Genomic DNA, 72,089 nt, shown 5'->3' on the forward strand with positions numbered 1-72,089 from the left:
ACCAAAAAAGGACGGGAAAACTCGGGTATGTGTAGATTACCGAGATCTGAATAGAGCAAGTCCTAAAGATAATTTCCCGCTGCCCAACATCCACATCCTCGTTGATAATTGTGCCAAACACGAGATATAGTCTTTTGTAGATTGTTACGCTGGGTATCATCAGGTATTGATGGATGAAGAGGACGCCGAGAAAACTGCCTTCACCACGCCTTGGGGCACCTACTGTTACCGGGTTATGCCGTTTGGTTTGAAGAATGCTGGGGCTACTTACATGAGGGCCATGACTGCCATTTTCCATGACATGATGCATCAGGAAATAGAGGTGTACGTGGACGATGTGATAGTCAAGTCCAAGACGCAGGATAAGCACATCCAAGACTTGAGGAAATTCTTCGAGAGATTAAGGAAGTATGACTTGAAGCTGAACCCAGCCAAATGCGCTTTCGGAGTTCCGTCAGGCAAACTTTTGGGCTTCATCGTAAGCAGGAGAGGTATCGAGCTAGATCCAACTAAGATAAAATCCATCAGAGATCTACCTCCCCCGAGAACAAAGAAAGACGTGATGAGTCTGTTGGGCAGGTTGAACTACATCAGTCGGTTTATTGCCCAGCTGACAAGCACGTGTGAACCCATATTCAAGCTGTTAAGGAAAGATGCGGCGATTAAATGGACAACTGAGTGTCAAGAAGCCTTTGATAAAGTCAAAGAATACCTTTCGAATCCCCCAGTCTTGGTCCCTCCAGAACTGGGGAGGCCACTTTTCTTGTATCTGACAGTCTTGGAGAACTCTTTCGGCTGCGTCCTCGGGCAACACGACGTAACCGGAAAGAAGGAGCAAGCAATCTAATACTTGAGCAAGAAATTCACCGGCTACGAGGCCAAATACACTCTGCTGGAAAGGACATGCTGCGCTCTCACATGGGTCGCTCAAAAGTTGAGACATTATCTCCAAGCCCACACTACGTTCCTCATAAGCAGGTTGGATCCTTTGAAGTATATATTTCAGAAACCAATGCCTACTGGGAGACTTGCTAAATGGCAAATCTTGCTTACGGAATTCGACATAGTCTATGTCACTCGCACGGCAATGAAAGCCCAGGCGTTAGCAGATCATTTGGCCGAAAATCCGGTCGATGAGGAATACCAGCCATTGGATACCTACTTTCCAGATGAAGAGGTAAATACTATAGAAGTAGTCTCAGAGGACGCTCATGTTTGGAAGATGTTCTTTGATGGAGCCGTGAACGCCAAGGGTGTAGGGATTGGGGCAATTTTAATCTCGCCTTCTGGTCAGCATTATCCCGCCACAGCTAGACTTCGTTTCTTTTGCACAAATAATACAGCTGAGTATGAAGCCTGCATCATGGGCATGCATATGGCAATCGATCAGGATGTCGAAGACTTACTGATTATGGGAGATTCTGACCTGATTATCCGGCAAGCTCAAGGCGAATGGGAAACTCGGGATGTCAAACTTATCCCTTACCGACAGCATGTGGAGGACCTCAGCAAGCGCTTTACATCAATAGAGTTCAGGTATATCCCGAGGTGTCACAATGAACTGGCAGATGCACTTGCTACTTTGGCTTCAATGCTACCTTACCCGGGCAACGCCCACGTCGATCCTTTGGAAATCCAAATCAAGGAAAGACACGGTTACTGCAATGTAATCGAGGCGGGATCAAATACGCAGCCTTGGTACCATGACATCAAAAGGTTCCTGAAGACACAAGAATACCCCGAGCACGCTACTGGAGATCAAAAGAGGACCATTAGGCGACATGCAAGTGGTTTCTTTCTAAGCGGTGAATTGTTGTATAAGAGGACCCCGGACCTCAATCTTCTAAGATGTGTTGATATCGAGGAGGCAAGAAAGATCATACACGAAGTACACGCAGGTGTGTGTGGACCTCACATGAACGGGTATGTCTTAGCAAAGAAAATCCTTCGAGCAGGTTATTACTGGATGACCATGGAAAAGGATTGCTTTAGCTTCGTTCGGAAGTGTCATCAATGTCAGGTGCACGGTGATTTGATTCATGCACCTCCCACGGAGCTGCATCCCATGTCTGCACCTTGGCCATTTGTCGCCTGGGGCATGGACGTCATTGGACCAATCGAACCGAAGGCTTCGAATGGACACAGGTTTATACTGGTTGCCATCGATTACTTCACAAAATGGGTAGAAGCTGTCACTCTCAAGTCGGTCACTAAAAAAGCTGTAGTGGATTTTGTACACTCAAATCTTATCTGTCGTTTCGGTATTCCTGCGACTATCATTACAGATAATGCAACAAACTTGAACAGTCACTTGATGGGAGATGTATGCGAGCAGTTCAAGATAACGCATAGGAATTCTACTCCTTATCGGCCGAAAGCCAATGGTGCTGTGGAAGCGGCAAACAAAAACATCAAGAAGATTTTGAGGAAAACGATCCAAAGTTCCCGACAGTGGCATGAGCAGTTACCTTTTGCATTGTTGGGGTATCGCACTACGGTACACACATCAGTAGGAGCGACTCCTTATCTTTTGGTTTATGGGACCGAGGCTGTAATACCGGCAGAGGTAGAAATTCCTTCGCTTCGAATCATTGTCGAAGCAGAAATCAAAGACAGCGAGTGGGTCAAGACTCGGTTAGAGCAATTGACTTTGATTGATGAAAAGCGAATGGCCGCTGTTTGTCACGGACAGTTGTACCAACGAAGAATGGCCCGTGCTTACAACAAGAAAGTCAGACCTAGGAACTTCGAAGTAGGTCAACTGGTACTAAGGCGCATTCTGCCCCATCACCAGGAAGCAAAAGGGAAATTTGCTCCAAACTGGAAGGGCCCATACATCATCAGGAAGATATTGCCAAGAGGAGCATTGTACCTAGGTGACATTGGAGGAAATGATCCCGAAATAGCAGTGAATGTGGACGTAGTAAAAAGATACTATGTCTGAGTGACGCCCCAGCGATCCCGACATATTTGAAATGCTGAAAGTTTTATTCCCACTATCAACTCTCTCTACAAGCCTTTGAGCCTGTTACAAAAAAAAAGAAGCAAAACAAAACAAAAACAAACAAAACAAAACATTGATTGAGGCCTGAACTACGTTTGACTTGATTCCGAAAGGATACGTAGGCAGCCTCTCCCTGAGGTCCAGTCACACCAACAATAAAATCCCATTCACCCTGAAATTGAAATCGTGGCACGTCGAGCAGTTTAGAAGTTAGTATCATCTACCTCTCTTTACCAAGCACAAGCCTTCAAATCAATTACCAAAGAGAGTGGGAAACCAATAAGCGTCACAAATGGAGACCGGCACACTCTGAATTGAGAGAGATAAAATGAGAGAGTCTCGTCGGTGAAAACCTTCGGGCACCGCGAGGCGATGGGAGTAGAGAGACCAAAACGAGAGAGATTATTTAGCAAAAACTCACAAAGAGTGCTATCAAGCGATGACAGGAAGAGAAATGAGAGAGGTCAGCTGGCGAAAACCCGCAAAGGGCGCTGTTGGCCGAAAAAGAATGACTCCACCCCAAGAAGGTCTTGGCAAAGCTCCACCGGTTTGGAATCACAGATCCGTTCTGGTTCAGGGAAACGCAAGTTCATGGAAGGTCAGGCGTCCAGTCCAAAGAGCATGTCATGTCATTTAAAGCCAGCGTTATCTTACTCAGATAAGTCTTTGTCGTCCCAAAAGGGACACTCCCTTCCTGAAATTTGTTTTCTCCTTTCTTTGTTTCTCTTCGAATCCCTTTTATGTTTTAACCCCAAGTTCAGGATACACCGGAAAGGGCAGGTGGCAGGTTTGTTTGCACGGAATCCCGTCTCATGAAGGAAAACGCCTCATTTCGTTGGTACGATTGCCCAAGCCTGATGAATCATGATGTTTGATGGAGTTTAAAGTAAAGAGGAAAGAGAGAAATCTCCCCCAGCAAGTCCGCCTTCGGACGAATCCCCACAGAGTCTCCCTCTGTACAAATCCCCACAGAGTCTCTCCTTGTACAATCTCTCACAGAGTCTCCCCAATATGAAAAAAAAATCCCCGTTGGAATTTCCCCAGCACATCCCCAGCGAGTCCCTTTGTAAAAATTCCCCGAAGATCTTACCCCAACCAAGCCTAGAAAGCCCGCTGCGAAACAATTACCCAGCATGCCCCATTGTACAAAGATCCACACAAAGAATACACTTTGTAAATATTCCCCCATGGGACTTCCTTTTGTACAGAATACCCCCAATAAAATCCCCGTTGGGAACCTCCAAGCAAAACGGGACACAAAAAAAAAAAAAGAAAAAAAAGGGGCCTTACGAGGCAAATCATCACAGAACCTGGAAATGCAAGCTTGAGCGGTCTAAAAGGTTTCGACATATGAATCAAATCAATGGCGGGACTTCGCAACAGAAATGAAGACGCAACAAAGCAACCGGGAACGATCAAGGTCACCAAACCGACCGTCATTTCCGAACTAACAAATGTTCTTTGTCTGAAAAGTTGAAACAGGTTTAATCCAAGACAACCGTTCAAGAAGCAGGTGTCGCCCAAAGGAGAAGGTACATGGGTACAAGAAATATCTTGGCAATAAGGAACTCACTCGAAAGGTAAGTTTCCGCGAAACTCTCTTTTGTTTTTACTAAAACAAGAAAATTCAAAACAAAAAAAAGAGGTCAGTTGTTTGTTCTCGAATTTTGTACCCAGCTAATCAGCATTAGGGTTTTAAACCCTAAACTGAATTTTTCTTTTAGTCAGCATTAGGGTTTTCAACCCTAAACTGAATTTTTTCCTTTAGTCAGCATTAGGGTTTTAAACCCTAAACTGAGCTTTTCCATGCAGTCAGCATTAGGGTTTTAAACCCTAAACTGAACTCTTTCCTTTCAGCCAGCATTAGGATTTTAAACCCTAAACTGAGCTTTTCCATGCAATCAACATTAGGGTTTTAAACCCTAAACTAAATTTTTCCTTTAATCAGCATTAGGGTTAAACCCAAAACTGAATTTTTCCTTTAATCAGCATTAGGGTTTTAAACCTTAAACTGAATTTTTCCTTTAGTCAGCATTAGGGTTTTAAACCCTAAACTGAACTTTTTTCCCTTCAGCCAGCATTAGGGTTTTAAACCTTAAACTGAGTTTTTCCTTTCAATCAGCATTAGGGTTTTTAACCCTAAACTGAATTTTTCATTTAATCAGCATTAGGGTTTTAGACCCTAAACTGAACTTTTTCCTGTAATCAACATTAGGGTTTTAAACCCTAAACTGAATTTTTCCTTTAGTCAGCATTAGGGTTTTAAACCCTAAACTGAACTTTTTCCATTCAGCCAGCATTAGGGTTTTAAACCCTAAACTGAGCTTTTCCATGCAATCAGCATTAGGGTTTTAAACCCTAAACTGAATTTTTCCTTTAGCCAGCATTAGGGTTTTAAACCCTAAATTGAGCTTTTCCATGCAATCAGCATTAGGGTTTTAAACCCTAAACTGAACTTTTCCTTTAGTCAGCATTAGGGTTTTAAACCCTAAACTGAACTTTTTCCATTCAGCCAGCATTAGGGTTTTAAACCCTAAACTGAGCTTTTCCATGCAATCAGCATTAGGGTTTTAAACCCTAAACTGAATTTTTCCTTTAGTCAGCATTAGGGTTTTAAACCCTAAACTGAACTTTTTCCATTCAGCCAGCATTAGGGTTTTAAACCCTAAACTGAGCTTTTCCATGCAATCAGCATTAGGGTTTTAAACCCTAAACTGAACTTTTCCTTTAGTCAGCATTAGGGTTTTAAACCCTAAACTGAACTTTTTCCATTCAGCCAGCATTAGGGTTTTAAACCCTAAACTGAGCTTTTCCATGCAATCAGCATTAGGGTTTTAAATCCTAAACTGAATTTTCCTTTTAATCAGCATTAGGGTTTTAAACCCTAAACTGAACTTTTTCCCATTCAGCCAGCATTAGGGTTTTAAACCCTAAACTGAGCTTTTCCATGCAATCAGCATTAGGGTTTTAAACCCTAAACTGAATTTTTCCTTTAATCAGCATTAGGGTTTTAAACCCTAAACTGAATTTTTCCTTTAATCAGCATTAGGGTTTTAAACCCTAAACTGAATTTTTCCTTTAGTCAGCATTAGGGTTTTAAACCCTAAACTGAACTTTTTCCCCTCAGCCAGCATTAGGGTTTTAAACCCTAAACTGAGCTTTTCCATGCAATTAGCATTAGGGTTTTAAACCCTAAACTGAATTTTTCCTTTAATCAGCATTAGGGTTTTAAACCCTAAACTGAATTTTTCCTATAATCAGCATTAGGGTTTTAAACCCTAAACTGAATTTTTCCTTTAGTCAGCATTAGGGGTTTAAACCCTAAACTAAACTTTTTTCCCTTCAGCCAGCATTAGGGTTTTAAACCCTAAACTGAGCTTTTCCATGCAATCAGCATTAGGGTTTTAAACCCTAAACTGAATTTTTCCTTTAATCAGCATTAGGGTTTTAAACCCTAAACTGAATTTTTCCTTTAATCAGCATTAGGGTTTTAAACCCTAAACTGAATTTTTCCTTTAGTCAGCATTAGGGTTTTAAACCCTAAACTGAACTTTTTCCCTTCAGCCAGCATTAGGGTTTTAAACCCTAAACTGAGTTTTTCCACGCAGTCAGCATTAGGGTTTTAAACCCTAAACTGATTTTTCTCTTTAGTCAGCATTAGGGTTTTAAACCCTAAACTGAACTTTTTCCATTCAGCCAGCATTAGGGTTTTAAACCCTAAATTGAGCTTTTCCATGCAATCAGCATTAGGGTTTTAAACCCTAAACTGAACTTTTCCTTTAGTCAGCATTAGGGTTTTAAACCCTAAACTGAACTTTTTTCTTCAGTTAGCATTAGGGTTTTAAACCCTAAATTGAACTTTTTCCTTTCAGTCAGCATTAGGGTTTTAAACCCTAAACTGAACTTTTTTCTTCAGTCAGCATTAGGGTTTTAAACCCTAAACTGAACTTTTTCCTTTCAGTCAGCATTAGGGTTTTAAACCCTAAACTGAACTTTTTCCTTTAATCAACATTAGGGTTTTAAACCCTAAACTGAACTTTTTCCTTTAATCAGCATTAGGGTTTTAAACCTTAAACTGAATTTTTCCCTTTAGTCAGCATTACGGTTTTAAACACTAAACTGAATTTTTCCTTCAGCCAGCATTAGGGTTTTAAACCCTAAACTGAACTGTTTCCTGTAGTCAGCATTAGGGTTTTAAACCCTTAAGTTGAACTTTTCCCCAGTTGGTCAGTATTAGAGTTTCAACTCTAAAACTGAACTTCTCCCCAGCTAGTCTGTATTAGGGCTCCAACCCTGAACTGAGCATTTTTATCTTCCTTCATCAATTTTATGAACTTCCTGGCGAATAATTCACGAAATTTTCCTAGTGAAACTGGGGCAAAAAATTTCGTTCGTTTGTTTGTTTTCTCCCGCAGGTCTAACCTTGAGCCACACGGATCGAAATGACCCACGAGATGAGTCTCAACTCAGAATCAAAGAAGAAAAAGACAAAAAAAAGATGTCCCGAGATATCAGAGTAAATGGAAGGCGTATCGACTCCAACATTTGATTAAGGTCCTGAACTCTGCCAGTCGCGTTTCACTCAGTATCCCAAAGATTGAACAAGTCGCCGCAACTCGCAAGCATCAAGATTCGGATCAAAGTCTCCAAGCACAATCAGCTAAGACCCAAGATCAAGTCGCAAAAGAATCATTAGATAGAAATCTTGTAACTAGCAGTTGACATGCATATAAGTGTTTAGTTCAGTTTCAATTTTCCTTTGGTTGTAATAAGGCGGTCAGTGACGCAGCAGTGGCAACAGCAACAGCAGTAACAGCAAGCATTGCAATCCCATGGTAGTCCCAGCTACCAAAATTTTCCCGAACTACATTGACCTGATTCCTGTTTAGCCCAGGATATGTAGGAAATCTTTGAAGCAAGATTCGGTCAGATCTTTCAAAAACATGCTTCACACGGAGCAGTCCATAGGCAAAAATCGCTCATACACGCTCACTTTATCTTTGCACGAAAACTCTTCGTGTTTCCGAACAAAGAGGGGCAGCTGTGAGCACGTGATTTTTGTTTCGCGCAATAATCGCTCCAAAAGAAATAAAAAATAATAACAATTGGTCCTGCTGTACAATTTTTGGATTTTTACATGGCACTTTGTTAATTATTTATGACTTTTGCCCATTTTATTTTATTAAAACAAAATACAAAAAATGTATGTGTCATGCGTAATTTGAACCATAATCCGGTTGTTAAATAGAAAATCATAAATAGGCATCTTGGTCCGTGATTTTTGTTTTGTTTGATTTTACCTGCTTCAAATATTTTGATATGTGTGTAAATATTTGTATTAAGTGTCTATTTAATTTTAATTTGATTTACTTGGGTTTGTTTTAAAAAATAAAATAAAAATATATATAAGAAAATATAAAAGAGAATGCAGAATTTGTTTAAAAAATCTGCTTGGGCTCATTTTTATTAAATTTGAGGCCCAAATCAAGCCCAGAGAGTGAGCCTGCCCCGGTCCAGACCAGATGATACCCAGAGCTTCCAAATGACACCGTTTTAACCTGGTCTGATCTGGGCCGTTGATCTCAGATTGATCAACGGCCAAGATCACTTCCCCATAACCCATTGATGAACCCGACCCATTTCCACCCGGACCAACCCAAAACCCCTTTAGATGAAACGACACCGTTTCTCCTAAATCTTCAGATCCAAGCCATTGATTTCGATTGATCAGACGGCTGAGATCAACCCACCCATTCCATATATAAGCCCCCTACCATACCCTGCCCCCCTATCCAAGACCCCGCCTTCGTCTTCATCCCATTCCCCTCCAAACCCTAAGCCGCCCCTGTATTCTTCACCATGAAAGTCGGCGGCATGAATGCCGGTGGCCTTCACCTTAACACCATAGGACCATCTCACCCCCCTGAACATGGACCTGTTGACCGTTTAGTTCGAATCATCCTCCAGGTCCTCGAATCTTCATTTGAAGATTCGAGCAAAACTCGATCTACACCGATCTGCCCTAGATTCATACCAGACAACCCCCGGACCCCCCTCGTGACCAAACCATGCTTGGTTTGGTCCGAATCTAACCCTGGAAGCCCAAGTTCCAAATCTACCTTCCACAAAACCTAAAAACCCCAAGCCTGGTCCGTGCCTGTTAAGCCAAGAGGTTAGGGTCTAATGGACCTTAATCGAAGTGTTTCTCATCTGAGAAACACTTCGATTAAAGTCTGTTCAACCTTAAAAAGAGTCTGTTCAAACACAAGCTGATTTTCTGTTCCTTCTTTCAAAGTTTTAAGGTAAGTTTTGTTTTCTCTTTATTTTTTTCTTTAGTCCATGTGCTGTTTAAAAGGCTGTTCATGTTTTTGTGAAATTTGTGTTTTTGAATTTTACCAACTGTGTCCTTTCCACCTTGCCTGAACCTCGGTGTTTGATTGAGTCTTTCTTCTACTGTTCTGATAATGTGTATGTATGTATGTGTTGTGCAATTAGCTGAATGTCAAATTTGAACTGATTAACTGATTCCTCGAGTACAATTCTGCTTAGTTAGTACAATTCAAATCATGTGCTTGATACTTTTAAATGGCTGATTTTGGCTACGATTGTACATGTTATGATTAATATAGTCGAGTCGACATATGTCGTCAATTAGTTTTAACTATCTGAACAATAACAAATTGACCTGCTGCTGTTAAACATTGCCTGAATCAATTAAGAACTGAGTCTAGTACTTATAATTGTTAATTTGAATCAGAAATGTAAAATCAATGTTTTATTTAGTTACAGTTTTGAAATTGGAGGGCATGTGCACTTGTGCACAACATGTGCATTTGTGCACAGCCTGTGCCCTGCCTAAGGGCTTTTTGAATTAAATAGTTTGACAGCATATGCTGTCAGACTACATCCTACTGCCCACACCCTACTTTAGTTTCTGAAATAATAAACATTGCTAAAGGTAAGCCTGCCAAGGGAATATCATGGGGTTTTGTTTATACTTAATTAGCTAAGTGGAAACTGAAAAGGGGCAGCACATGGGAGGGTGTTCTGATGGTCTAAACAGGCTATTAAAGGGATGATTTGAGGCTTATAAAAGGGAGGACTTCCATCAGTTCGGGGGCGGGCGCGCAAAAAGGAGGTGTGACACCCGATACTTGGCCTGACGAAGGACCTGGACAGACGTGGAATTGGTTTGGGAAGAACCCAACCTCTTTTCTTCATCTTGCGGGCTCGTCTTACATCCGCCACTGTAGGCTTGAAACCCAGCCCAAATGTATCTAGATTCTTGGTCAAATAATCTGGCTGAACAATCCCTTGCAAATCAGCACCCAACCCTTTGCCTTGTACAAACCCGTTTTTCAACATTTCAGAGGCTACCATGACAGTTGCAGCTGTTATCCTAGGGACCGGGATGATTTTCCCTTTAGGAACCTTTTCTACCGAGACTGTATCAAAAACCTGGTAAACCCACAGCCCTTTATCATCATCAGTCTCTATGAAGGGTACTATGGCATCACTTACAGTGCTCATGTTGTCCTCCCCATGTACTACGATCTCTTGTCTATCCCAATCAAATTTGACCATCTGATGTAGTGTAGAAGGCACTGCTTTGGCAGCGTGGATCCATGGTCGCCCCAACAGAAGATTATAATACACCGCCACGTCTAACACATGAAACTCTATGGTGAACTCGACCGGACCAATTGTCAATTCAAGTATGATGTCACCCACTCTGTCTGTACCACCACCATCAAACTCCCGAACGTAGATGCTATTCTTATGAATTCTGTCATCATCAACCTTCAACTTGTTCAATGTAGACAAAGGACAGATATTGGCACTTGACCCATTATCAATCAGTACTCGAGTGACTACCGAATCTTCACATTTCACGGTCAAATAAAGAGCTTTATTATGTTTTGTACCCTCCACGGGCAATTCATCATCAGAACATATCACTCTATTTACCTCAAAGATTTTGTTCGCGATTTTCTCCAAATGATTCACTGAAATTTTATCGGGGACATGAGCTTTGTTCAATATCTTCATCAGAGCCCGACGATATTCATCTGAGTGGATAAGCAATGAAAGCAACAAGATTTGGGCTGGCGTTTTTCTTAGCTGCTCAACAATAGAATAATCTTGTACTTTCATCTTTTTCAAGAACTCTTCTGCCTCTTCCTCCGTAATAGCTTTCTTAAGTGGCGCCGGATTTTCCTTGGGATCCCTAGCCTTTCTCAACTCTTCGGGTGCAAAACAACGTCCCGAGCGAGTTAAACCTTGTGTTTCACAGACTTCTTCTTTGATTTCCTTCCCCTTGTAGGTCACAACTACCTGTTCATACTTCCACGGGATGGCTTTACTGTCAATTACTGGTAACTGGATTACTGGCTTTATAACAACTGGTTCTATGTGAGCCCCCTTCACGACTGCCGCAGGTGTGCTTGATATTCCCTAAACCACTACCTTGATCGGCTCTGGTTTTTTCGCAACAACAAAAGATCCTTTCCCCATCACCACAACTGGCTTGTTGTCTGTTCTTTTCAACTGAACCGATGGTTTCACACTAGCTAACTTTTCATTCACTTTGGCTTCACTAGAACGGATCGTAATGACTGTTTGTGATGGCTTCTTAAGCTCTGCTCCCTTATGTATCAGTTCAATCATGTTGGCCTCATGATGCGCTAGCAACGGGTTCTGGCTAATATCGGGCGCCTCCGGGGCCTGAACCTTGATTCTGTTTGTGTCAATAAGCTCTTGCACAACAGTTTTCCATCTCCAACATTTCTCAGTATCATGTACGGGATCCCCTGAACAATATTCACAGCTCACTGAATGGTCCAAATTTCTAGGAAGGGGATTTGGCATTTTGGCCTCAACCGGGTTCAACAGGCCTACCTGCCTCAGTTTGTGGAAAAGAGTGATATAGGATTCTCCCAGCGGAGTGAATGTTTTCTGTTTCTACATTCTCTCATTTCTGAAAGCCTAGTTTGGACGGAAGCCGGATCCTAGCCTATAAGCCCTCGAGTGTGGATATGTGTTTTGTGGAGCTGGGTATGTGTTTTGGGTAGCTGGCGCACGCCATTGCGCGTGAGCCGGAGGCTGGGTATAAGTTTGGGCATGATGGACGGAAAAGTGTGGCTCTGGTGGTGGGTAATAGTGTTGAGGAGAGCCATATGGGGTATACGGGTAATTTGGGTGGTGGGGTCTGGGCTGGTTGTAATAAGGCGAATGGCTTCTAGACCTGGACCATACTCCGGATTCGACAGTTACAACCTCTTCTTTCTTCTTCTTTCCAAGCACACCCCCAATGCCATTTTGAATAGCTTGGTTAGTTGCTTTTATTGTTGAATAACTCATGATCTTATTGGATTTGAGTCCCTCCTCAACCATGCCTCCCATTTTCACGACTTCATTAAAGGACTTGCCCACTGCTGACACCAAATGACCAAAATAGGTGGGCTCCAAAGCCTGCAAGAAATAATCAACCATTTCACTCTCTTTCATCGGGGGGTCAACCCTCGCCGCTTGCTCTCTCCAACGGAACCCATATTCTTGAAAGCTCTCACCGGGCTTCTTCTCGATCTTTGTCAATGACAGTCGATCTGGGATGATTTCAAGATTGTATTGAAACTGACAGGCGAAGGCTTGGGCCAAGTCATCCCAGGTGTACCACCTGCTATGGTCCTATCTAGTGTACCATTCCAATGCCTATCCGCTCAAACTTTGGCTAAAATATGCCATCAGTAATTCATCTGTCCCTCCTGCTCCTCTCATCTTGCTACAGAATCCCCTTAAATATGCTACTGGGTCGCCATGCCCGTCGTACAAATCAAACTGAGGCATCTTGAACCCGACCGGTAACTGAACATCTGGGAACAGACATAAATCTTTATAGGCCACACTTACTTGGCCTCCTAACCCCCTCATGTCTCGGAATGATTGCTCCAGGCTTTTGACCTTTCTGATCATCTCCTCCTGCTCAGGGTTTTTAGGATGCTTCTCGGTGCCTGCCGTGAGATCAAGATGAGGGGTATAAGAGTAAGGTTCTGGATCTTTGAAGGTAGGCTCAAGGAGATAATACTGGTTGTCGTGCATCTGGAATAGAGGTTCACTGGGGGATCGGTGTAGGGTAGCAGGCGGAGGTGCTACAAAAACGGGAGTGATTGGTGGAGGAGGGTATGAGACTTGTTTGGATGGAGGAGCCTGTGATGTATGAGAAGTGGTGCCTTGGAATTGTTGGTAGAGGGGAAATGCTGGAGATGAATTCACAGTGGGTGGCTCCTGAGGCTGAGCCAATGGTGGGATATAAGCGGGGTTAGCGGGATAAATTGGCGGTGGATGCCCCTTTGCCCAGGCTTGGTACATTTCAGCCATCTGTTGTTTCAATTTATACATTTCCTCCCTCATTGCATGAATGTCCATTTCTTCTACTTCTTTCGATGGGTCAATAATACTCGTAATTCCGGGCCAGTCATGTTCACTTTATCCTTAGACCGGGTGTTGTATGGATGAGTTGTCAGAATGCCAAACAACTAACCACCTACCTGGACTCACACATTTAGACAACAATTCTGTTAGCGATTAGGCTTTAACAGATTGGATAACCGCACAGTAGGCATGAATACACCTATACAGTTAACCATTTCTATTATGCATTTGTTCAACCACATGCGTCATCCCGACATTTCCTTAGTTCCAATTGTAAGCTTTCTCTTTTCTTTTTGTTTTCTTTTCTCTTTTCTTTTCTCCTCTTTCTTTCTTTTTCCTTTCCTTCCTCCTTTATTCTATTCCTTTCTTGTTTTTCCGCTCTTCTTTTTTCTTTTCTCTCCTCTTATTTTCATTCATTTTTCCTCGTCTCTCCGCTTTTCCGTTTCTTTGTTTTCTTTTCTTTACTTGGTTACGGTCGAATCCTACAGAGATTGCCTACGTATCGTGACCCCGCACGAATCAGACCAGGCGTAGTTCGTGAAAATAAATGCATAAATAGAGGAACAAATTTTTGGGAATTTTCAGATTTTCATTACCACAACATTCTATTACAAACTAAACATTTTGAAATGGGAAATAACGGACTCCAACTAAACTCAAATACAAACTCCGAACATACTAGCATACTTGGACGCAAAAAGAAAATAGACTGACAAACAATGAACTCTAGAATGGAAAATACAGACTCGATCTATGAATACATTTGTGCTTCAAAAGTGGGTGACCGCGTGGCATCGTTTGGCCTCGCCGCGGGCTTAGGTGCCAAATCCCTTTCAAGTTGCTCCATTTCATACATGGTTCGCTTGACATAAATCATTACTGCCGAAAAGAAGGTAGTGCGGGTCATGTCTTCACATGCCCGACATCTCCTGAGGATGGCGTGGGCAATAGTCTCAATCTTGTCTCTTGTTCGACCCTTTTCTATAAGCAATCACCTTATTTGATTATTGCGAGCCTCCAACACATGAGAATCCTGAAGATGTTGATCCTGCAACTGCTGTATTTCTACTTCCATTCGGGCCAGTAAGTCATAGCAGTGTATTTCGGTCTCAAAAGCTTTAGCTTGCTTAGCTGCCTTATCCCCAAGGGTGACCACTTTTCTTTTCAGACTGGCAATGGTCTTTTCATAATCCTTCTTTAATTGTTGCGTGTAATGGGTGCGTTCTTCTGTTCTTTTTACCCACTGTGCCCGGAGTTCCTCTATGGAGCCTTCGGATTTTTCCAGCTCATCCCGGCACTCACTAATTTCCTTTTTCAGCCCCTTTATCAACCGCTCGTCCGACCGGCTCCTTTGTTGGTTATTGGTAGCTATCCTCATTTGCTGGACTTGGGCCCTAAGTGCCTCGTTTTCTTGGGCCAACCGGTTCTTTTCTCTTTGATCAGCAGCAACTTGCACATTGTTCTCAAATTTCAGAGCTCCAATCTGTTGTTTCAGCTTGCTGATTTCGGTCTGATAGCCTTCTTCTTCGCTAGCCAACCCCATTGTTCTTGTGATGATTCAGTGAAATCCTGGATGTGGGGTATTTTAGCTGGCCTCTGATTCTCAAGTTCTCTTCTGTATCATGCGAGGTATTCTGGCGACATTTCTCCTTTGGCCCGATCGTGCACACAAGTATCTGTTTGTAGATATTGACATTCATTCCAAATCTCGCGGACTTTTGCTTCGGGGCTAATCTCAATTACTTGAACACTAAGATCTTACTCCCATGGCACGGTTTGCCATCTCCCGAGTTGTCTCAGAACCCGACATGGAGCATAAGGCTGGATGCTCTTAAGGCCCATCAAAAGAAAATGCGACCTAGCTGCTGACATGTATATGATTTATTCAACAGGCAACCATCGCAACGTCCACTGTATCTGACTGTCCGTGAGATTACGAAAGTATGATATCCATGTTGTTACTCCTTCAGGCAGACTAACCCCGTCAATCCTTGTATAAAACTCTCCTATACATGTCTTGTCAGACGAACCATAACTCAAGAACGGGGAACGGTAGCATAGATACTCGGTCATCCACATTTGTAGCAACAAGTTACACCCCTCAAAAAAGTTTCCTCCGGCTTTGCAGGCAGTGAGAGCTCAGAAAATGTCAGATACGATCATAGGCGCAAGAGTGCTTTCATTTTGAGCAAGCAAGGTACTGACGACCCCGACTACTTTTATATCAATATTCTCGTCTTTCCTTGGGAACACCAGGAAGCCTAAAAAGGTTATCATGAAAGCCACCCGTCTGTGCTCATCCCATTTTTGACGGTTATTTTTACTGCATAGCTTGATGTGCGTCTTGTTAAACCCTGCCACGTGGCCGTACCTGTCGTATATGAAGCGCAGAGTACAGAAGCCTTTTGCCAAATCTGGATTATGGACTGTCCTGGGTATTTTTAATGAATCTAAAAACCGATGCACCGTGATGGCTCTTGGAGCAACCAGATATTTTTTTCTTAACGGAACCTCAGCATTTCCGATGCACCCGGCGATTTCCTCCAGAGTTGGGGTGAGCTCAAAATCTGGGAAGTGGAAGACATTGTGCGTTGGGTCCCAGCAAGTCACCAACGCTCTTATAATATCACCCCGAGGCTTGATTTCTAGCAAACCCGTAAGAACTTTCAGATATTTCTTGACTTCGTCTTGTCCTTCTTTGCCTAAATCGTTCCACCATAGCCGCAACTCGAAAGTGATTTTAGTCATTATTGAGAAAGGTTCGTTTTGCATCGTGCTCATCCTGCACATTTATTAAGGTGATTTAAGCAAAAACAAAACTTTTATTTGACTCAAAACAAAATTAACTATTTCCTTTTTCTAAATTCAAAATGAAAGACTCAGTTTTCAAACACGACCTTTTAGCACTCCCAAGAACGAAGATTTTAAGGCTGTGAGAGTCAACCAATCAAAAATCAAAATTGACCAAAGGTGGCCGTTATGCAGAGTCAGCCTTCCGACGTCCATCTCGGGAACGTTCGGTTGGTTTTGATAAAACGGCATCACCCGATTTATTCATGCAAAAATTTAAATTGAAATATTTTTGGCTATTTTTGCAAAGGGGAGGTTGGACCTGATGAAGGTTGCCTACGTATCTCACGCCCTGTGAGAATCAAACCTACGTAGTTCGGGCAAAGAAACTAACTATATTTTTGAAAACAAGGCTCTTTCTTTTCATTTTCCATGGCAAGACAAACTATTTTTCTTTTCTTTTTTTTTTATTTTTGAAAACAAGACAAAATAATGACTCTCCTTTTTTTTTTCTTTTTTTCATTTTCAACAAACAATAAACAGCCTATTTTTTCCAAACTAAAACAAAACTCTTTTTCTTTTCTTTTCTTTTCAACAAACAACTTTCCAAAAATAAAAGACTCTTTTTCTTTTTCCTTTGCTTTTTACTAATAAAGATAAAACATTTTCCTTTTCTCTTTTTCTCAAAACTTCGGCAGAGTTTCGACAGTATTTGGTCATTGGCTTTTCTAAAATAATCGATTAACTCTCTAACTGCTATTTCTCTCTTTTCTCAATTTTTCAACATTCCCGAGATTCAAAAGCGAGTCAATATGCCGGTTCGAAACAAATATATGTACAGAACAAGTAGGATGCATCAGGATGGTCTTTTCATTTCAGGTTGCTAGCCCTAGACGAACCCAAACCCTGTGTTGAGTCCCCTAAGTCAAATGCAACATGATGCAATTAAGCGCTCCTTCTAGGGATCCGGCATGAAGTCAAGTTATTCTAGGTTCAAAACCTGGGTATGTGTTCTAAACAGTGCACTCGAGCGGACAACTCGAGTCGAGGAGGGGGCAGCGTACCGGGGACCCGCGAGATTGTCCGACTTTGCAATTTTTTTTATTTCAGGGTATGACACTAACAGAATAGGGAGTCTCAACCAGTAAGCACATCCCCGGAGGTAAAGAGAAGGGTGTCGGCACAGTTTATATACAGTTCAAATGGTATCAAAGCGGTAACATTTAGCATATTCAGCACAAAACATGTAGGAAAATCAGATATAACCGAATACAACAATTTATATAGGCTCAAATTCTGAACCCTGAACCAGAGATTCTGGGTTCGTTCCCCAGCAGAGTCGCCAGAGCTGTCACACCTCCTTCTTCACCTACACCCACAAGGGCGTAAAGGAGTTTTTCCAATTAAAGGACAATCGAAACGAGATTTAATTATTAATTATTCAGAGTAGCCACTTGGGATATTAATGGTGTCCCAAGCCACCGGTTGAATCTCGAACCGAGGAAATTTATGACTCTGTTAACAGTCCGCGAACCAGAAATCCGAGTAAGGAATTCTGTTAACCCAGGAGAAGGTGTTAGGCATTCCCGGGTTCCGTGGCTCTAGCACGGTCGCTCAACTATTGTATTTGATTTTATCTGATTTTAGTTCATGCTAGCCTATGTGCCGCTTATTCGTAAACCGCCTTTATCATTATATTTTAAAAGAATTGCAACGTTGTGGAAATGCGTCTCGAACCACGTCGTAATCAATGCACCCATGGTTGTCAACACATTTCGATTCCGTTGAGATTTGGATTTGGGTCGCATCAACAAGCTAAAGATCTACGACAGAGAATTTACTCCAATTTCATTTCATGTTGTCAATAGGGAATGATACATCGAAACAAGTTCAAAACGTGTACCTGGAAATCAGAATATCAAAGGAAGAAGGAGCAGTTAGCAACAACAGAACAAGCAACAGTGATTTGGAATTTCAAACAGCAGTTTCAACCCAGAAATGAATCAGTGGTCCAGGAAACTTTTCAAAACCAAAATAGCACCAATACAACCAGCAATGAGCCCATCAATCCACACATTCGATGAATAACCCACAACCAACTCAAATAAACCAACACCAGTGCTCAAATAATTCCAAACACTTTCAGATTTCAACTATTGAACAGACACAGAAGAGTTCAAGCTGTTTTTGATTTGGAGATGAACTAGAAAGTTGAAATAAGGCTGGAATTCGAAAACAACCTGAAGAAAGCAATGAAACAGTGATTTTTTTTTTATTTTTGATTGTTTTGAACTTCAAGTTCAGATCTGAATAATCAGAGAGGAGCTTCCTTGGGAAATTTTTTAGACCCCCCAATCAAGGCATTGGGGTTGCCTTTTATAGGCAACAAATAAGGTAGAATGCCCCAGATGGCACTCACACATTTTCCCCCTTTTAATTTCAGATTTCCCCTATTAGTCCTTCAATTTCTGCCTTGTTTCTCAAGTTACTCCCCTAAGTTTACTGAAATCTACACTAAAGTCTTATTCTAGAAGGCCCTAGGGTGTTCTTTTACCTATACAATACCTATACTACCCTTATCTTGGTTTTGAAATTACTATTCTTAATACAACTACCTTTTTCCATGCTCAAACTACCCTTATTCCCTCACTGAAATTACTACCCAAACAAGCTAAGCTTCAAGCCCCTAACTAACTGACTCAAACCCTCTGTTAACCAAACTACAAATTAATTATAGTCTCCCAAAGAGTCCAATTCAGCCTTAATCAGACCAAAACAAGCTAAACTAATTAGAACTAGCTAGACGACTAATCAAACTGAAGCCAAACATGAACTAATTAGTAATTAACTAAAGGAACACCAGAAACTAATTCATGCAAAACTTAGTAAAACTAATTAACAAATTATAAATCGAACTAATATCAGGAATCGGAACATATTAAAATCAAACAAACAACTAGACTTAATCAAATCAGGACACAAGATTAGAACAATATTGAAAAAAAATTAAAACGCACATTAACAAGACATTAACCATGGAATTCACACATGCAGAAAATCATAAAAGGAAAAAGAAATTGAAAATAAAAGAAAAATACCAATAAAAACCCACCGACCACAAAGAGCTCTGGCCAGTAGTTTTTTTCTCCAAATCCCCCGAAATTTCTGACCTGTAACATCCCTAACCATGTGTTTTCATAAGAAAACACCTGGTTAGGGTTGTTAGGGTCCGAAATCATGGAGATCTTACCTTAGGGTTTGTTCGAAAACCTTCGATTTGATATTCGAGCTTTTCCAGGCAGATTCGAGAGACAAGGCCATGGAGGTTGGGTAGAGGAGGCCCAGGCGGTCACATAGTGTTAATTTTGGGTTATTTGGGGTAGGTCTCGTCGTGGCCGGAAAATCTTCCGTCGAAGATTCGAGGAGATAGGGAAAGATTCGAGGGAGATGACCATGGGGTTTGGAAAGAGGAGGGGAAGGAGAATTTACGGTGAAATTTTGGTGGTCAACGGCATAGGTTGTGTTCGCCGGCGGTAGGGTTCCGGCGAAGGATATGGGGGCGGCTTGTTTTTAGGGTTAGAGATGGACGGGGGGGGGGGGGGGGGTTTGAGAGACGAGATAGGGGGGCGGATGAATATTTCGGACATATATATACAAAACAACCTAAGACGATCTCATCCGTTCGATCAAGAAACAACGGCTAAGATGGACTTCGTGAAAACGACGTCGTTTGGACTTTTTGAGGACCCGGACCTGGTCTGGGTTGGATTGGGCTTGGGGCATGGGAAAGAAGAAAGAAATGTTGGGCCTGGGTGAAATGAATTGGGCATGGCCCAAATCGTGGGCAGCCCTTTCTCTACTTCTTTTTTTTTGTTTTCCTTTTTTTCATTTGTTTCTTTTATCTATTTTTTGTATATTTTTCTGATTTTATAAAATTGCAACAATTAAAATACAATTCTAATATATTTAAAAATTAAACTAATTGATTTCTAAAATTATTTTAAAAACTATTTCAGGACGAATTCACATTTAAACAATTAAAAAGGCAAAAGTGAACTATTTTTGTTATTTTCTTCATATTTTGCTCTAAAACAAATTAACCCTTAATTAATCCTAAAAATATGAAATTAAATCCTAAATGCAAACGCATATTTTGTATATTTTTCAAATGAATTAGAATGCACATATAAATGCGACAATTAGCAGAAAATGATGCCAAAATTCACAAAAAATATAAAACAATAAAGAAATTGTTTTGTTTGAATTTCTGGGAATAATTTGCTTTGGGCAAAAATCACGTGCTCACAGCTTCCCCTCTTTGCTCGGAAACATGAAAAGTTTTCGGGCAAAGATAAGTGAGCAAATATGAGCGATTTTTGCCTGTTTGAATATTCCATGTGAGGCATTTTGAAAAGAGTTGACCGCACCCTGCTTCGGAGGTTGCCTACATATCCTGGGCTAATCAGGAATCAAGTCAGTGTAGTTCAGGAGTGTCTGATAGCTGGGACTACCAAGAGCTATGATTTCAATGCGATTGCTGCTGCTACTGCTTGCTGACCTTCCTTATTACACCATGGCAAAATAAAAGAAGTTAAACTAAACTATGACCTACGAATTACAAAATCCTATCTAAATTCTTCAAATATGTTGTTGTACTTCCTCGTTGCTTTGTTGTCTTGTGTTTTCTTGGTAAAATCCCTTGTTGCCATTGCGATCTACAAACTGAGGTGTTGTTCCTTTCTTCAAATTGCTGAACTCGAATATATTCCCTTATTGTACGGGTGGGTTCCCGATTACTGAAACTTGAACCGTATGTATTCCTCTGTTATCCAGGTGGGCTCCTGACTTTACAAAATGAACCAAAAAAAGAAAACTCTCTGCCCCAGTTTGGAAAACTGGGTACATGTTACCATATACTAATAAGAATTGAAAACTAAAACTTGAATTGCGATAAGAATGAAGTGTAACTTTAAAATTTAAAGACTGAAATGTATTCCATTGTTATAGGGGCGGGCTCCCCACTTTAAAAACTGAAATGTATTCCCTTGTTATAGGGGCGGACTCCCCACTTCAAAACTTAAAATTTAAAGACTGAAATGTATTCCCTTGTTACAGGGGCGGGCTCCCCACTTCAACACTTAAAATTTAAAAACTGAAATGTATTCCCTTGTTATAGGGGCGGGCTCCCCACTACAAAACTTAAAATTTAAAGACTGAAATGTATTCCCTTGTTATAGGGGCGGGCTCCCCACTTCAACACTTAAAATTTAAAAACTGAAATGTATTCCCTTGTTATAGGGGCGGGCTCCCCACTTCAAAACTTAAAATTTAAAAACTGAAATGTATTCCCTTGTTATAGGGGCGGGCTCCCCACTTCAAAACTTAAAATTTTGTCCTAAACATGCAAACTTTGAGACTACCCTACATTTTCCAATGTTACTCCTCATTATCTTGTGTTTTAAACATACCTCACCTGCAGTCAAACCTGATTACCTCTTGCTTTTCCCTCATGGAGAATTCCTCTTGAACAAACAACTTTTCTGCCCCTGTTTCAATCGAAGCAAATTTCGTTAGTTTAAAATGGTGATTAGTTGATGACATACTTGCTGAAAAATCCTTCCACTGCCTTGCTTTGTGTTGACTGAATTCCTCGAACTGACCCTGAACCGTTTGACTTTCCGACTGACTTTCAAATTCCCTAACCTCTGACAACCCGACTGTCGTGTACCCATGTTGTTGTTTCATACCTCTAACCCTTTGGTCTGAACCTTTACATTTCCTACAACATTTTCCAATTATTCCACCGATGAAACTCCCGGCGACCTCTCTTATTCCCCTTTACATCATGTTGTTGTTGCCATGCTTTGACCATATTATGCTTTACCATTTTTGGAAGCTGGCAGTGAGCTTTAAAATACTTTCCCTCTTGCTTTGAACAAAAATTGACATTGGAACATTTTAGATGGACGAAACCCCCAAAAGAAAATGAAACGCAATGATTTTATGAATTAAGGATAAGAAAAATCCAAAACCGGATGACTGTTAAAAGAACAAAGAAGAGAAACTTATCTGACCGGAACAACTGGCACCAATAATCGTGACATGCATTTTGGACTAACTGGCCCAATCAGTCCAACTAACCAGCTTTCAGCTGCCTTATTTTACTGCCTCAGAATTTCCCCCAACAGATTACTTCACCCAAACCTTAATCGTTTAACCTGCAATGCCTCGAAACAGTTTTTCACCAACAAACCTTTCTCCATTAACCATTTTTCAACTCACTTTAGCCTTAAGGTACCCGTGAGGGTTTTCACCAATAAGACTCTCTCGTTTTATTCTTTCTCTCAACTCCCGTCGCCTTACGGTGCCTATGCAGGTTTTCACTAATAAGACTCTCTCATTTTTATCTTTTTGCTTTTCTTCCTTGAACTAGAGTGTTGCCCCGGACATGAATTACCTTTACCTGCTTGACTTGGCATTTCTCAAAAATCGATCAGAAGGTCTTTCTTTGGACCGTAATGTGGGATTTGGACGAGGCTAGAAAGAAAGGATATGAAAGGCTCAAAATAATTTCAAAATGGGTTAAAATTACAACTTTCGAAATCAGATTTCATACAACAACCACGACTTCTGCCCCAGTTTCTTGCTTGGGGACTTTTGAATTTTATTTTGGTATGACTGAACCTCAGAGAGGCTGCCTACGTACCCGTTCGGGATCAAGTCAAACGTAGTTCACGTCATAGAGACTACGTTGTTGTTTTTCTTTTCTGCTTTTCTTTTCCTTTCTTTTCTTCATTTTCTTTTTTCTTTCTTTCTTCTTTTCACTTTCAATTTTCTTCTTCTTTTCTTTTCCTTCTTTTATTCCTTTCTTTTCACTTTCCTCTTTTTTTCTTTTCATTTGCTTTTCTTCCGCACTCGCGTTTCTTAATGGTGACATTGATTCCGAAAGAGGGATATGAAAGAAAATAAGTAAGGCTCAAAGGGGATGACAAGGGGTAAAAGTGTTTAGATAGCAGAACAAAACGCCTTCGTCATTTCAATCTTTAAGGTATGCCAAATACAAACAAATACAATCAAAATAAATAAATCATACATAGTATCTCTTGACCGCATCGGAATTGTTGGCCATTTCTACACATTTTCCTTCTACGTCTGTCAAATATAGTGCACCATTAGACAACACTCTGGTTACAACATATGGCCCCTGCCAGTTTGGGGCGAACTTTCCTTTTGCTTCAACCCAATGAGGCAAAATACATCTCAGCACTAACTGTCCGACTTCAAACTTCCTCGGACGCACTTTCTTATTGTACGCTCTTGCCATTCTTTGCTGGTACAGTTGACCATGACACACTAATGCCAATCTCTTCTCGTCAATCAAACTCAACTGCTCAAGGTGGCTTTTCATCCATTCATCATCATTGATCTCAGCCTCTACTATGATTCAGAGATATGGGATTTCCACTTCTGCGGGTATCACTATTTCCGTGCCATACACCAAAGAGTAAGGAGTTGCCCCCACTGAGGTACGAACAGTGGTGCGGTATCCCAACAATGCAAAAGGCAGCTTTTCGTGCCACTGTCTAGATCCTTCCACCATTTTCCGAAGTATTTTCTTTATATTCTTATTGGCTGCCTCAACCGCACCATTTGCCTTAGGGCGGTATGGAGTGGAATGACGATGAGTAATCTTGAACTGCTCACATGTCTCCTTCATCAGATGACTATTAAGATTATCCCCATTGTCTGTGATAATCACCTTCGGTATCCCAAACCGACAAATAATGTTCGAATGCACAAAATCCACCACAGCTTTCTTGGTCACAGACTTGAACGTCTTAGCTTCCACCCATTTGGTAAAATAATCTATCGCTACCAGAATAAACCTGTGCCCATTTGACGCTGCTGGATCAATTGGCCCAATAACATCCATGCCCCAAGCAACAAAAGGCCATGGTACGGACATCGTATGTAGTTCTGATGGCGGAGAATGAATCAAGTCTTCATGCACTTGGAACTGATGACACTTACGTACGAAACTGATATAATCTCGCTCCATAGTAAGCCAATAGTAACCTGCCCGTAGGATCTTCTTTGCCAAAACATATCCACTCATATGCGGTCCATAAACTCCCGAATGCACCTCAGTCATGATAGATGTGGCATGCCTCGCATCCATGCACCTCAACAACCCGAGGTCTGGAGTTCTTTTGTACAACACTCCTCCACTAAGGAAAAACCCGCTAGCCAACCGTCGAATTGTTCGTTTTTGATCACCTGTGGCCTGTATCGGATACACACCCATCCTGATATATTCCTTGATGTCATGAAACCACGGCTCACCGTCCAGTTCCTCTTCCACCACATTACAATAAGCGTGTTGGTCGCGGACCTGAATCTGCAGAGGGTCCACGTAAGCCTTATCCGGATGGTGTAACATCGATGCCAGAGTAGCCAACGCATCGGCCACTTCGTTATAAATCCTTGGAATGTGCTTGAATTCTATTGACTGAAACCGCTGACAAAGCTCATGCAAACATTGTCGGTACGGTATAAGCTTTAAGTCCCGGGTTTCCCATTTTCCTTGAATTTGGTGTACCAGTAGGTCCGAGTCACCCATGACCAAGACTTCCTGGACACCCATATCTTCAGCTAATCTCAACCCCAAAATACATGCCTCATATTCTGCCATGTTGTTCGTACAATAAAAATGAAGCTGAGCTGTAACATGGTAATATTGCCCTGTTCAGAAATAAGCACTGCTCCTATTCCCACGCCTTTCATATTTGCAGCCCCATCAAAGAAAAGTTTCCATCCTGGCTTCTCAACTTGTTCCAATTCTTCAACATGCATCACCTCTTCATCAGGGAAATAAGTTTTCAAAGGTTCATAATTTTTATCGACCGGATTCTCGGCCAGATGGTCCGCCAAGGCCTGTGCTTTCATCGCGGTCCGAGTCACGTAGACAATGTCAAACTCTGTGAGCAGGATCTGCCACTTTGCAAGCCTCCCTGTGGGCATAGGCTTCTGAAAGATATACTTTAACGGGTCCAAACGAGATATGAGGTAAGTAGTATAAGATGACAAATAGTGTTTCAGCTTCTGCGCCACCCAAGTTAGGGCGCAACATGTCCTTTCAAGATGAGTATACTTAACCTCGTAGGGTGTGCACTTCTTGCTAAGGTAATAGATGGCCTGCTCCTTCCTTCCGGTGATATCATGCTGACCCAGTACACAGCCAAACGAATTGTCCAGTACCGTTAAATATAGAATCAAAGGCCGCCCTGGTTCTGGCGGAACCAACATGGGTGGATTTGACAAATACCCCTTTATCTTATCAAACGCTTCCTGACATTCGTTTGTCCACTTGACCGCAGTGTCTTTCTTTAACAGCTTAAAGATAGGCTCACAAGTTGTCGTGAGCTGGGCGATGAACCTGCTGATATAATTCAATCTCCCCAGCAAACTCATCACCTTGGTCTTGTTCCTCGGAGGTGGCAGTTCATGGATGGCCTTGACTTTTGATGGATCCAGTTCAATACCCCAGCAGCTGACTACGAACCCCAACAACTTTCCAGACGGCACCCCGAACGCGCATTTTGCCGGATTAAGCTTAAGATTGTACCTGCGAAGCCTTTGGAAGAACTTTCTCTGATCCCTGACATGGTCAGATTGCTGTCTGGATTTGACAATCACATCGTCCACATACACCTCGATTTCCTTGTGTATCATATCATGGAATATTATTGTCATTGCCCTCATATAAGTTGCCCCAACATTTTTTAAACCAAACGGCATGACCCGATAACAGTATATTCCCCATGGCATGATGAATGTCGTCTTTTCTGCATCTTTCTCGTCCATTAAAATCTGATGATAACCTGCATAACAATCCACAAAAGAACCAATTTCATGTTTGGCACAATTATCAATCAATATGTGGATGTTCAGCAGCGGAAAATTATCTTTTGGACTTGCCTTGTTAAGATCCCGATAATCGACACACATCCTGGTCTTGCCATCTTTCTTCGGCACAGGCACAACATTAGCTAACCAGGTGGGATACCGTGTGACCCGAATGACCTTCGCATCGAACTGCTTGGTAATCTCTTCTTTGATCTTTACACTTATGTCCGCTTTAAACTTTCTCAGCTTCTGCTTGACAGGAGGGAGCGCCGGATCAGTGGTTAATTTGTGAACCACTAACTCAGTACTTAGACCCGGCATATCATCATACGACCATGAAAAAATATCCTTGTACTCGAACAATGCTTTGATTATCCCCTCCTTGAGCTGTGGCTCCAGATGAACACTTATTTTAGTTTCACAAACATTGTCTCGGTCCCCTAGATTAACTGCTTCTGTGTCATTTAGGTTAGGTTTGAGTTTTTCTTCAAAGTGACTTAATTCTTTACTAACTTCCTCATAGGCCTTGTCATCATCATATTCCACCTCATCATCACACTCGATTTCTTGCACTATTATTTCTGAGTTAGATTGGCTTTTAAAACTGGGTCGAAGATTCCTCATGCATGTCATGTCATCGATATCAGCATAAAAGGAACTGTACAGAAAAGAAAAGAAAAATAAATGGAAACAAAATTAGGAATTAAGAAACAAAAAAGAATTGCATTTCATTGAATGTAAAGATAACAGGGTTTTAACTCATCCAAACGGACGGAACATAGCAACTGAATTACAAACCCTGGAATAATCAGGTGAACAAAAGGAAAACAAAACCCACTACCGCGACTCCCTCCGATATGGAAGAGGAGTGGCTTCCTAATTGTTGACATTAGCACACGGCCCGATGTACCGTATATCTGCTTTGCTCGACCCTTCCCCGGCCTCAACCATGTTCACCTCAGCAAATACCTTCTCAAGCCCTTTCTCCAAGTTCCCATCCGTACCAATCAGTGGACCCGACACCTTTGCTAATAATTGCTTCCCGATACTTGGCCCGACGAAGGACCTGGACAGATGTGGAATTGGTTTGGGAAGAACCCAGCCTCTTTTCTTCATCTTGCGGGCTCTTCTTACATCCACCACCGTAGGCTTGAAACCCAGCCCAAAGGTATCCAGATTCTTGGGCAAATAAACTGGCTGAACAATCCCTTGCAAATCAGCACCCAACCCTTTGCCTGGTACAAACCTGTTTTTCAACATTTCATAGGCTACCATGACAGTTGCAGCTGTTATTCTAGGGACCGGGATGCTTTTCCCTTCAGGAACCTTTTCTACCGAGACTGTATCAAAAACCTGGTAAACCCACGACCCTTTATCATCATCAGTCTCTATGAAGGGTACCATGGCATCACTTATAGTGCTCATGTTGTCATCCCCATGTACTACGATCTCTTGTCTATCCCACTCAAATTTGACCATTTGATGTAGTGTAGAAGGCACCGCTTTGGCAGCGTGGATCCATGGTCACCCCAACAGAAGATTATAAGACACCGCCACGTCTAACACCTGAAACTCCATGGTGAACTCGACTGGACCAATTGTCAATTCAAGTATGATGTCACCCACTGTGTCTGTACCATCACCATCAAACCCCCAAATGCAGATGCTATTCTTATGAATTCTGTCATCATCAACCTTCAACTTGTTCAATATAGACAAAGGACAGATATTGGCACTGGACCCATTATTAATCAGTACTCGAGTGACTATCGAATCTTCATATTTCACGGTCAAATAAAGAGCTTTATTATGTTCTGTACCCTCCACGGGCAATTCATCATCAGAAAATGTCACTCTGTTTACCTCAAAGATTTTCGCGATTTTCTCCAAATGATTCACTGAAATTTTATCGGGGACATGAGCTTCGTTCAAGATCTTCATCAGAGCCCAGCGATGTTCATCTGAGTGGATAATCAATGAAAGCAACGAGATTTGGGCTGGCATTTTTCTTAGCTGCTCAACAATAGAATAATCTTATACTTTCATATTTTTCAAGAACTCTTCTGCCTCTTCCTCCGTAATAGCTTTCTTAACTGGCGCCGGATTTTCCTTGGGAGCCCTAGTCTTTCTCAACTCTTCGGGGGCAAAACAACGTCCCGAGCGAGTTAAACCTTGTGTTTCACAGACTTCTTCTTTGATTTCCTTCCCCTTGTAGGTCACAACTACCTGTTCATACTTCCACGGGATGGCTTTACTGTCAATTACTGGTAACTGGGTTACTGGCTTTATAACAACTGGTTCTATGTGAGCCCCCTTCATGACTGCCGCAGGTGTGCTTGATACTCCCCAAACCACTACCTTGATCGGCTTTGGTTTCTTCACAACAATGGAAGATCCTTTCCCCATCACCACAACTGGCTTGTTGTCTGTTCTTTTCAACTGAACCGATGGTTTCACACTAGCTGCCTTTTCATTCACTTTGGATTCACTAGAACGGATCGTCATAACTGTCTGTGATGGCTTCTTAAGCTCTGCTCCCTTATGTATTAGTTCAATCATGTTGGCCTCATAATGCGCTGGCAACGGGTTCTGGCTAATATTGGGCGCCTCCGGGGCCTGAACCTCGATTCTGTTTGTGTCAATAAGCTCTTGCACAACAGTTTTCAATCTCCAACATTTCTCAGTATCATGTCCAGGAGCCTCTGAACAATATTCACAGCTCACTGAATGGTCCAAATTTCTAGGAAGGGGATTTGGCATTTTGGCCTCAACCGGGTTCAACAGGCCTACCTGCCTCAGTTTGTGGAAAAGAGTGGTATAGGATTCTCCCAGCGGAGTGAATGTTTTTTGTTTCTGCATTCTCTCGTTTCTGAAAGCCTGGTTTGGGTGGAAGCCGGATCCTGGCCTATAAGCCCTCGGGTGTGGATATGTGTTTTGTGGAGCTGGGTATGTGTTTTGGGTACCCGGCACATGCCATTGCGCGTGAGCCAGAGGTTGGGTATAAGTTTGGGCATGATGGACGGAAAAGTGTGGCTCTGGTGGTGGGTAATAGTATTAAGGAGAGCCATATGGGGTATACGGGTAATTTGGGTGGTGGGGTCTGGGCTGGTTGTAATAAGGCGAATGGCTTCTAGACCTGGACCATACTCCGAATTCGACAGTTGCAACCACTTCTTTCTTCTTCTTTCCAAGCACACCCCCAGTGCCATTTTGAATGGCTTGGGTGGTTGCTTTGATTGTTGAATAACTCATGATCTTATTGGATTTGAGTCCCTCCTCAACCATGCCTCCCATTTTCACGACTTCATTAAAGGAATTGCCCACTACTGACACCAAATGACCAAAATAGGTGGGCTCCAAAGCCTGCAAGAAATAATCAACCATTTCACTCTCTTTCATCGGGGGGTCAACCCTCGCCGCTTGCTCTTTCCAACGGAACCCATATTCTCAAAAGCTCTCACCGGGCTTCTTCTCGATCTTTGTCAATGACAGTCGATCTGGGATGATTTCAAGATTGTATTGAAACTGACAGGCGAAGGCTTGGGCCAAGTCATCCCAGGTGTACCACCTGCTATGGTCCTGTCTAGTGTACCATTCCAATGTCGATATGCTCAAACTTTGGCTGAAATATGCCATCAGTAATTCATCTCTCCCTCCTGCTCCTCTCATCTTGCTACAGAATCCCCTTAAATGTGCTACTGGGTTGCCATGCCTGTCGTACAAATCAAACTTAGGCATCTTGAACCTGGCCGGTAACTGAACATCTGGGAACAGACATAAATCTTTATAGTCCACACTTACTTGGCCTCCTAACCCCCTCATGTCTCGGAAAGATTGCTCCAGGCTTTTGACCTTTCTGATCATCTCCTCCTGCTCAGGGTTTTTAGGCGGCTTCTCGGTGCCTGCTGTGAGATCAAGATGAGGGGTATAAGAGTAGGGTTCTGGAACTTTGAAGGTAGGCTCAGGGGGATAATACTGGTTGTCGTGCGTCTGGAACAGAGGTTCAATGGGGGATCGGTGTAGGGTAGCAGGCGGAGGTGCTACAAAAACGGGAGTGATTGGTGGAGGAGGGTATGAGGCTTGTTTGGATGGAGGAGCCTGTGATGTATGAGAAGTGGTGCCTTGGCATTGTTGGTAGAGGGGAAATGCTGGAGATGAAGTCACAGTGGGTGGCTCCTGAGGCTGAGCCAATGGTGGGATATAAGCGGGGTTAGCGGGATAAACTGGCGGTGGATGCCCCTTTACCCAGGCTTGGTACATTTCAGCCATCTGTTGTTTCAATTTATACATTTCCTCCCTCATTGCATGAACATCCATTTCTTCTACTTCTTTCGATGGGTCAACAATACTCGTATCAGATTTCGGGCCAGTCATGTTCACTTTATCCTTAGACCGGGTGTTGTATGGATGAGTTGCCAGAATGCCAAACAACTAACCACCTACCTGGATTCACACATTTAGACAACAATTCCGTTAGCGATTAAGCTTTAACAGATTGGATAACCGCACACTGGGCATGAATACACCTATACAGTTAACCATTTCAATTATGCATTTGTTCAACCACATGCGTCATCCCGACATTTCCTTAGTTCCAACTGTAAGCTTTCTCTTTTCTTTTTGTTTTCTTGTCTCTTTTCTTTTCTCTCTTTCTTTTCTCCTCTTTCTTTCTTTTTCCTTTCCTTCCTCCTTTATTCTATTCCATTCTTGTTTTTCCGCTCTTCTCTTTTCTTTTCTCTCTTCTCTTATTTTCATTCATTTTTCCTCGTCTCTCCGCTTTTCCCTTTCTTCTTTCCCTTTCTTTGTTTTCTTTTCTTTACTTGGTTACGGTCGAATCCTACGGAGATTGCCTACGTATCATGACCCCGCACAAATCAGACCAGGCGTAGTTCGTGAAAATAAATGCAAAAATAGAGGAACAAATTTTTGGGAATTTTCAGATTTTCATTACCACAAAATTCTATTACAAACTAAACATTTTGAAATGGAAAATAACAGACTCCAACTAAACTCAAATACAAACTCCGAACATACTAGCATACTTGGACGCAAAAAGAAAACAGACTGACAAACAACAAACTCTAGAATGGAAAATACAGACTCGATCTATGAATACATTAGTGCTTCAAAAGTGGGTGCCCGCGGGGCATCGTTCGGCCTCGCCGCGGGCTTAGGTGCCAAATCCCTTTCAAGTTGCTCTAGCTCATACATGGTTCGCTTGACATAAATCATTACTGCTGAAAAGAAGGTAGTGCGGGTCATGTCTTCACATGCCCGACATCTCCTGAGGATGGTATGGGCAATGGTCTCAATCTTGTCTCTTGTTCGACCCTTTTCAATAAGCAATCACCTTATTTGATTATTGCGAGCCTCCAATACATGAGAATCCTGAAGATGCTGATCCTGCAACTGCTGTATTTCTACTTCCATTCGGGCCAGTAAGTCATAGCAGTATCCACTTTCGGTCTCAAAAGCTTTAGCTTGCTTAGATGTCTTATCCCTAAGGGTGGCCACTTTTATTTTCAGACTGACAATGGTCTTTTCATAATCCTTCTTTAATTGTTGCGTGTAATTGGTGCGTTCTTCTATTCTTTTTACCCACTGTGCCCGGAGTTCCTCTATGGCGCCTTCGGATTTTTCCTGCTCATCCCGACACTCACTAATTTCCTTTTTCAGACCCTTTATCAACTGCTCGTCCGACCGGCTCCTTTGTTGGTTATTGGTAGCTATCCTCATTTGCTGGACTTGGGCCCTAAGCGCCTCATTTTCTTGGGCCAACCGGTTATTTTCTCCTTGATCAGCAGCAACTTGCACACTGTTCTCAAATTTCAGAGCTCCAATCTGTTGTTTCAGCTTGCTGATTTCGGCCTGATAGCCTTGTTCTTTTGCTAGCCAACCCCATTGTTCTTGAGATGATTCAGTGAAATCCTGGATGTGGGGTCTTTTAGCTGGCCTCTGATGCTCAAGTTCTCTTCTGTACCATGCGAGGTATTCTGGCGACATTTCTCCTTTGGCCCGATCCTGCACACAAGTATCTGCTTGTAGATATTGACATTCATTCCAAATCTCGCGGACTTTTGCTTCGGGAAACTGTCCTTCAGGGCTAATCTCAATTACTTGAACACTAAAATCTTCCTCCCATGGCACGGTTTGGCATCTCCCGAGTTGTCTCAGAACCCGACATGGAGCATAAGGCTGGATGCTCTTAAGGCCCATCAAAAGAAAATGCGACCTAGCTGCTGGCATGTATATGATTTCTTCAATAGGCAACCATCCCAACGTCCACTGTATCTGACTGTCCGTGAGAGTACGAAAGTATGATATCCATGCTATTATTCCTTCAGGCAGACTAACCCCGTCAATCCTTGTATAAAACTCTCCTATACATGTCTTGTCAGACGAACCATAACTCAAGAGCAGAGAACGGTAGCATAGATGCTCGGTCATCCACATTTGTAACAACAAGTTACACCCCTCAAAAAAGTTGCCTCCGACTTTGCAGGCAGTGAGAGTTCGAAAAATGTCAGACACGATCATAAGCGCAAGAGTTCTTTCATTTTGAGCAAGCAAGGTACTGACGACCCCGACTACTTTTATATCAATATTCTCATCTTTCCTTGGGAACACCGGGAAGCCTAAAAAGGTTATCATGAAAGCCACCCGTCTGTGCTCATCCCATTTTTGACGGTTATTTTTACTGCATAGCTTGATGTGCGTCTTGTTAAACCCTCCCACATGGCCGTACCTGTCGTATATGAAACGCAGAGTACAGAAGCCTTTTGCCAAATCTGGATTATGGATTTCCCTGGGTATTTTTAATGAATCTAAAAACCGATGCACTGTAATGGCTCTTGGAGCAACCAGATATTTTTCTCTTAACGGAACCTCAGCATTTCCGATGTACCCGGCAATTTCCTCCAGAGTTGGGGTGAGCTCAAAATCTGGGAAGTGGAAGACATTGTGCGCTGGGTCCCAGCAAGTGACCAACGCTCTTATAATATCACCCCGAGGCTAGATTTCCGGCAAACCCGTAAGACCTTTAAGATATTTCTTGACTTCGTCTTGTCCTTCTTTGCCTAAATCGTTCCACCATAGCCGGAACTCAAAAGGGATTTTAGTCATTATTGAGAAAGGTTCGTTTTGCATCGTTCTCATCTTGCACATTTATTAAGCTGATTTAAGAAAAAACAAAACTTTAAATAAATGTGCAGGATGAGCACGATTTAAAATGAACCTTTCACAGTCCTCAGGAAATCCCGTTAGAACTACGTATGTGGTGGAATAATCTGGGGGAAGTCAGTCGAGATACTGTGATAAAAGCTTTGGGGTGGTCTTGTTGGGCTTATGAAGATTAAACTAAGGAAAGATATAATTGAGGCTTTGATACCCTTTTGGGACCCATCACATAATGTGTTCCATTTTGCTGATTTTGAGCTAACTCCTATGCTTGAGGAAATAGCGGGCTACGCTGGTTTTAGTGGGAATCTCAGAAATCAATACCCGGTGGCACCTAGAACAGTGACTCGTCATAAGTTTTTGGATCTTCTAAGCATCAGTCGGGAAGTTCAAGACGAAAATTTGGCTAAGGGATTTTGCACATTCTACTTCTTGTACCATCGTTATGGGAATCCCCGCAATTTTGAGATGCCAGATATTGGTCTTACTCATTCGGGGAACAAAGACAAGTGGGAAGCTCGGTGGGGACTGGCTTTTATAGTGGCATTTCTAGGTTTTTTGATTTGCCCAAGAAAGGATGGAAACATATAATTGGGGCTTCTGGGGATAGCCGACTTCATGACTAAAAAGGCAAATGACACCATTGTACCGATGATCTTGGTGGAGATTTACCGAGCTCTAACTATTTGCCGAGAAGGAGGAAAGTTTTTTGAAGGATGCAATATTCTTCTACAACACTGGATGTAGGAACACCTATGCCACTGTCCCGGGTACATGAACCTTGGTATGACCGGTCTTAAATGCATTGAAAAATATGAACAGCGGGTGGAGGGACATGAGTTTCCGGATGGTACGGAAACATGGTTTGCACATTTGAGGACCCTGACTGCAAACAAGATTGAATGGACATTTGGGTGGTTCTCGGTTAGTGAAGTCACTTATATGTCAGTCGAAGTATGTTTTCTTCTATTGATGGGTCACCGGAGCATTCGGCCTTACACCCTGCACATGATGAGGATTTGACTCAGTAGGTCATCGAATTGGAACCAAAAGCTGCTTTCCCGGAAGAAAGGGTGCGTCAGATTTGGCATCAATATAGGTTCTTAGAGTCAAAGACTCGGGTATGAGATCCATCCAGAGGCGATTTGGAGCCTAGTTACACAACTTGGTATGGTAAAAGGTTTCAAGTCCATCAAGAGCCCAAACGGCCCGCAAAAAGGCCCCATGTCCAACAATTCACTGATGGAGAGAATGAGCAATAGGATTGGTTGACAAAAGAGGCAAGCTACAGGGCCACCATAAAAAAATTGGAGGGACAAATCTGAGATCTTAAATTTGACAAAAGTGTATAGGCCGCTGCCGATGAAGGGGAGAAGAAGAAATTGGCTCAAGAAAATAAGGCCCTTAGAGCACAGATCCAAAAAATGAAAATAACTGCTGAGAATCAGGAAAGGAGTCGAAAGGATGAAAGACTCATAAGTGGTCTTAGGAGGAAAATGGTTGAGTGTGAGCATGATCTGGAAAAATCTGAGGGTAATCTGGCGAGGGACCGGGCACAGTTAGCGAAGAACGCAGAGGGACGAGCAGAGTTTGTCCGGCAGTTGAAAAGGAAATATGAGGAAACAGTCACCAATTTGAAGAAAAGGCTAACTACCCTCGAAATTGAGATGGCCAAACAAGCTAAGAACTTTAAAGTAGAAACGGAACATTACTATGCATTAATGTCCCAGCTAGAGGAAGATATGCAACAGTTGCAGGGTCAAAACTATCATGATGTCTAGGTGTTAGAAGCTAGGTCTCAGCATATAGGGCGTTTGCTCCAAGAAAAGGGTATCATCAGGGAGAGGGTTAGAGCAATTGCTGGCTACATCGTTATGAAGTGCCATGAATGTGAAGACATGACTAGAACCACCTTCTTTGCTATAGTAATGACCTTTGTTCGCCAAATAATGAGTGACTTGGAGCGTCTTCAAGGGGATCTTGTGCATAGGCCCGTGGCAAGACCGACTGATGTCCCACGGGCCCCTGGAGCAGTTGAGGAACTTATGTATTCATGATTTTCATTCGAGTCTGTATTTTCACCTTTCTTCCAGAGTCTGTCAGTCCTTGTTCGAGTCTGTATTTTCATTTTTCTGTTGGAGTTTGTTTGTTCCCCTTTTTCGAGTCTATTGGTTTTTATGATTAAAATCTGTATAAGAAGTCGTTGTAATCGAGATGTTTTGGTTTTTATTTTATGAAAATTTGAAAACCCCTAAAAATGTTTGTTTTGTTTATTTTTTATCTTACACTTATTCCCAGAACTACGCTTGGTCTGATTCATGCAGCGTCATGATACGTAGGCAATCCCATAGGATTCGATCATAACCGTGAAAAAAAGAAAAAAAAGAAGGAAAAAAAAGAAAGAAAAAAAGAAAAAGAGAGAAAACAAGAAAATCGGGGCAGAAAATAATGGCAAAATAAGAACCAAGCAAAGAAAAGCAGGAATGAAAATAGAAAAAAAGAGAAAGGAGATAATTTGGAAAATGAAAATTAGTGAAAGCCGGGATGACGCAAGCAGCCGTTCAAATGCATAATAGAAATGGTTAACTGCTTAGGTGCATTGCATCTCAACGTGCGGTTGCCTATCTGTTAAGATCTAATCGCTAACAAGTTTGTTGTTGTCATCAAGTTCAGGTAGGTGGTTAGTTTATTTGGCATTCTGGCAACTCACCCGTACAATACTAGGTCCAAAGACAATTTGATCATGGCTAACCAAGAACTGGATGCAAGTGTTACTGATCCCTCAAGAGAGGGGGAAGAGTTTGATGTTAATCTAAAAGAGGAGTTATATAAGTTGAAACACCAGATGGAAGAGATGTACAAGGCATGGGTGACAGGGCATCCACCACCATCATACCCTGTTAACCCTGCTTTTGTCCCGCTGCTGGCTCAATCCCAAGAACCTCCCACTGTTGATTCATCTCCAAGCTTCCCCGTTTACCACCATTACCAAGGCACCACTTCCCAAACCCCATAAGTACCACCACCCAAACCAGTCCCATACCCTCCTCTCCTAGCCACCCCTATTTTCGTGGCACTCCCATCCACTACACTTAATCGATCCTCCAGTGAGCCCTTATTCCAGACCCAAGATAACTAATACTATCCCTCAGAGCCTACTTTCAAGGCCCTAGAGCATTACTCCTATACTCCTCGTTTCGACCTCCCAGTTAAGACTGAGAAACCACCTAAAAACACATAGCAGGAGGAGATGTTTAGGAAGATAAGAAGCCTGGAATAGTCGTTCAGAAACATGCAGGGATTGGGAGGCCAGGTGAGTGTTGCCTACAAAGATTTATGTCTATTCCCCAATCTTCAGTTGCCTGTGGGGTTTAAGATTCCGAAGTTTGATCTATATGATGGGCACGGAGACCCAGTGGCCCATTTGAGGGGATTCTACAGTAAAATGAGAGGATCCGGGAAAGATGAGCTATTGATGGCATACTTTAGCCAGAGTCTGAGTGGCTCGACACTGGAGTGGTACACTCGTCAGGATCACACCAGATGGTATACCTGGGATGATTTGGCCCAAGCATTCGCTCGTCATTTCCAATACAACATCGAGATTGTTCCAGATCGTTTGTCTTTGACTAAAACTGAGAAGAAGCCTAGTGAAAGTTTCAGAGAATATAGTTTTCGCTGGAGAGAACAAGCGGCAAGAGTTAACCCCCTGATGGAGGAGAGCAAAATGGTGGAATACTTTTTGCAGGCTCTGGATCCTACTTACTTTGGCAATGTGATATCGACCATAGGCAAGTCTTTCAACGAGGTAGTGAAGATGGGTGGCATGGTGGAAGAAGGGCTTAAGTCAAGTAAAATTATGAGCTACTCGGCCATCAAAGCAACTACCCAAGCCATTCAAAACGGTACCGGATGAGTGATTGGAAAGAAGAAGAAAAAAGATGTGGCAACAGTTGAATCAGGATCATGGTTATCCAGCCTCGACCCCATCACCGAACCTATACCCAAACCCCACATAATCCACCCCAATACTACTTAACATCACCAGACCCTCATATTTCTGTCCACCACGCCCAGACATATACTCAACCTCCTGCTTACTCACAATGGCATTCCCCAACCCCATAAAATACCGACCCAGCTCCACAAAATGCTTACCTAACTCCACGAGCTTACTGAAATCCTACTGGCCCAGGTTTTTGGCCCAATCCAACATTCAAAAATGAGAGGTTTTAGCGGAAGAAAACCTTCACCCTATTGGGGGAATCTTATACCAGTTTATTCCATATATTGAGGCAGTTGGATATGCTGAGGCCATTTGAGTCGAAATTGACAAACCCTCCTCCAAAGAATCTTGATTACTCCGTAAGTTGTGAATATTGTTCTGGTACTCCAGGGCATGATATGGAGAAGTGCTGGCACTTGAAAAATGCCATCCAGGAGCTCATTGACACAAGCCGGATTGAAGTCCAAACTCCAGAGGCACCCAACATCAACCAAAACCCATTGCCAACCCATCAGGAAACAAACATGATCGAGATAATACACAAGGAAGGGGAGCCCAAGAAGCCTTCACAGACCGTCATGATGATTCGGTCCAGTGAGGTCAAGCTAGTCAAAAAACCAACGGTTGAAGGGCCATTAAACAAGTTGAGCATGAAAAATGGTAAGACATTTGTGGTAGCTGAGAAAAGACCCCCAAGTGATGTTATAGCAAAGCAAGAAAAGTCAAAAGTGGTCATGCTAGGGTTGGAAAACAAGCCTGTCATAATTGTAGAGGGTGCCCGCACAGATCCTGTCATCATCAAGCCTGTAACCTAGTTTCCAGTAATCAACACCAAGACTATCCCATGGAACTATGAATGGGTGATAGTGACCTATAAGGGGAAGGAAGTTGAAAAAGAAGTCAATGAGGCACATGGATTAACTTATTCGGGGAGATGCTTTGCCCCGAAAGAGTTAAGGAAAGCTAAAACATCCAGAGATAACCAAGTTCTAGTGAAGAAACTGGTCACTAAAGAAGAGGCCGAGGAGTTTCTGAGAAAAATGAAGGTACAAGATTATTCTATCGTGGAGCAGCTGAGAAAGACGTCCGCTCAGATTTCCTTGCTATCATTGTTGATCCACTCAGACGAGCATCATCGGGCCCTGATGAAAATTCTGAATGAAGCTCATGTCCCCGACAAAATTTTAGTGAACCATCCGGAGAAGATCGCTAACAAAATATTTGAGGTGAACAGGATCACTTTCTCTGATGATGAGATGCCTGTGGAAGGTACTAAACACAACAAAGCTCTCTATCTTACTAAAATGTGAAGATTCTGTGGTTACTAGGGTATTAGTTGATAGTGGTTCCAGTGCAAACATCTGCCCTCTCTCCACTCTGAACAAGTTGAAAGTTGATGATGAGAGGATTCACAAGAATAGCATATGCGTCCGAAGTTTTGACGGTGGAGGGAAAGACTCGGTTGGTGATATAATGCTTGAATTAACAATAGGACCAGTGGAATTCATCTTGGAGTTCGAAGTGCTAGACGTAGCCGTATCTTACAATTTGTTGTTGGGTCGACCTTGGATTCATGCCGCCAAAGCAGTCCCGTCCACTTTGCACCAGATGGTCAAGTTCGAATGGGGTAAATAGGAGATCGTCATGCACGGTGAGGATAATTTTTGTGCTCACAGTGATGCCTCCATCCCATTCATTGAGGTGACAAAGGGCCTTGGGTCTATCAAATTTTATAAACGGTGCCGGTCGAGAAGGTTCCAGCAGGGAAGTGTATTCCAACTCCAAAGATAACCTCCGCATCAGTCATGATGGCCTTTAAAATGCTGAAAAATGGTTTTGTGCCCGATAAAGGTCTGGGTGCATCTCTGCAGGGTGTCATACAACCAATATCCCTCCCTGAAAATTTAGGTAATTTTGGTCTTGGATTCAAACCTACAACAACAGATGTGAAAAGGGCTAAAAGGTTGAAACAGAAGGCATGGGCACTTCCAATGCCCGTTCCGCGTCTCTCCAGGTCTTTTGTCAAGCCGGGTGCTAGGAAACGCCCAGTGACGATAGTTCCAAGTTCTATGGTTGACATTGAAGAGGAGTTAATTGAAAGGTTACAGAGGTTGTTTGATGATGTGAACATGGTAGAAGTTGGAGAAGGTTCTAGCAAAGCGGACGTGCAGTTCGTAAGGCCGAATGTAAAGCTTAACAATTGGAAGGCTACTCCTTTCCCTACCCAAAATGAGTCTTGGTAGTTTGTTTTATTTTCCTTTCTATCTGGGTCATTCTAGAGTTGTCACCCAGACTTTTATTTTCCGCTTGTTGATGTACAAACCCTATTATCCTTTATTTTCAATAAAATGCAATTTCCCTTTTTCATCATTCCTGATAGTTTTATTTTTGTTCTTCTTTTCTTCCTTGTACAGTTCTTTTTATGCCGGTTTCAATGACATGACATGCATGAGGAATCTTAGGCCCAGTCTTAAAAGTCAATCTAATTCGGGAATAGTAATCTAGGAAATAGAGTGTGATGATGAATCAGAATATGATGAGGATGAGGCCTTTGAAGAGATTAGTAAGGAACTAAGTCATTTTGAAAAAAACCCAAGCCTAATCTGAATGAAACGGAAGCAATCAATCTAGGGGACCCAGATAATGTTAGAGAAACTAAGATAAGTGTCTATCTTGAACCGCAAATCAAAGAAGAAATAATTAAGGCATTGTTTGAGTATAAGGATATTTTTGTATGGTCTGATGATATGCCAGGATTGACCACTGATTTGGTAGTCCACAAATTGCCAATTGATCCATCATTCCTCCCGTTAAGCAGAAATTGAGAAAGTTCAAACCTGACATGAGTGTGAAGATTAAAGAGGAAGTCACGGAGTAGATTGATGCAAAGGTCATTCGAGTCACGCGGTATCCCACGTGGATGGACAATGCTGTGCCTGTGCCAAAGAAAGATGGTAAGACCAGAGTGTATGTTAATTACCGTGACCTCAACAAGGCAAGTCCAAAGGACAATTTCCCATTGCCGAATATGCACATCTTGATTGATAATTGTGTCAAGCACAAGATTGGGTCTTTTATGGATTGATATGCGGGGTATCATCAGATTTTAATGGATGAGGAGGATGCGGAAAAGACAACATTCATCACGCCGTGAGGAACATATTGCTATAGGGTCATGCCTTTTGGTTTGAAAAACGCTGGAGCAACTTACATGAGGGCAATGACAACCATATTCCATAACATGATACACAAGGAGATCGAGGTTTATGTGGATGATGTGATCATAAAGTCCAGGAAGCAGTCTGACCACGTTAGAGATTTGAGAAAGTTTTTCCAAAGGCTTCGCAGGTACAATCATAAGCTCAATCCTGCAAAGTGCACATTCGGTGTTCCATCGGGGAAGCTGTTGGGATTCATAGTCAGTCGACGGGGTATTGAATTGGATCCGTCAAAGATCAAGGCTAAACAGGAATTACTACCGCCAAGGAACAAGACCGAGGTGATGAGTCTGTTAGGGAGGCTGAACTACATCAGTAGGTTTATTGCTCAGCTCACGACAACTTGTGAGCCCATCTTCAAGTTGCTAAAGAAGGATGCTGTGGTCAAATGGACTGATGAGTGCCAGGAATCCTTCAATAAGATCAAGGAGTATTTGTCGAACCCACCTGTATTGGTACCGCCAGAACCCAAAAGACCTTTGATTCTTTATTTGACAGTCTTGGATAACTCATTTGGTTGTGTGTTGGGTCAGCACGACATCACCGACAGGAAAGAGCAATCCATCTATTATCTTACCAAGAAATTCACATCTTATGAGGTTAAGTATACTCCCCTTGAAAGGACGTGTTGCGCCCTGACTTGGGTAGCACAGAAGTTGAAGCATTATTTGTCATCCTACCCTACTTACCTCATCTCTCGCCTGGATCCTTTGAAGTATATCTTTCAGAAGCCCATGCCCACAGGAAGGCTCGCAAAGTGGCAGATCTTGCTCATAGAGTTTGACATCGTATATGTGACTCGGATAGCGATGAAATCCTAAGCTTTGGCCGATCACTTGGCCGAGATCCCAGTGGACGAAGAATATGAACCTTTGAGGACTTACTTCCCTGATGAAGAGGTAATGCATATCGACGAGGTCGAGAAGGATGAAAGCCCGGTTGGAAACTTTTCTTTGATGAGGATGCCAACATGAAAGGTGTCGGGATAGGGGCAGTGCTTATTTCTTAAACAGGCATCACTACCCTGTTACGGCCCAACTATGTTTCTACTGTACCAACAACATGGCTGAGTATGAGGCATGCATTATGGGACTAAGGCTAGCTGTAGATATGGGAATCCAAGAAGTCTTGGTCTTGGGAGACTCGGACCTTATGGTGCACCAGATTCAAGGAGAATGGGAGACCTGGGATTTAAAGCTTATACCGTACTGACAATGTCTGCATGATCTTTGTCAACGGTTTCAATCAATATAATTCAGGCATATTCCAAGGATCCATAATGAGGTTGTCGATGCTTTGGCTACCTTGGCGTCAATGTTGCACCACCCGAAAAAGCTTATGTTGATCCTCTGCATATTCAAGTTTGTGATCAGTACGCCTATTGTAATGTAGTTGAGGGAGAACTCGATGGTGAACTATGGTTCCATGACATCAGGGAGTATATTAGGATGGGGATATATCCGGTACAAGCCACAGGTGATCAAAAGAGAACAATTCGGCATTTGGATAATGGAATTTTCTTGCGTTGGGGAGTCCTGTACAAAAAAACTCCAGATCTTCGGCTGTTGAGGTAAATCGATGCAAAGCATGCCACAACTATCATGACCGAAGTACATTCCGGAGTCTCCGAGCCGCATATGAGTGGGTATGTTCTGGCAAAGAAAATTCTCTGAGCAGGTTATTATTGACTCACCATGGAGCCAGATTGAATCAGTTTTGTGCGCAAGTGTCATCAATGCCAAGTACACGAAGATTTGATATATTCTCTGCCATCTAAATTGCACACAATGTCCGCACCATGGCCCTTTTTTGCTTGGGTATGGATGTCATCGGACCAATTGAGCCAGCAGCATCCAATGGACACAGGTTCATTCTGGTGGCCATTGACTATTTCACTAAGTGGGTTGAAGCTAAAACTTTCAAGTTTGTGACCAAGATGTCAATGGTCTATTTTGTTCATTCAAATATCATTTGTCAGTTCGGGATCCCAAAAGTGATCATCAGAAATAATGATGTTAATCTTAATAGTCATCTTATGAAAGAGGTATGTCAACAGTTTAAGATTATGCATCGCAATTCCACCCCATAACGGCCCCAAGGTGAATGGAGCAGTCGAGGCAGCCAACAAGAACATAAAGAAGATACTTCAGAAAATGGTGCAGGGTTCCAGGCAATGGCTTGAAAAGTTGCCCTTCGCGTTGTTGGGTTATCGCACTACTGTTTGCACTTTAGTAGGTGCAACTCCTTATTTGTTGGTATATGGCACTGAGGCAGTGATACCACAGAAGTTGAAATTCCATTCCTACGAATTGTTGCTGAAGCCGAAATTGATGATGATGAGTGGGTCAAAACTCGTTTGGTGCAATTGAGTATGATTGATGAGAAGAGATTGGCAGCAGTGTGTCATGGCCAGTTATATCAAAAGAGAATGACAAGAGCATACAACAAGAAGGTGCATCCCCAGAAATTTGAAGTGGGTTACCAAGTATTGAAATACATCCTTCCACATCAGGCTGAAGCGAAAGGCAAGTTCGCCCCAAATTGGCAGGGGTCGTTCATCATAACAAGAGTGTTGTCCAATGGTGCTTTGTATTTAACAGATATAGAAGGCAAATATGCAGATATGTCTATTAATTCTGATGAAATCAAAAGATATTATGTATGATTTCTTTGGTTTAAATTGTGCTAATTTGTACTTGGCATGTTTTGAAGATTGGAATGACGAAGGCATTTTATTCTGCTATCTAAACACTTTACCCTTTGTTACCCCTTTGAGCCTTATTTATTTTCTTTCATACCCCTATTTTGGAATCAGTAGTAAAGTTCAGAAATACGGATACAAAAGGTAAATAAAGAAGGAAAAGAGGAAAAGATAAGAGAAAAAGAGAAAGGAAATAATGAAAAGAGTGAAAAAAAAGAAGAACAAAAAAGAAAAGAAAAAAAAGAGAAGAAAAGAAAAGAGAGAAAGAAAGAGAAAAGTGCCAAAACAAAGCAACTCCTATGTCGTAAAATACGTTTGACCTGATTCTTGTCACCACAAGATACGTAAGTAGCCTTACGGTTTGGTCATACAAAATAAAATATTTTATAATCCCACGAAGTCGAGAGTGGGGCAGTCTTTGGGGCAAAGTTTTTAGAATGGATTTCAAAAGTTGTAAATAAATTAACCATGTTATCTTAGTTGTTTTGAGCCTTTATGATATCTTTTCTTTCTAACCCTATCCAAAAGCCACATTATAGTCCAAAAAAGACCTCCCAGATAATCTTTGAGAGTGCCGAGCTAAACACGCCAGGGCATATGATGTTTTTACTATGGTCAATGCTTTGTCATCTGCAGAATCAGAGGAAATAAGAAGAAAAGAACAAAATGAGAGAGTCTTATTTGTGAAAACCTTCACAGGCACCATAAGGTGATGATGATTTAAGAGGAAGAACAAAATGAGAGAGGCTTGATGGTGAAAACCCTTCGGACACTACAAGTCGAATAAGAATAGTGAATCAGATTGGATAATCGGAGCATTGAAGCCCAGTTTCACGGTTTAGGGGTATAACAAGAGTTGGACATCAGACTTGCTTGGCAGATTAGGCCGCATGTGCATGTCACGGTCATTAGAGTTGGTATCCACATCTGATAAGTTTCCACTTTATAGTTTTCTTGTTAGGACTCATCTCTTTCCATTATCCTTTACTCTGTTCATTTTGTCTTGCTTACTTCCTCTTCTTAAGTCTGTTTGGTCAGAACAAGTGAGAAATGACTTTAAAATTAGCTACCAGATTTCCAATTGCACAACTAGTACATCAAAGTGGCATAAGTCAGGAAAGAACAATGTGTGCACTGAGTTGGTAACAATCAACGTGCTTTAGGATTCATGTGAAATACAACGGTTTGATATATGTCAATTCATGAACAATGCAACAGATAGAGGATGTTGGGTGAATGGATCGAAGGTATTTTCTATGATAAGGTCGACAGAGAAAGTGGATAACCAGTGACAAGCAAGGTCTTCCAAGTGGAAATCAAAGTTATCATGGCAAGTGAAGGAGCAATAGACCTCAAGGCCAAGGCCAGTAGGTTAAGTCAGGAAAGAACAACATGTGCACTGAGTGGGTGGCAATTGATGTGCTATGGGATTCATGTGAAACACAAAGGTTCAGTATATGTCAATGCATGAGAACAATGTAACAGATGAATGGTATTGGGTTTGAATGGATCATAGGTATTTTCCATGATAAGGGTGACAGAGAAAGGGGTTAGTCAATAAATAGGCAAGGTCTTTCGAGTTGAAATCGAAGTTATCATGGGAAGTAAAGGAGCAATCGCCCTAAAAGTCAAGGCCGCAAACCAACCACCATGTTTAAACTCACAAGTTTTCTTTGATTGAAACATGGGTAGGAAATTTTGTTTGTTCCGGAGAAACCCTCCGTGAGGAAAGTAGGTGCCAGACAGGCTCAACAATAAGTTTCTAATACCCTCATGGATAACAGGATCTAGTAAGTTTTGAGACCCTTGCAAATGACAAGGTCTGACGAGAGATCTGCTTTTGGGAAGTATTATTTGGCATTTAAATTGTCACTTTCGAGAAGAGTTTTGGTTTGAAATTTTTGAGACAAAGGAATTTAGTTTAAAATTTGTTCTGATAATAAGAATCGGTTAACACTCACAGATGTTCCCAATATCAAACTAGGTCAGAAAAATTTCTTTTGTTTTGTCTATTTTGTTGAAATCAGGCACCCACCTGGAGAAAAAATGGGAAGACGACACATGTTCAAAGGAAAAATAGTTTAAGTGTTGGAAATCAGATGCCTACCAGGACAATAAAGGGGAGCAGTTCAAGTTTCGAGGAATATAGTTCAGCAGTCAGGCACCCAACTGGAAAACAAAGGGAAAACAATTCAAGTTTCAGAGGGAAAAGAAAACAGTTCAAGTATTGGAAATCAGGCGCCCACCTGGAGAACAAAGGGAAACAGTTCAAGTCTTAATGTAAAATAGTACAAATGTTGGTAATCAGGCACCCACCTGGAGAACAAAGGGAAGACAACAATGTTCAGAGGAAGACAACAATTAGGAGCCCACCTGGAGAACAAAGGGAAGCAGTTCAAGTTTCGAGGAAAAACAGTGCAAATGTTGGTAATAAGGCATCCACTTGGAGAACAAAGGGAAAGCAGCAAGGTTCAAAGGAAGACAATAATCAGGCACCTACCTAGAGAACAAAGGGAAAGTAGCAATGTTCAAAGGAAGGCAGCAATCCAGAGCCTACCTGGAGAACAAAGGGAAAACGAGTCAAGGTAAAAGCAGTACGAGTGTTGGAAATCAGGAGCCCACCTGGAGAACAAAGGGAAAACAACAATGTTCAAAGGAAAACAATTCAAGTTTCAGAGGAAAGGAAGACAATTCAAGTATTGGTAATCAGTCGCCCACCTGGGGAACAAAGGGAATTCACTTCAGAATGCAATTCAAGTCAGCAACAAAAGAAGCTCGCGACAAGAATATGAGTCAAGAGTCCGAGGTGATCAACAGAAGTTAAGTCACAATCCAGAATAAAAAAAAGAAAGGCAATAAGTGAATCCAAATGCAGAAGTTGATGTAAAATATGAGCTGCTCAAGACATGACTGAAGTCACAAGCATGGTATGTTCGGTTTTGATCCGAAAAGATAAATAAGAATAAACTAGCACCTGCAACTAGCAAGCGTCAAGGTTCAAATCTAGAGTTTGCATGAAGAGCCATTCAAGACTCAAGATCAAGCTTCAGAAGACTTATAGATAGGAATCTTGTAACTCATAGTTAACAGGCTTAGCTAGTCTTTTTTATTTTTTGATTTTTGATGTAATAACAGGACTGCGCATCGGAACCTCGATGGAACGGCGCCTCGACCGACTCTCCACTTAGGTATACTCCATCATCTCACTCACTTCTAAACTACACGTGGCCTGTTTCCTTTATAGCCAAGGATATGTAGGCAGCTTAGATACCAGGGCTCGGTCACATTCTCCTTTCTCTTAGTTTTGGTCTCTCTAAATAAGGGTCGGGTCAAAAACCTCTCTAGTCGTTCTTTGTCTGAAATTACTTTGTATTTTCAGTTAAAGAGGGGCAGCTGTAGACATGTGATTTTTGACCCTCCCCAAGATTTTATATATTTTAGCATTTGAATATTTAGTTTAGGCCTAATATCGCTATTTCAACTAATTTTGACTCTTTTATTTTATTTTGTCACAAAATTAAAAATTACAAAAAATGTTTTTTATTTATTTATTCGTTTAGCTAATTGATATAAAATAGTTTCACTTTTAATTTTAATTTTACTTTAATTAATTGGAAATGAGTTCATAATTTTGTAGTTGTTATTTTAGGAGCTAATATTTTTAGTCTACTAGAGTTAAATTGCCACTTTAAAGGTATATTTAGCAAAGTTTGGCCCAATTCGGATCTAGCCCATAATCCTAAGCCCAATACCTACTAACCTAACCCTAAATCCTAAATAAAACCTAGCCCCCTAGAAAACGCCTAAGACCTGAAGAAAAAAAGCATTTTAGCCTATACTCTAAGAAGACCCTAAGAGATATATACAAAAGCTGACAGCCGCAGAACACAACAAAGAAAACGGACCCCTCCCCCATGAACTTCATATTCCCCGTCGCACCCCACCTCCAAACTGCTAACCAAGCTCACCCTCAACACACCCATTCTAGCCATTTCCTCCTCTGTCATCGCTGCTTCTAACCGAAACAGACCCTAGACCTAACCCTTATTCTTCAGCTTCGAAAAACTCCATCAGCACCGATCTCTATCATCCACCAAACAACCCAGATCGCCAGAAAAAACCAGCTCCAACGACCACTAACCTCCCAAACACCACAGCTTCCCATCTCCAACAACAGCAGCCGTCGCGAGAACTCCATTAACACTACCAACCACACCCGTTTTACCATTAACTCCATTAACATTAACCAAAGCTCACCTGCTCACTTAACCTTCCTATAGACTATTCTCAAACCACCTGAAAAAGGAACTCGAACACACAAAAATGGCGGAGCAAGAGTTGTTTGCTTTCCAAGTTGAGATCAACCAGATGTAGAGTCTTATCATCGACACTGTCTATAGTAACAAAGAAATTTTTCTCCGAGAACTCATCAGTAACCCTTCCAATGCGCTAGACGAGATCTGTTTTGAGAGTTTGATTAACAAGACTCCGAGAACGAGCTGAAAAACAGCATCGAAAAAGTGGAGTTCGAAATTCCGTTGAGGTCTTCGGTCGCTGGTTTTTACTTGAATTTCCAAATAGAGATCACTAAAGACCGTTGAAGGTTCATCTCTTATTTCTCCTTAATGTTAATGTTTTAATTATTTGTGAAGATTTGCTTTATACATTCATGGACTATATCATATTTGCTTTACTTTTTCTTGTTATTTGGGTTTGATAATTCTTGTGTGCTATGATTCCATAATTTGATATCTAAATGTCTTGTGGTGACATTACTGGACTGATCATATAGTTAGTTTGGTTTGAATTATTATTTGTTATCATTCTTATAATTATTTTTAAAAAAAAAAGAGAGAAAGAATAAAGAAAAAGAATGAGTTGTTTAAAATGTCATGGAGATTTGATCTTGAAAAATGTGATGTGTGTTGTTGGGCGTTAATTGAAATGTCAGTGATTCAAAACAATATTGGGGTCTTGATGTTTGGACTTGATAACTCCAAAGACTTTGATCTGCTAGATAAACATGAATTCTGGACTTAGAAGACATGTAGCTTGTTTTATTGTTGCTTATCGTATTGCTTGTCGCTACATTTCACTGTGTTTAAAACTGTTAGGAGCATGTTTAGGCCGACCACACCCAGGTAGACAAACCTTTAGGTGAGTTTTAAATTTATTATCGTGATTATGGACATGTTCGCGTGACATGATTATGGTTTCTAAAATGAATATTCGTAGCTTGCTTTAGGTGCGATTAATAAATTATCATGGCTACGGGTACGGTTCCCGTGACGTAGTTGTGATTCGTAATTACTAAAATTTGGGTGTACATTTCATATGACCAGATTCTAATTTCCAACAAGGTTAACCAAAACGTGTCGTGAACTACTGGTCCATTTCATGTAGCGTGGTTTACAATGTGTTTTAAATAATCTTGAACTTTTCCCGAAATATTAAAAGCGGTTAAAAAGTTTAAAAATGCACAATAGGTTTAAAACGTGTAATAAATCAGATAATTGAGCAAATATTAATAATTGAGTGACCGTGCTAGAACCACGGAACCCGAGAATGCCTAACACCTTCTCTTGGGTTAACAGAATTCCTTACCCGGATTTCTATGTTCACGGACTATAAACAGAGTCAAATTTCCTCGATTCGAGATTTTAAACCGGTGACTTGGGACATCATAAATTATTCCAAGTGGCAACTCTGATTTCTAAATAAAAAATAATCTTGTTTCGATTGTCACTTAAATTGAAAAAACTCCTTTATACCCCTTCCGAGGGTAGTAAAAAGAAGGTGTGACAACATTAACAAAGTAAATCAGGAGTTCGATTATTGGACCCAGAAGTTATAGAAATCATGATTGAGAACATACCATAATCATTCTTAATATTAGAGGTGCAAGAGAGATATCACAACAACCATATTCTATAACAGCTCTATGATAAATCCAGTTAGAAGAAGTACCAGCCTCATAAGAAGTCAGTATGAAGCTCCCACCGAATTGTGTATGCCCAAGAGGTGCAAGTATTATGATAGAGCTTCAAGTTGTGAACGTGAATTATACCTATATGGAAGGGAGGTCATGAAAGAGATAAAAAATACGATGCAAGATTTTAAGGTAAGAAAAGCAAAGGTGAATAACGTACGAGATACTCAAATGTAGAAGGTTGTGAATAGTCCATATTGCAGATAAAAGGTTAGAAGTGCGAGGATCCAGTATCTATGAATGATAGCAGCGTCGTAAGTGGCATACCTTCTAGACTGTGGTTTCTAAGTACCGAAAGGTCTAATTAGAAAGTAAAAGAAGAGTTAGAGACGATGTGATGTCTTGCTTGATATTCCAGAATAACATAAGGAAATCTATGGTGCAAGCAAGTTGAGGGAAGATTGCAAACAAGTATGAATAGATATGTGTAGGTTGCAAGCTAAAGTATGGTAGAGCGACAAGGTTATAGGAAGATAGGAGTAAGCATAAGAAAAGGTGAGTGCAAAGGTGACTAAAATGGATAAGTTCTTGGGATTAAGCTCGTGAAAATAAGAGAGCTGATGGATTCTCTAAGTTATAGAAGGCTCAGTATAGCCAAAATGAACTCAAATGAGTTTATGACTAGTAGCATTTAGAAGGGATGAAATACTGCCCTGGTAGTGGAATAGTGGCATAATTGTGATAGATAAAGGATGACGTTTGAGCCTTCAATTGAGTATTGACTTGAAGAGGATTGCATAAATTGTAAGGGGCTAAAATACCCATATAATGTGAGTCACATTGGAATGCTATAAAGTACGGTTATGGAAGTATAATATCACCCCTAAGTGGATCAATCTAATTACTTCAGATGTCCCCGGTGAGATGCAAGCCCTAGTGGCGGTGTAACTTAAGAGATCAAGTTATCGATGGTAGATGATGGATCAACCTTAAGGTGAATCAACAATAGATGGATAAAAGTTCTACAGTATGTGATGAGATTAGACCATCAGTCTTAAGGATAAGCAATAAGAGTAACCTGAAGTTGGTTGTAGACCTTAGTAACAATAAATTAAAGTAAGAATTATGGTATAGTATGACCTATGTAGATAGAGTAAAGTCATACGAATGGATAACCAGGTCTATGAAATAAGATATAGCTATATTCGCAAGTTATACAAAGTAACGAGCGAAGAACTTTAGTACACCTATAGATGCCCATAGAGACATCTTATTAAGCCTTGTATATGTTTACAAAGTAAGGCATAGGCTTGGCTAAAAGCTGGAGGTAAAAAGGAGAATAGAGTTGCAAAGGCAAACTTACAAGGTCAGTATCGTAGGGGCTACATGATAGAAGATAGCAATAGTTATGAGACTGGAAGGAATTTGATCAAGTCATGGTGTGGGAAAGAGGCCTAAAAGGGAAATACCCTAGACTTTGAAATTATTCACAGAACGATGTGACGACCCCTCCGGTTGTCTTAAGAATTAATGCCCCGATCCCCTATTAACTACTTTCCCCATATTTATGTCTGCTATTTTGATTTGCCGGGATGTTCGGTTTTGAGTTTCAGAGAGTTTTGGGACACTTAGTCCCTAAATGAGAGCTTAAGTGTTGGGAAGTTGACCATAGTCGGAACAGTCTGAAGACAGCCTCGGAATGGAAATCCGATGGGTTCGTTAGCTCCGTTGGGTGATTTCGGGCTTAGGGGCGTGTTCGGATTGTGTTTTGGAGGTCCGTAGCTAATTTAGGCTTGAAATTCCGAAAGTTGAATTTTTGAAATTTCCGGTTCGATAGTAAGATTTTGATCCGAGGGTTAGAATGGAATTCCGAAAGTTGGAGTAGCTCCGTAGTGTTTAATGTGATGCGTGTGCAAAATTTTAGGTCATTCGCACAAGGTTTGATAGACTTTTTGATCGAAAGCGTATTTTTAGAGTTTTTGAAATTCTTAGGCTTGAATCCGATGAAAAATAGGTGTTTTGATGTTGTTTTGAGCGTTCCGAAGGTTGGAGCAAGTTTGAATGAAGTTATGGGATATGTAGGTAGGTTTGGTTGAGGTCCCGGGGGCCTCAGGATGATTTCAGATGGTTGACGGAAGGATTTTGGAGTTTTGAAGTTGCAGCTTCAGCTATTTTTTATCATAACCGCACCTGCGAGTGTGAGACCGCAGGTGCAGAGCGGCAGAAGCGGCGGATCTACCGCAGAAGCGAAAATAGGGAAGTTCAGTAGGGACCACAGAAGCGGTAGGATTTCCGCAGGAGAGGTACTGCATCTGCGGACGGGGAGTGGCAGACGCAGAAGATGGCTTTAAGTGAGAAGTCGCAGATGCGATCCTTGTTCCGCAAAAGATGGACCGCAGATGCGGTAACAACTGGGCGCAAATAGGAAATTTCGAGGGTTTAGTTTCAAAAGTTGAAAATTCGATTTGGAGCTCGGGAGAGGGTGATTTTGAGAGGAAATTGAAGAGGAGATCATTGGGTAAAAATTCTTTAACCTTTTCTAGTTATATTCCATCAATTTATAGTTAGTTTTATCATTTAAATTCGGATTGGAGATGAAAATTGGGGAAAAGTTGGAAGAAAGTTCTTAGACCTAGAATTCGACTTTTGATTGGGAATTTGACCTTAGATTTGGATAATTTTGGTATGCATGAACTCGTGAGAGTATGAGAATTCTGAAAATATAAATTTTACCTGATTCTGAGATGTGGGCCCGAGGGGCATTTTGGTCATTTTACCTAATTTCACGTATTAGCTTAGAATTTCTTTGTAGAATCAGTTACTAGAAGTGTTATTTATGTTATGCAATTGAATTGAATAGATTTGGGCCTTTTGGAGTCAAGTACTCGTGGCAAGAGCGTGGTTTCAGATTGATTATTGAGCCAATTTGAGGTTAGTGGCTTTCCTAACCTTGTGTGGGGGACCTTCCCCTTAGGATTTGGTATTACTGTTAATTGAAATACCTTGTACCTGAGGTGACGAGTGCGTACTTGTGCTAATTGTTGAAAATTCGATTTTCATTAAGTAATTACTAGTATGTTACTTTTCCTATTCATATTACCTGCATTTTAAGCCTGTTGTTAGCTTAGGAAAGAATGTCTAAGTGTTTTAATTGCTTTATTTGCTCAAACTGCTTTACCTGAATTCCGTGCACCATGCTAGGCTAGAATTACTTGTTTGCCTTGATATGAAATTGACATTTCTGAATATTTTCCTGATGCTGTTGTGTAATTACATTTGGGACTACGGATGTGGGATTCCGGTAGCTCCCCCTTGTCTGTTTATTTGGGACTACGGATGTGGGATTCCAGTAGCTCCCCCTTATCTGTTTATTTGGGAGTACGGATGTTGGATTCCGGTAGATCCCCCTGCACAGTTATATGGAACTACGGGAATGCACCCGGTAGATTCCCCAATACTAGGTATTTACTTTTGGGAATACGGAACGGGATTCCGGTAGATCCCCGCGCACTATGAGTTGGACTACGAGACGAGATCCCGAGAGATCTATTGGATATGTATATTGGGACTACAGGACGGTACCTTGGGAGATCCCCGATTGTTATTTTGGTGCTGAGCCATATTTTTTTCTGTGTTTACCTTGCCTCTGTAATAGTTATTGTTGCCCTTTTATATCTTGTGTTACGTTTATTGTTGTACTTATTTATATTGTTATGTTCTACACGGTCGAGCTTTATATTTTATTTAACCTCAGTAGGGCCCTAACCTTCTTCGCCACTACCTAACCGAGGTTAGGCTTGGCACTTACTAAGTACGATGTGGTGTACTCATGCCCTTTCTGCGCATGTTTTTCATGTGCAGATCCAGGTACCTTGACTCAGACTTACCATCCTTGAGGCGAGGCGACCGTTTGGAGACTTCGAGGTATATCTGCCACATCCACAGACCGAGGAGTCTCTCTCCACTCTCTCTTATAGTTACAACCCTTTTGTATTTATTTTTGTTTAGACTATTCTGGAGTTAGAGCACTGCGTAGTGATCCTTAGCTTGTGATTCATGGGTTTTCGGGTCTTGGAGATATGTATTGGTTTCTAAGAGTTAAATATTGTGTATGTTGAGCGGCACTTTTAAACACTATCTTATTACTCTAATTCTATTTTTAATTGTTTTACTTTCGCAAGTTTTGGTTATCTTCCGTAAGTGTAGGCTTACCTAGTCGTACAGACTAGGTGCCATCACGATGGTTCACGGAGGGCAAACCAGGGTCGTGACAAGTTGGTATTAGAGCTCTAGGTTCATAGGAGTCATGGATCACAAGTTGATTTATTAGAGTCTTGTTGATTGGTACGGAGAAGTCTGTACTTATCTACGGGAGGCTATGTAACTATTAGGAAAATTCCACTTCATTTGATTTCCTTGTCGTGTGATATTTTGACATCACCATTCTAAACGCCTGTCTATTCTCTCACAGATGGTGAGGACACGTGCTACCAGAGACGATCAGGCACCCGCGCCCCCTACTGTAGCTGTTAGAGGCCGGGGTCGGGGTAGAGGCCGAGGATGCGCATGTGGTGCAGCCAGAGAACCTACGCGAGCTACTGTTGAGGTTCCGCCACCAGATCCAGCCGGAGTCCATGCACCTGACACGCCTACTACTACTATTACTCCAGCTCTTCAGGAGACTTTGGCACAGTTCATGAGCTTGTACACCACCTTGGCTCAAGTAGGGTTGCTTCCCCTTGCTACAGCTACGTCTCAGGCCGGGGGAGGAGCATAGAATCCCGCCGCCCGCACTCCTGAGCAGCGAGTTCATGTTGAGCAGGTCCCTAAGATTATCCCTGTGCCACCTTCAGTGTCAGTTCAGCCCGAGGAGAGGGCAGTGGCTTCCGAGGACGAGTAGTTGAGGCTTGAGAGGTTCAAGAAGTACAAGCCCCATGTATTTAGTGGTCTAGCATCAGAGGATGCTCTGGGATTTCTTGGTGAGTGTTACCATATTCTCCGTACTATGGGTATCTCAGGATCGAGCGGGGTTTCCTTTACTACCTTCCAGCTTCGAGGAACAATCTGTGAGTGGTGGCGCACCTATGAGCTAGACAGTCCGGATGAGGCTGCTTCACTGACTTGGGATCAGTTTTCAGATCTATTCCTGAGGGAGTATGTTCCTCAGAGCCTCAGGTACGCATGGCGCACAGAGTTTGAGCATTTGCACCAGGGTGCTATGACTGTCTCAGAGTAGGTTGTCCGTTACACCAGTTTGGCTAGGCATGCACCAGTATTGGTTTCTACTGTTCGCGAGAGGGCTCGCTGGTTTATTGAGGACCTTATTCCCAGCATCCGATCTAGCATGGATCGTGAGTTAGAGATGGATATTTCTTATCAGTAGGTGGTAAGCATTGCTAGGAGGATTGAGGGTATGTATGCTAGGGAGAGAGAGGAGAGGGAGGCCAAGAGGTCTCGAGAGTCGGGCCATTTCTCTAGTGCCCGTGCCCCAGCAGTAGGTCGTCATGGTAAGGGTTATATGAGTCACCCAGTTCATTCAGCTCTGCCAGTAGCCAGTGGTATTCCAGCTCCTCCAAGGTCTCAGGAGCACCAGTATCTAGCGCGCCTCCTGTGTGGGGTTCTTTCAGAGGTTAGTCTAGCAGACCTGTCCCGAGCCAGTCACTACCACCACGTCCTCCCAGAGCTTGTTTTGAGTATGGTGACACATGCCATATTGCGAGGGATTGTCCTAGACTTGGAAGGGGTGCACCTCCACAAACCTCTCAGCCACACCGTTTCCCGCAGAGTTCTTAGGCCATGGTTACAACTCTAGTTGCTATCCCGCCTGCTCAGCCAGCCAGAGGTGGAGGTCGGGGAGGTAGAGGTCGCCCTAGAGGGGGAGGCCAGGCTAGATACTATGCCCTTCCTTCCTGTACCGAGGCTATTGCCTCCGATTCTATCATCACAAGTATTATATTGGTCTGTCACAGAGATGCATCGGCTCTATTCGATCCAGGCTCCACTTACTCTTATGTGTCTTCTTATTTTGCTCTACATTTGGGTGTATCTCGGTATTCTTTGAGTTCCCTTGTTTATGTTTCCACTTCTGTGGAAGATTCTCTTGTTGTGGACCACATTTATCGGTCGTGTTTGGTTGCTCTTAGTGGTTTTGAGAGCTGATTTATTATTGCTCAACATGGTAGATTTTGATATTATCTTGGGCATGGACTGGTTGCCACCCCATTATACTATTCTTGACTATCACGCCAAAACCGTGACACTGGTTATGCCAGGTGTACCCTGTGTTGAGTGGAGAGGTACTTTAGATCACACTCCTAGTAGAGTTATTTCTTTTCTTAAAGCTCAGCGTATGGTTGAGAAGGGGTGTGATGCTTATTTAGCTTATGTAAAAGATGTCAATATTGATACCCCTTCAGTTGATTCAGTTCTAGTAGTACAGGATTTTCCCGATGTGTTTCCAACTGATCTCCTAGGCATGCCGCCTGATAGAGATATTGATTTTGGCATTAATCTGTTGTCGGGCACTCAGCCCATTTCTATTCCTCCATATCGTATGGCTCCTCTTGAGTTGAAGGAGTTGAAGGATCAGTTACAGGAATTGCTTGATAAGGGTCTTATTCGGCCCAGTGTATCACCTTGGGGTGCTGCTGTCTTGTTTGAGAAGAAAAAGGATGGTTCTATGCGTATGTGTATAGATTATTGCCAGTTGAACAAAGTTACAGTTAAGAACTGTTATCCTTTTCCTCGTATTGATGATCTGTTAGACCAGCTTCAGGGTGCACGGATGTTTTCTAAGATCGACTTGCGCTCAGGTTACCATCAGTTGAAGATTCGGGAGCCAGATATCCCGAAGACTGCTTTCAGGACTCGGTATGGTCATTACGAGTTCTTTGTTATGTCATTTGGGCTGACTAATGCCCCAACAACCTTTATGCATTTGATGCATAGTGTGTTCCGGCCGTGTCTTGACTTGTTCGTCATTGTTTTTATTGATGATATTCTGGTGTATTCCCGGAGTCGGGAAGATCATGAGCAGCACTTGAGGATTGTGCTTCAGACTTTGAGAGAGAAGAAGTTATATGCTAATTTATCGAAATGTGAGTGTTGGTTGAATTCTGTGGCATTCCTAGACCACGAGGTTTTGAGTGAGGGTATCTAGGTGGATCCGAAGAAAATAGAGGCCATGCAGAGTTGGCCTAGGACATCCTCAGCTATAGAGATCTGTAGTTTCCTTGTCTTGGCGAGTTACTACTGTCATTTTATGGAGGGGTTTTCATCGATTGCAGCCCCCATGACCAGGTTGACCCAGAAGGGTGCTCCGTTCCAATGTACGGAAGAGTCAACCCCAATTTTGATATTGCCTATAGGTTCGGGGTCTTATACGGTTTATTGTGATGCCTCGAGGATTGGCCTCGGAGCGGTGTTGATGCAGGACAATAGAGTGATTGCCTACGTGTCCAGATAGTTGAAGGTACATGAGAAGAATTATCCAGTCCACGACCTTGGGTTAGCTTCCATTGTTCATGCCCTGAAGATCTGGCGCCATTATTTATACGGTGTGACTTGTGAGATTTATATTGACCATCAGAGCTTGCAGCACCTGTTCAAGTAAAAGAATCTAAATTTGCGCCAGAGGAGATGGTTAGAGTTGCTGAAGGATTATGATATCACTATTTTATATCACCCGGGCAAGGCCAATGTGGTGGCCGATGCCTTGAGTCACCGGGTAGACAGTTTGGGTGGTTTGGCTTATTTACCAGCATCAGAGAGACCTATGGCGATAGATGTTCAGGCCCTAGCTGGCTAGTTTGTGAGATTGGATATTTCAGAGCCTAGTCGGGTTCTAGCTTGCGTGGTTTCACGGTCTTCCTTATTTGATCGTATTAGGGAGCGGCAGTATGATGACCCTTATTTGCTTTTCCTCAAGGACAAGGTTCAGCATGGTGATGCCAGAGATGTGACTATTAGTGATGATGGGGTATTGAGGATGCAGGGTCAGATTTGTGTACCCAATATTGATGGGCTTCGGGAGTTGATTCTGGAGGAGGCCCATAGCTCATGGTATGCCATTCATCCAGGTGCCGCGAAGATGTATCAGGATTTGAGGCAGCACTAGTGGTGGAGGGAGATGAAAAGATATAGTTGGATTTGTAGCTTGGTGCCTCAACTGTCAGCAGGTGAAGTATGAGCACTAGATACCGACTGAATTGCTTCAGCAGATAGAGATTCCGGAGTGGAAGTGGGAGCGGATCGCCATGGACTTTGTAGTTGGGCTCCCACGGACTTTGAGAAAGTTTGATGCTATTTGGGTGATTGTCGACCGGCTGACCAAGTCCGCTTACTTCATTCCTATGTGTACTACTTATTCTTCAGAGCGACTGGGGGAGATCTATATCCGGGAGATTATTCGCCTCCATAGTATTCCAGTTTCTATCATTTCAGATAGAGGTACTTAGTTTACATCACGATTCTGGAGAGCCATTCAGCATGAATTTGGTACTCGGGTAGAGTTGAGTATAACATTTCACCCTCAGACGGACGGACAGTCCGAGCGCACTATTCAAATTCTTGAGGATATGCTCCGTGCGTGTGTGGTTGAGTTTGGAGGGTCTTGGGATCAGTTCTTGCCATTGGCGGAGTTTGCTTATAACAACAACTATCAGTCCACCATTCAGATGGCACCATATGAGGCTTTATATGGGAGGCGGTGTAGATCCCTGTTGGGTTGGTTTGAGCTGGATGAGGCTAGATTATTGGGCACAGACTTAGTTCAGGATGCTTTGGAGAAGGTTAAGGTGATTCAAGATAGACTCCATACATCCCAGTCTAGAGAGAAGAGCTACGCGGACCGAAAGGTTTGTGGTATTTCCTATATGGCTGGAGAGCGGGTTCTGCTTCGGGTTTCGCCTACGAAGGGCATTATGAGATTTGGGAAGAAAGGGAAGTTGAGTACGAGGTTTATTGGCCCTTTTGAGATATTGAGATATGTTGGGGAGGTTACTTATGAGCTTGTCTTACCTCCCGGCTTGGTAGGAGTTCATCCGGTATTTCATGTTTCGATGCTCCGGAGGTATTTCATCCGGTATTTCATGTTTCGATGCTCCGGAGGTATCACGGTGATCCGTTGCACGTGTTGGATTTCAGTTCAGTCCCATTGGACAAGGATCTATCCTATGTTGAGGAGCCAGTGATAATATTGGACAGGTAGGTTAGCAAGTTGAGGTCAAAGAACATTGCATCATTAAAGATTCAATGGCGGGGTCAACCGGTCAAGGAGGCGTCCTGGGAGACCGAGCAGGATATGCGCAGCCGTTACCCTCATCTTTTCACTACTTCAGGTTTGTCTTTATGCTCGTTCGAAGACGAACGAATGTTAAAGTGTAGGAGGATGTGACAAACCGTCGGTCGTCTTAAGAATTAACGCCCTGATCCCCAATTAACTGCTTTCCCCATATTTATTTCTGCTATTTTGATTTGCCGGGATATTCGGTTTTGAGTTTTAGAGAGTTTTGGGATACTTAGTCCCTAAATGAGAGCTTAAGTGTTGAGAAGTTGACCGTAGTCGGAACAGTATGAAGACAACCTTGGAATAGAAATCTGATGGTTCCGTTAGCTCCGTTGGGTTATTTCGGGCTTAGGGGCATGTTCAGATTGTGTTTTGGAGGTCCGTAGCTAATTTAGGCTTGAAATGCCGAAAGTTAAATTTTTGAAGTTTCCGATTCGATAGTGAGATTTTGATCCGAGGGTCGGAATGGAATTCCGGAAGTTGGAGTAGCTCCGTAGTGTTTAATGTGATGTGTGTGCAAAATTTCAGGTCATTCGGACGAGGTTTGATAGAATTTTTGATCGAAAGCGTATTTTTAGAGTTTTTGGAATTCTTAGGCTTGAATCCGATGAAAAATAGGTGTTTTGATGTTGTTTTGAGCGTTCCGAAGGTTGGAGCAATTTTGAATGAAGTTATGGGATATTTAGGTAGGTTTGGTTGAGGTCCTGGGGGGCCTCAAGATGATTTCAGATGGTTGATTGAAGGATTTTGGAGTTTTTGAAGTTGCAGCTTCAGCTGTTTTCTGTCATAACCGGACCTGCGAGTGTGGGATCGTGGGTGCGGAGCCGCAGAAGCGGCGGATCTACAGCAGAACCCGAAATGGGGAAGTTCAGCAGGGACCGCAGAAGCGGTAAGATTTCCGCAGGAGCGGTACCGCATCTGCAGACGAGGGGTCGCAGATGCGGAAGATGGCTTTAAGTGAGAAGTCACAGATGCGATCCTTGTTCCGCAAAAGCGGGACCGCAGATGCGGTAACAGCTGGGTAGAAATAGGAAATTTCGAGGGTTTAGTTTCAAAAGTTGGAAATTCGATTTGGAGCTCGGGAGAGGGCGATTTTGAGAGGAAATTGAAGAGGAGATCATTGGGTAACAATTCTTTAACCCTTTCTAGTTATATTCCATCAATCTATAGTTAGTTTCATCATTTAAATTCGGATTCGGGGTAAAAATTGGGGAAAAGTTGTTAGACCTAGAATTCGACTTTTGATTGGGAATTTGACCTTAGATTTGGATAATTTTGGTATGCATGAACTCATGAGAGTATGAAGATTCTCAAAATATAAATTTTACCCGATTCCGAGACGTGGTCCCGAGGGGCATTTTGGTCATTTTACCTAATTTCGCGTATTAGCTTAGAATTTCTTTGTAGAATAAGTTGCTTGAAGTGTTATTTATGTTATGCAATTGAATTGAATAGATTTGAACCATTTGGAGTCGAGTACTCGTGGCAAGAGCATGGTTTCGGATTGATTATTGAGCCGATTCGAGGTAAGTGGCTTGTCTAACCTTGTGTGGGGGACCTTTCCCTTAGGATTTGGTATTGATGTTAATTGAATGCCTTGTACATGAGGTGACGAGTGCGTACTTGTGCTAATTATTGAAAATCCAGTTTTCATTTAGTAATTACTAGTATGTTTCTTTTCCTGTTCATATTACCTGCATTTTAAGCTTGTTGTTAGCTTAGGAAAGCATGTCTAAGTGTTTTAATTGCCTTATTTGCTCAAACAACTTTACCTGAATTCCGTGCAGCACGCTAGGCTAGAGTTACTTCTTTGCCTTGATATGAAATTGACATTTCTGAATATTTTCCTGATGCTGCTGTGTAATTACATTTGGGACTACGAATGTGGGATTTCGGTAGACCCCCCCTGCACAGTTATATGGAACTATGGGAATGCACCTCGTAGTTTCCCCCAGTACTGGGTATTTACTTTTAGGACAACGGAACGAGATTCTGGTAGATTCCCGCGCACTATAGTTGGATTATGGGACGGGATCCTGGGATATCCATTAGATATGTATATTTGGGACTACAGGACGGTATCCTGGGAGATCCCCGATTGTTATTTTGGTGTTGGGCCGTATTTCTTTTTGTGTTTACCTTGCCTCTGTAATAGTTGTTGTTGCCCTTTTATATCTTGTGTTACGTTTACTGCTGTACTTATTTATACTATTTTGTTCTACACGGTCGAACTTTATATTTTATTTAACCTCAGTAGGGCCCTTACCTTCCTCGTCACTACCCGACCGAGGTTAGGCTTGACACTTACTGAGTACCGCTGTGGTGTACTCATGCCCTTTCTGCACATGTCTTTCATGTGCAGATCCAGGTACCTTGACTCAGACTTACCATCCTTGAGGTGAGGCGACCGTTTGGAGACTTCGAGGTATATATGCCAAGTCCTCAGACCAAGGAGTCTCTCTCCACTCTCTCTTATAGTTACAGCCCTTCTGTATTTATTTTTGTTTAGACTATTCTGGATTTAGAGCACTGCGTAGTGATCCTTAGCTTATGATTCATGGGTTTTCAGGTTTTGGAGATATGTATTGGTTTCTGAGAGTTAAATATTGTGTATGCTGAGCGGCACTTTTAAACATTGTCTTAGTACTCTAATTCTGTTTTAAATTGTTTTACTTCCGCAAATTGGTTTATCTTCTACAATTTAGGCTTACCTAGTCGTAGGGACTAGGTGTCGTCATGATGGTTCACGGAGGGCGAACCGGGGTCGTGACAAACGGTTACCTAGATGGCAAGGAAAGTACTAAAGTGTTCGAAAGACATAAGTTATGAAAATGATAAGTTCATCCGTCAACATTCGAGTACAAATATTACAAAGGGGGGAATGATGTTACACCCCGCAATATTACGTCCCTCAATATTATATTACGATGATGTTACGCTTCACAATATTAAATTATGACGATGTTGCACCTTGTAGTATTGTACGTTGAATTTATCATAAGGTAATTGACATCAGTCCAAGGAAAAAGATTATTTGGAGATTACAATAATTATGCTATTTTAAATAAATGATGCATAAATTCGTGAAGGTGAGAGGGGAAGCAAATCAAAGAAAATGAATTTTTCGTCCAAGTTTGGCCAATTGGGATAAAATATGGGCCGAGCGTTAATACCCGATATTTATGGACCAGTACCATACAAAATACCATATTACCATAATAGTATGATGTATAAGGATGTATTAAAAATAAGTAGTATTTTAAGTAATTTGGGATAATTCTTAATTACGTGGGTAATTGATTAATTATTGGTTAGTGGGATATTCATAAATTATTAATTAATTAAAAAATTGGATAAATTTAAGTATCCTTACCTTTAACGTGGCAACAAGCCCATTCCTAACCAAATGACTCTTAGTCATTTTGGTTAGGTGGCAAAATACTACAAAACACTTCATTTATATATATATATATATTGAATACAAGACCTTATAAACAAAATCCCTACAATTCCTTAAGCACCCTACAATCAGAAGTGAATTCTTATAAGTTTTCAATAAAGTTCATTCTAAAAAACGCTACAATCTTAGCAATTCTCATAAGTTTCAACAAAAACTTCTTGCCACCAATTCCTAAAAAAAATCCAATGAGAATTATTAGAATCTTAATAACATAAAAATTTTGCGGTTCTAAAGCAGTACGATACAAACTTTTTCAAGAATATCATACGGATTTGTCCCTACTCCAGGTATGTTAAGGCTATCCCTTCTTTCTTTTTGGCATGATCTTTACGACACGAACGAAACGAGCAAAGGCACATGTCACGACCCCGGTTCGCCCTCCGTGAACCATCGAGACGATACCTAGCCTCTATGACTAGGTAAGCCTAAACTTGCAGAAGATAACCAAACTTGCGGAAGTAAAATAATTTAAAAACAGAAATAAGGCAATAACAGTGTTAAATGTGCCGCTCGACATACACCATATTTATATAGATCTCAAAACCAATATCTAAATCCAAGACCCAGAAACCCACAAATCACAAGCTAAGATCAATACTACATAGATCTAACTCCGGAATGTCTAATAAGAATAGGAAAGTACAGAAGGGCTAAATACTAAAAGTAGAAACAGAAAGGGACTTCTCGATTTGCGGACGCGGCAAATGTACCTCGAAGTCTCTAGAGCAGTCGCCTCCCTCAAGGATAGTAGGCCTGAGTAGTGGTACTTGGATCTGCACATGAAAAACATGCGCAGAAGAGGCATGAGTACATCACAGCGGTACTCAGTAAGTGCCAAGCCTAACCTCGGTTGGGTAGTGACAAGGAAGGTCAGGTCTCTATAGAGGTTAAATACAATATAAGGGTTAACAGTGTGGAATAAAATAATATAAATAAGTGCAACAGTAAGAAATAACATAGAATTGATAGAACAACAACAACTAGAACAGAGACAAAACAAGCCGCGGAAAGAAATACAGCTCAACATAGAGATAACAACTGGGGCACCTTCCAGGATATCGTCCTGTAGTCCCAATTACAACTATCTAGTGGATCCCCCGGGATATCGTCCAGTAATCCATCATATATATGTCCGAAGGATCTTCCGGGATCCCATCCGGTAGTCCAACTATCAATGCGCGGGGATCTACCGGAATCCCGATCCGTAGTCCCAAATGTAAATACCCAGTACTGGGGGAATCTACCAGGTGCATTCCCGTAGTTTCATATAACTGTGCAGGGGGATCTACCGGGAATCTAACCCGTAGTCCTAAAGTAAATATGCAGGGGGATCTACTAGGAATCTAACCCATAGTCCTAAAGGAAATAGACAAGGGGAAACTACTGGAATCCCACATCCGTAGTCCCAAAATAAATACACAGCAGTAGTAGGAAGATATGCAGAAATGGCAAAATTTCATATTAAGGAAATAAGTGATTCTAGCCTAGCATGATGCACATAATTCAAGTAAGGCAGGTTGAATCAAATAAAGCAATTAAGTCACTTAGACATGCTTTCCTAAGCTAACAACAGGCTTAATAGTCCAAGAAATAGAAACAGGAAAGGAAACATATTAGTAATTACTTAAAGAAAATCAGATTTTCAACAATCAGCACAAGTACGCACTCGTCACCTCACGTACAAGGCATTTCAATTACCAAATATACCAATCCTAAGGGGAAGGTCCCCCAGTTAGACAAGCCACTTACTTTGATGCCACAAACACAATTCACAATTCAACTATAGCTTTAACCTTTGATTCCACCACCAATTCACTTGTATCTAGTCACAAGTTACTTAATTACATCAATAAACGCTAAATGAATCAACCCCAATGCATGAAAATGAGTTTTCTAAGTTTTACCCAAAAAGTCAAAAATCGCCCCGGGCCCACATGGTCAAAACCCGAGGTTCGAATCAAAACCCGATTACCCATTCCCCCACGAACCCAAATATATGATTTGTTTTGAAATTAGACCTCAAATCGAGGTTCAAATCCCCAATATTTGAAAAATCTAGGTTCTACCCAAAACACCCAATTTTCCCCATGAAAATCATTGATTTTGAGTTGAAATCATGTTAAAAGATGTTAATGATCAAACAAAACAAGTTAAAAATGACTTACAATTGATTTAGAGAAGAAGAAGCCTTTGAAAAATCGTCTTAGGGTGTTTATGTTTTGAGTGGATATGAAAAATGGGTTTAAAATCGGTTAAGTATAAAAGTTGCAGGTCGCAAATATGGGAAACACGAACAGGGGTTTGCAATTGCGAACAGGGGTTCACAATTGGGAACCCCGACCTCTGCTAACTTGGGAATTGCGAAACAGGAAACCCCTCAGAAATGCTGAACTTTCGCATTTGCGAAAATAGTGTCGCATTTGCGACTTCGCATTTGTGATACATAGGTCGCATTTGCGATCACTGGCCCATTGGCAAATCTTCGCATTTGCGAGCCAAGTCAAGCTTGGCTGGTTTCGCATTTGTGATCCAGCCTTCGCATTTGCGAGCCAAGCTTCGCATTTGCGAAGCCTACAGGCTTGGGCCCACCAGCTAAAATTCTGCAATTTTTCTAAGTTCCAAATGCACTCCGTGGCCTATCCAAAACTCATCCGAGCCCTCGGGGCTCCAAACCAAATATACACACAACCTCAAAAACATCCCACGGACTTATTCGTGTACTCATATCACCAAAATACCATAAAAACATCGAATTAAACCTCAATATCAATGAAATTTATCAAAACTTCTTAAACATCAAATTTTGCAATTAAGGTCCGAATCACGTCAAACAGATTCCGTTTCTTACCAAACTTCACAAAATCATCTTAAATCATATATAAGACCTGTACCGGGCACCAGAACCAAATTACGGGCCCGATACCAATATGTTCTAATCAAAATTCATTTCCAAACTTTATAAATAATTTCAGAAAATAATTTTCTTCAAAAATTCATTTCTCGGGCTTGGGACCTCGGAATTTGATTCCGGGCACACGCCCAAGTCCCATATTTTCCTACGGACCCTCCAGGACAGTCAAATAACGGGTCTGGGTCCGTTTACCCAAAACATTGACCGAAGTCAAATAAATTTATTTTATAGACAAAATTTATCATTTTTCATAGATTTTCACATTTAGGCTTTCCGGCTACGCGCCCCGACTGCGCACACAAATCGAGGTGATGCTAAAAGAGGTTTTTAAGACCTCAGAATGCATAATTTCATTTTAAGACAAGTGACATTCTCCACTTCTAAAACAACTGTTCGTCCTCGAACGAACAGAAGAAAAAAGTACCTGAGTCGGGGAAAAGATGGGGATAACGGCACCGCATATCCTGCTCGGTCTCCCAGGTCGCCTCCTCAAGCGGCTGACCCCGCCACTGAACCTTCACTAATGCAATGTTCTTTGACCTCAGCTTTCTAACCTGTCTATCCAATATTGCCACTGGCTCCTCAATATAAGATAGATCCTTGTCCAACTAGACTGAACTGAAATCCAACACGTGTGACGGATCGCCATGATACCTCCGAAGTATCGAAACATGAAATACCAGATGAAATCCTGCCAAGCTGGGAGATAAGGCAAGCTCATAAGCAACTTCCCCCACACGCCTCAATATCTCAAAAGGGCCAATAAACCTCAGACTCAACTTCCCTTTCTTCCCGAATCTCATAACGCCCTTCATAGGCGAAACTCGAAGCAGAACCCGCTCTCCAACCATATAGGAAACATCACAAACCTTCCGGTCCGCGTAACTCTTTTGTCTGTACTGGGCTATACGGAGTCTATCCTGAATCACCTTAACCTTCTCTACAGCATCCTGTACTAAGTCTGTGCCTAATAGTCTAGCCTCACCCGGCTCAAACCAACCCTTCGGAGATCTACATCGCCTCCCATATAAAGCCTCTACAGTGCCATCTGAATGCTATTATAAGCAAACTCTGCCAATGGCAAGAACTGATCCCAAGACCCTCCAAACACAATCACACATGCACGGAGCATATCCTCAAGAATCTGAATAGTGCGCTCGGACTATCTATCCATCTGAGGGTGAAATGTTGTACTCAACTCCACCCGAGTACCCAACTCATGCTGAACGACTCTCCAGAACCGTGATGTGAACTGGGTACCTCTATCTGAAATAATTGAAACCGGGATACCATGCAGACGAACAATCTCTCAGATATAGATCTCTGCCAGCTACTCCAAGGAATAAGTAGTACACACAGGAATAAAATAAGCGAACTTGGTCAGCCGATCCACAATCACCCAAACAGCATCGAACTTTCTCAAAGTCCGTGGGAGCCCAACTACAAAGTCCATGGTGATCCGCTCCCACTTCTACTATGGAATCTCTATTTGCTGAAGCAATCCACTCGGTCTCTGGTGCTCATACTTCACCTGCTGATAATTGAGAAACCGAGCTACAAATTCAACTATTTCCTTCTTCATCCGCCTCCACCAATAGTGTTGTCTCAAATTCTGATACATCTTCGCGACACCTGGATGGATAGAATACCGCGAACTATGGGCCTCCTCTAGAATCAACTCTCGAAGCCCATCGACATTGGGTACACAAATCCGACCCTGCATCCTCAATACCCCATCATCACCAATAGTCACATATCTGGCATCACCGTGCCGAACCTTGTCCTTGAGGACAAGCAAATGAGGGTCATCATACTGCAGCTCCCTGATACGATCAAATAAGGAAGACCGAGAAATCACGCAAGCTAGAACCCGACTGGGCTCCGAAAGATCCAATCTCACAAACTGGCTGGATAAGGCCTGAACATCCATCGTCATAGGCCTCTCTGATGCTAGTAAATAAGCCAAACTCCCCAAACTCTCTACCCGGTGACTCAAAGCATCGGCCACCACATTGGCCTTGCCCGGGTGATACAAAATGGTGATGTCATAGTCCTTCAGTAACTCTAACCACCTCCTCTGGCGCAAATTTAGATCCTTTTGATTGAACAAGTATTGTAAGCTCCGATGGTCAGTATAAATCTCACAGGGAACCTCGTATAAATAATGGCGCCAAATCTTCAGGGCGTGAACAATGGCAGCTAACTCAAGGTCGTGAATAGGGTAGTTCTTCTCATGTATCTTCAACTGTCTGGACGCGTAGGCAATCACCCTACCGTCCTGCATCAACACCGCTCCGAGGCCAGCCCTCGATGCATCACAATAGACCGTATAAGACCCCGAACCTGTAGGCAGTATCAAAATTGGGGATGTGGTCAAAGCTGTCTTGAGCTTCTGAAAGCTCGCCTTACACTCCTCCGTCCACTAAAATGGAGCACCCTTCTAGGTAAACCTGGTCATAGGGGCTGTAATCGATGAAAACCCTCCACAAAACAACGGAAGTAGCCAGCCAAACCAAGGAAACTTCGGATCTCTGTAGCTGAGGATAGTCTGGGCCAACTCTGCACAGCCTCAATCTTCTTCTGATCCACCTGAATACCCCCACTCGATACTACGTGGCCTAACAATGCCACTGAATCCAACTAAAACTCACATTTCGAGAATTTAACATATAACTTCTTCTCTCTCAGAGTCTGAAGCACGGTCCTCAGGTGCTGCTCATGATCTTCCCGACTCCGGGAATACACCAGAATATTATCAATAAAGACAATGATGAATGAGTCAAGATATGGTCGAAACACACTGTGCATTAAATGCATAAAAGCTACTGGGGCATTGGTCAGCCCAAATGACATGACAAGGAACTCGTAATGACCATACCGAGTCCGGAAAGCAGTCTTCAGGATATCTGGCTCTCGAATCTTCAACTGATGGTAACCTGAGCGCAAATCAATCTTAGAAAACACCTGTGCACCCTGAAGCTGGTCAAACAGGTCATCAATACGAGGCAAAGGATAACGGTTCTTCATTGTAACCTTGTTCAACTGGTGATAATCAATACACATACGCATAGAACCATCTTTTTTTCTTCACAAACAAGATAGGAGCACCCCAAGGTGAAACACTGGGTCGAATAAAACCCTTATCAAGCAATTCCTGTAACTGATCCTTTAACTCCTTCAACTCAGGAGGAGCCATACGATATAGAGGAATAGAAATGGGCTGAGTGCCCGACAACAGATCAATGCCAAAATCAATATCTCTATCAGGCAGCATACCAGAAGATCAGTTGGAAACACATCAGGAAAATCTCGTACTACTGGAATGGAATCAACTGAAGGGATATCAATACTGACATCTCTCACATAAGCTAAATATGCATCATACCCCTTCTCAACCATACACTGAGCTTTAATGAAAAGAAATAACTCTACTGGGAGTGTGATCTAAAGTACCCCTCCATTCAACACACGGTACACCTAGCATAGACAGTGTCACGGTTTTGGCATGACAATCAAGAATAGCATAATGGGGCGACAACCAATCCATGCCCAAGATAATATCAAAATCAACCATGTTGAGTAATAATAGATCGGCTCTGGTCTCAAAACCACTAAGAGCAACCAAACATAATCGATAAACGTAGTCCACAATAAGAGAATCTCCCACAGGAGTAGAAACATAAATAGGGGAACTCAAAGAATCCGGAGGTACACCCAAATGCAGATCAAAATAAGAAGACACATAAGAGTAAGTAGATCATGGATCGAATAGAACCGATACATCTCTGTGACAAACCAATATAATACCTGTGATGACAGAATCGAAGGCAACAGCCTCAGTACAGGCAGGAAGGGCATAGTATCTGGCTTGGCCTCCCACTCTAGGGCGACCTCTACCTCCTCGACCTCCACCTCTAGCTGGTTGAGCAGGTGGGGTAGCAACTGGAGCTGTAACCATAATTTGAGAACTCTGTGGGGCATGTTGTGGCTGAGAAGTCTATAGAGGTGCACCCCTCCCAAGTCTGGGGCAATCCCTCACCATATGGCGTGTGTCACCACACTCAAAACAAGCTCTGGGAGGACGTGGTGGGTGTGACTGGCTAGGGCCACATCTGTTGGACTGACATCTGAAAGCACCCCGCGCAGGAGGCGCGCTAGATACCGGTGGTGCATAATAAGGCTCCTGAGGTGTAGGAAGAGCTGGAGCACTACTGGCTACTGGAAGAGTTAAATGAACAGGACGACTCATATAACCCCTACCATTACGACCTACAGCTGAGGTACGGGCACCAGAATAATGGCTCGACTCTCGAGACCTCTTAGCCTCCCTCTCCTCTCTCTCCCTAGCATGCATACCCTCGATCCTCCTAGTAATGCTCACCACCTGCTGATAAGAAATATCCATCTCCAACTCACAAGCCATGCTAGATCTGATGCTGAGGATAAGGCCCTCAATAAACCGGCAAACCCTCTCGCGGATAGTAGCAACCAAGGCTGGTGCATCCCTAGCCAGACTGGTGTAATGGACAGCATATTCTGAAACAATCATAGCACCCTGGCGCAAATGCTCAAACTCTGCGTGCCATGCGTCCCTGAGGCTTTGAGGAACATACTCCCTCAGGAATAGATCTGAAAACTGAGCCCAAGTCAGTGAAGCAGCCTCATCTGGACTGTTTAACTCATAGGTGCGCCACCACTCATAGGTGGCTCCTCGAAGATGGAAGGTAGTGAAAGAAACCCCGCTCGATCCTGAGATACCCATGGTACGGAGAATGCGGTAACACTCATCAAGAAATCCCAGAGCATCTTCCGATGCTAAGCCACTAAATATAGGGGTCTTGTACTTCGTGAACCTCTCAAGCCTCAATTGCTCATCCTTGAAAGTCGCTACCCTATCCACAGGCTGAACTAGCACTATAGGCGGCACAAGAATAATCTCAGGGACCTGCTCAACATGCACTCACTGCTGAGGAGTGCCGGCGGCGGGAGCCTGTTCTCCTCCCCCGGCCTGAGATGTGGCTGCAGCAAGGAGAAGCAACCCTGCCTGAGCCAATGTGGTGTACATGCTCATGAACTGTGCCAAAGTTTCCTGAAGGGTTGGAGTAGTAGTAGCAGTAGGCGTATCAGGTGCCTGGACTCCGGCTGGAACTGCAGGTGGTACCTCGGCAGCAGCTCGCGCAGGTGCTCTGGCTTCACCACGTGCGCGTCGCTGACCTCTACCCCGGCCCCATCCTCTAACGGCTATAGTAGGGGAGCAGGTGCCTGATCATCTCGAGTAGCACGTGTCCTCACCATCTGTGAGAGAATAGAAGACAGAAGTTTAGAATTGTGATGTCAAAATATCCCACGACAAGGAAATCAAATGAAGTGGAAATTTTCCTAATAGTTACATAGACTCTCGTAGATAAGTACATACGTCTCTATATCGATCAGTGACTCCTATAAACCTAGAGCTCTGATACCAACTTGTCACGACCCTGGTTCGCCCCTCGTAAACCATCGTGACGACACCTAGCCTCTACGACTAGGTAAGCCTAAACTTGCGGAAGATAACCAAACTTGCGGAAGTAAAACAATTTAAAAACAGAAATAAGGCAATAACAGTGTTAAATGTGCCGCTCGGCATACACCATATTTATTTAGATCTCAAAATCAATATCTATCCCAAAACCCGGAAACTCACGGATCCACAAGCTGAGATGAACACTACATAGCTTTAACTCTGGAATGTCTAATAAGAACAGAAAAATACATAAGGGCTAAAGACTAAAGGCAGAAAGAGAAAGGGGCTCCTTGGTCTGCAGACGCGGCAGATGTACCTCGGAGTCTCTAAAGCAGTCGCCTCCCTTAATGGTAGTAAGCCTGATCCGCGGTACCTGGATCTGCACATGAAAAACATGCGGAGAAGAGGCATGAGTACACTACAACGGTACTCAGTAAGTGCCAAGCCTAACCTCAGTTCGGTAGTGACGAGGAAGGTCGGGGCCCTACTGAGGTTAAATAAAATATAAAGATTAACAATGTGGAATAAAATAGTATAAATAAGTGCAACCGTAAGAAATAACATAGAATTGACAGAACAACAACTAGAACAGAAACAAAACAAGCCATAGAAAGAAATACAGCTCAACATAGAGAACAACCGGGGCACCTTCCAGGATACCGTTCTGTAGTCCCAATTACAACTGTCCAGTGGATCCCCCGGGATACCGACCCGTAGTCCATCATATATATGTCCGAAGGATCTCCTGGGATCCCGTCCTGTAGTCCAACTATCAATGTGCGGGGATCTACCAGAATCCCGATCCGTAGTCCCAAATGTAAATACCTAGTACTGGGGGAATCTACCGGGTGCATTCCCGTAGTACCATATAATTGTGCAGGGGATCTACCGGGAATCTAACCCGTAGTCCCAAAGTAAATGTGCAGGGGGATCTACCGGGAATCTAAAAGGAAACAAACAAGGGGGAGATACCGGAATCCCACATCCATAGTCCCAAAATAAATACACAGCAGCAGTAGGAAGATATACAGAAATGGCAAAATTTCATATTAAGGAAATAAGTGATTCTAGCCTAGCATGCTGCATAGAATTCAAGTAAGGCAGGTTGAATCAAATAAAGCAATTAAGTCACTTAGACATGCATTTCTAAGCTAACAACAAACTTAATAGTGCAAGAAATAGAAACAGGAAAGGAAACATACTAGTAATTACTTAAAGAAAACCGGATTTCCAACAATCAGCACAAGTACGCACTCGTCACCGCACGTACAAAGCATTTCAATTACCAAATATACCAATCCTAAGGGGAAGGTCCCGCATACAAGGTTAGATAAGCCACTTACCTCGATGACACAAACACAATTCACGATTTAACTATAGCTTTATCCCTTGATTCCACCACAAATTCGCTCATATCTAGTCACAAGTTACTTAATTACATCAATAAATGCTAAATAAATCAACCACAATGCATGAAAATGAGTTTTCTAAAGTTTTATCCAAAAAGTCAAAAATCGCCCTCGGGCCCGCATGGTCAAAACTCGAGGTTCAAACCAAAACACGATTACTCATTCCCCCACGAACCCAAATATATGATTTGTTTTGAAATCGGACCTCTAATCGAGGTCCAAATCCTCAATTTTTGAAAAACCCAGGCTCTACCCAAAACACCCAATTTCCCCATGAAAATCATTGATTTTGAGTTGAAATCATGTTAAAAGATGTTAATGATCGAAGAAAAATAGTTAAAAATGACTTACAATTGATT

Source organism: Nicotiana tabacum, chromosome 22 (assembly GCF_000715075.1).
Source record: "Nicotiana tabacum cultivar K326 chromosome 22, ASM71507v2, whole genome shotgun sequence".
Classification (NCBI taxonomy): Eukaryota; Viridiplantae; Streptophyta; class Magnoliopsida; order Solanales; family Solanaceae; genus Nicotiana; species Nicotiana tabacum.